Below are 70500 nucleotides of genomic sequence, written 5' to 3'. Positions count from 1 at the left end.
TGAAAATAATGATATGTGCAAAACATGCATGGTTATTCAAATCACGAGAAGCTCATTTCTTGAGGTAGAAAGAAACTCTAAATTGCTTGTACTAATACATTCTGATGTTTGTGATATGCATAGTACTCCATTTATTGGTGAAAAGAAATACTTCATAACATTTATAGATGACTTTTCTGGATATTGGTATTTTTACTTTTTGCAAAGTGCTAATGCTACCGTTTTGAGGAGACAATGCTTCATGTCCTTTGGTAAGGTCCAGCAGCACACTAGGTTTGGGAATTCTTTGCTCAATTTTTCTAAGTTTTTGTTATTTTACTTTAGAAGATTATGTTGGTAGTATAGGCCTGGTACTATTCAGGAGATTTCACAAAACAAGGACACATTCGAGTTTTATTACCCATTTTCATTTGTTGGTTCTTTTGGGTTGAAGGAAATGATGCTAAACACAGACAATTAAAGAGTGTATCCCCAACTAATAAGAGGGAGAATTATGAAGTTATTAAAGCAACTTCATGAAGGGAATCTAATGCACAAAGAACAATGGAAAGGTGATATGTAGATTGCTATGTTGTTGAATATTACCTTTTCGAATCAACCATCCATGCCACCACAAATCATTAAATGGTTGAAACCCAATCTGGACAAAATTAAACTAAAAGTGGATGGGAGCTTGAAAGAACAATTTCGGAACGCCGTGGGGGGAGGTGTGGCAAGTGACCATACAAGTATGCTAATATTTGCTTTTTTTGAAAATTTTGGACCCTATAATTTTTTGAAAGCCGAATTGCTTGCATTTTAAATAGGACTTTTACTATGCCATGACCACAATTTTTCTAAAATCTAGATTGAGATGGATGCCAAGGTGGTAGTTAATATGATATTGGAAGGGAGTACTAGATCATACGATACTAGGTATGTTTTAGCTTCCATTTGAAAATGCTTTAATTATAATTTTACTTACCGAATCACTCATATTCATTGTGAGGGCATCTTTTACTCCATTGGACTATAACATATTACATACAATAATACAAAATATTTTAGTGAAGTTAAGCTAAAAAAAATGAAAGGTTTTTAGGAAAAAATACATATTTCATAAATGCTCAAATTGAATCGACAGATTGTAAGAAAAATTAAAGTAAAAAATTATACTCTTTAGGCAATTAAGTAATGGAAAAAAAATAATTTCAAAATTTGGGTTTACTGTATAAGAAAAATGGGTTTATTTTACAAAGAAATAAAGAAAACTAATTTCAAATTTAGACAGTTAAACAATGCATCTTTTACTCTATAAGAAAATTTGAATTTACTTTATAAGGAAATTTGGGTTTACTTTATAAGGAAAATGGGTTTACTCTAAAAGGAAAAAAAATAATTTCAAATTTAGGCAGTTAAGCAATGCATCTTTTATTGCAAACAAAAAGAAGTCAAGCAAGATGAAAAAGAAAAGGATTCTAATGAAAAGAATCTTGAGACTTCGAAGGTCCATGTAATGGAATACAAACCATCAAACGAGCCGGTCTAGCACAACAAAAGAAAACATTCCATTTTAATGAATGACAAAAGTCATAAGATCAAAAGGAACAAAAAAAAGGCCATGTTTCCATTGTAACAAACTTGGACACTTCAAGGTGGAATGTAAACTTTTGAAAAATAAGACAGAAGGTGTGAACAACGACAAGTTTGTGACTACCATTTTTGAGATCAATCTTCTCCATGATGATGAAGCATGATGGATTGACACTGGTGCAACTAATCATGTATGTAAATGCAAAAGTTTCATCAAGACTTTGGAAATGATTAATGATGGAACCGTGCTACACATGGAATATTCCTCCACTAAACAAGTGAAAAGAAAAGGCTCTGTAAAACTTTTGGAAAAATACTTGTTCTAAACAATGCCTATTATGTCTCGAAAGTTAGAAAAAAAATCTTGTGTCAGGTGGTTTGTTAAATAAGCATTGCTTCAAATTAGTATATGAAGCGAATAAGTTCATCCTCACAAAAGGTAGACATTATGTGGAAAGTGGATACTTATGTGAAATATGTTCAAGCTTAATATTAATAAAATGCTACTAGTTCTACTTATATTGATGGCAAATTTAATATTCATGATAGTAAAGCAACATTGTCTAATTTATGGCATAATAGATTAGGTCATGTTCATTATACAAGAATGCATGGTATGGCTAAATTAGAGTTGATACCTAATATTGATAGAAATAATAATATGTGCAAGACATGCATGGTTATTAAAATCACAAGAAGCTCATTTCCTAAGGTAGAAAAAACTCCAAATTGCTTGTATTAATACATTCCGATGTTTGTGATATGAATAGAACTTCATCTATTGGTGGAAAGAAATACTTCGTAACATCTATAGATAACTTTTCTAGATATTGCTATGTTTACTTGTTACAAAGTGCCAATGTTGTCATTCTGAGGAGACATTACTTCATGTCCTTTGGCAAGGTCCAATAGCACACCAGGGTTGGGAATTATTTGCTCAATTTTTCCAAGTTTTTGTTAATTAGCTTCAGAATATTATGCAAGTAGTATGGGTATCATACTATTCAGGAGATTTTACAAAATAAGGACATATTTGTGTTTTATTGCCCATTTTCATTTGTTGGTTCTTTTAAGTTGAAGGTAATGACGCTAAGCATAGACAACTTGGAGTGTATCCTCAATGAATAATATGAGAATTGAGAAGTCATTAAGCCAAATTCATGAAAGGAATTTAATGCACAAAGAGTAATGGAAAGGTGATATGCAGATTACTAAGTTGTGGAATTTCACCTTGTCGAATCAACCATTCAAGCTGCCACAAATCATTAGATGGTTGAAACCCAATTTGGATGAAATTAAACTAAACATGAATGGGAGCTCGAAAGACCAATTTCAGAATGCTGTGGGGGGATGTGTGGCACATGACCATATAGGTATGCTAATCTTTGAATTTTTTTTTGAAAATTTTAGACCCTAAAATTCTTTGAAAGTTGAATTGCTTGCATTTCAATAGGACTTCTGCTATGTCGTGACCATAATATTTCTAAAATTTGGATTGAGATGGATGCAAAGGTGGTAGTTAATATGATATTGGAAGGGAGTACTAGATCATACGATATTAGGTATGTTTTCGCTTCCACTCGAAAATGGTTAAATTATTTCACTTACTGAATCACTCATATTCATTGTGAGGGTAACCAAGCTGCAGATTTCCTTTTGAACCAAGGCTATTCACATCAAGGATTTATGGTTTTCTTTAATGTTGAAGTTAGATAGAATTAATTTACCTTATGTTAAATTGAAACATATGTAAGGGAGTAATACTCCTTATTTATTTTATCTCCTGTAAGCAAGTTAGAGTATTGAGTTCATGTTTTTATAAACTTTATGCAAAGGAAGTATTACATCCCTTAGGATTTATTTATGAAATATATCATGTAATATTGGAAGTAAGGTTTATGTCCTCTAGCCTAATGTACTTTCATTCCCCATCTTAATAAAATTTTAACATGTTAATTGGCCCTAAGAGATTTTCTAACTTAAAATAAAAAAAATTGGCATGGTAATCTTGAATTGAATTTTGTACTATTATAAGAGTATAAGATAAATAGGCTTGTTGAGCTTTAGTACGGATATTTGGACTAAGATTTCTTATTATAGGAATGTCCTACCCAATTAGGAAAGTTTATAAATGAATTTAAGGCTTGGGGTCTAGTAATAATTTTCATACTGGAGAAATCTCCTAACCAAGGGCAGTTTTTCTTGATGACAAAAGGTGGCTATGGCCCCCAAATATTTTAGTTTTACTTACATGCAATTAATTTTTTTTAATTTTCTTAACTTGGTCCTCTCAAAATATTGTAACACTTATACTTACTAGTTAAACTCAACATATAAATTCTAATCCAATATGCTAAATCTATCATATTTAAAAAAATAAAAGTGAGTCCACTAACCCATATCCACTAGATCTTAATATAAATCTAAGCCTATCATTACATATTAAATCCCAACAGTCCAACCCAATAGCTTAATATGCTAACTAGCTAAGCCCACGTTTTGATACTTTGTGTTGTGGTATTTATTCTTTTAGCTTGCATAAGTCAACATACATATATTTGTAAGTGTATGCCCTAGAGCCAATCGATTGGATAAAGGATACATATAGAAAAATGTATAAAAGCTCAAAAGGTTTCACCTCATCAAGTAAGTTTTATGGATAATAAGTTATCATAAAACTAATTTGGATGAAGCTCTATGATATTTGGTGCTTCGCATAAATATTGTAAAGAGTTACAATTATGAGATTCTAATGCATCAAAGCACACATCCTAAATATTCCTATCTAATGTATTATTGAGATAGGACATCAATAATGCTTCAAGGTCTGCTCATGTTATGTTCCTTACTAAGAGTGGCAATCGATCTCATATGATTGATAGTATAGGGATACTTAGAATAACCACATGGGTGCTTGTTCAAGCAAGAACAAGTTCATTGAACTTGATCCGTCTTGAGAATTTCATTTGGTATTTCACTCAAGTGTCTATGGATTACATTCTCATGTGTTAGTTATGTAAATAATCCTTAGACTAGAGACATTATTGTTATCTTGTATGAGGAGTGTTATACTTTGATTTCGCCTTTACGAATCTTGACCAAGGATGCCCAGAAAGGATGTCGTTGGGTATAGCATGAATTATATAGAGATATATGAATTGATTATAAAGGAATCATCACCCCAAGTGAAGATTGTTAAAGAGGAAGTATCCTACATGCTGATTAAGCTTATGTGACTTGATAAAATCTTTGGCCAAAGCAGGATGAAAGAAAAAGAGTTTCCTTAAGGTATCATCCAAAGTCGACATCAAGGCTTAATAACAAATAAGGAAGGCATTAAGACTAGACACTATACCATGCTCTTTGACTATTCTGGGTTACATAATGATAGGATTTAATTACACAAGTAAGACTAGACACGAAATGTTAAGTCAAACCTTATGACTTTTCTATCATTTGGGTGGCCATGATGCTTTGCTAAAAGCCAATCTTGGTCCATAAGTATGATTGGCCAATTAGAGAATTGGTGATGAAGTCATATTTGATTTGAATCCTCTAATTCCTTGTAAGGTTTGAAATTCCAATTTCTACTTATTGCCGACATGATGAGAAGCCTAATGGATTACACATATAAGGTGATTATTAGGAATTAATTTGGGAATCAATCAAATAGGATTTGATTGATAAAGTTGAAAGACTTCATAGAGAGATAAATGAAGAGTTCAATTTACGAGTTTTTAGGTTATTGCAACTAGTTTATTGTACAACATATGGACTGATTTCTTTAAGAGATAATTAGACCTTATTTTATTTAATTTATTTAAATAATTAATGGACTAATTAGCTTCTAATGGCCCAAGAAGACTTGCAGCCCAATGCATTAGGCAAATTTTAATTTGATTAGGAGTTCATCTAAAAGTTAGATTACAAGTCTTTTATCTCTTTATTTAAACGATAATTAGCCGCTCCTTAAAAATAAGTTTTAAAGAAAAAACTTTTTGAAATCCTTAGGAAAGATTTATAGTTTCTCATGTGCTGAGATTAAGATCTTAAACACTTGGGAAAAACAAGAGAGCTCTAAGTAGAGAGTCTACTAGCATAGATTCGGTTTATCTTTCTTATCTTGGAGAAGATATTCCTAATACTTGTTGTGTGGATCACTGTTAAAGGCAAAACACTTATGTTGCTCAAGGTTTGACACAACCACTTGTTAGTGGAGCAAGAAGGATCGAAAGACAAGGAGGAGATCACTTAACAATTTCAGGTTCAGGCTTTTGAGGTAAACCATAAATTCCTTTTTACTATGTTTAGATTGTTTTCAATTAAAGAGATCTATGGTTTAGGATTCTAGATAATTTTAAATTCTGCTGCATACTCTGATAAAGTATATCGTAAAAACCCTAACAATGTTTTGTGCTACTAATTATTCATTAAAGGTATATTATCTGATATGGTGTAAGGTAATCATCTTGGAAAAGTTTTGATAATGCTTGGAAATTATGATTGCATAAGAGATTATTTGAAATCTACTTTAAATTGTTGAGGTTTGTTCTTATATATATATGAATGACACCGTCATTGTTATTAATGTGCATTTTTTTATGTCCAATGTCTTGTGAATTTTATTTAATCTATTAGATGAATGAGAATTAGATTATACATAAAGTTCTCGTTGATTGTTAAGTGTCTCTTTTTGTTTACCCTTGAAACTATTCTAGCTCCACCCTTAGTCCTAACCAATTTAATGACAGCCACTTGTGGCAGAAATGTGTATAGCCACATTGGGTGCAGCCAAATGAGAGAAAGATTTGCTTGAAACAAATACATTTTATTTGTATTTTGTGATTTTAGAGGGAAAAAATTAAAAAAAAATTCAAAAAAGCATTGATATCCAAATAGTTTGAATGTGAGATAATAATTTTTTAAAAATTTTTTATTATTTATAAACAAATAATGTTGTTATTTCTGTTTGGCATAATGTTTAAAAAAATCTTTAAATTATTTTAAAAATTGAAATAAAATTTTTTTTTATTACGTTAAATCAAATTTTTATACTTTTATTTTGGATCAAATAGACTTTCATGATTAACTGTTGACTAACAGTTATTAATCAAAATACCACTTGTCATTTTATGTTTATGTGGCATTAAAATAACACTGACATAGAAGGTGTAAAATGTCATGTAATCATGTCATGATATCATATAATCATTCACTATGATATGTTAATATATCATGTTCGCACCACGTGATATAAAATGATAAATTATATTTGACTAATGATAGTCAATTGTTAATCATAAAAGTTTATTTAGTTTAAAATAAAAGTACAAGTGTTTGATTGAATATAATAAAAGAATAAAAATTTATTTAAAATTTAAAATAATTCTTTTAGTAAATAATTTGATTAATTGAAAGAAAAGGAGGTAGAAAAAACAAAAACCAAAAAAATATAAAAAAAAAGGACCGATGAACCTTATTTTGCGTTCTCTGAGAACGAAACAATTTTTCAGGCACTACCACCCACTGAAACAAGTGCCATTTAAATACAACTTATTGAGATGAATACAACTGATTCCTTCTCACATTTTGATTTCCCATTCATGGGGAAAGATTTAAATATATCTATATATAATTACCATTAAGAAAGCACAATACATGTTAAATTGAGTCAGTAATAATATTTAACTTAAGCCAATGTATGTATGATTGGAAAATACAATAAAGTCAAAGTCTCTTTCCACTTTTGTTTTTTTTTTTTAATAATTGGGAGAGGGGGGATTCGAACCCTATTCTTTAGGCAAGAGGATTATGCACCAACTAATAAGCCAAATGCTCGGGTGCCTCTTTTCACTTTTGTTATTCACTTATTTCTTTGCTAATTTTGGTACATATTACATACTGTAATTTATTAAATTATTGAAAGAAGGACCTCAATTTCAGTCCTTCTGACATATGGAAGAGCAAGCTTTCAGGCACTACACGAACAGAAACAAATGCCATTGAGACACCTTACGTTTCTCCAACCTGGTGGACAAACCTCAACTTGGTATGGTATTCTTGAAGTGAATTTTGTACTATTTTGAGAGAATAAGATGAATAGGCTTGTTGAGTTTTAGTATGGAAATCTGGAATCAGATTTCTTATTAGAGGAATGTCCTAGCCAATTAGGAGAGTTTATAAATGAATTTTAGGCCTGGGATCTGGTAATAATTTTCACACTAGAGAAATGTCCTAGCCAATTTAATTACAGCCACCTGTGACAGAAATGTGTATAGCCACATTGGGTGTGGCCAAATGAGAGAAAGATTTGCCTGAAACAAATACATTTTATCCGTATTTGGTGGTTTTGGAGGAAATTTTTTTAAAAAATTCAAAAAAAGCATCGATATCCAAAGAGTTCGAATGTGAGATATTAAATTTTTTTTTAATTTTTCATTATTTATGAACAAATAATGTTATTACTTTTGTTTGGCATAATATTTAAAAAAATCTCTAAATTATTTTAAAATTTTAAGTAAATTCTTATTATTTCATTATGTTCAATTAAAGTCCTATACTTTTATTTTGATTTAAATAAGCCTCTATGATTAATGATTAATTAATTATCATTAGTCAAAATACTACTTATTATTTTATGTCTAAGTTGCGTTAACATGGTACTGACGTGGTTAGCATAAACTATCATATGACGATGTCATCATACCTAATCATCATGTCACATTATCATTCACTATGATATATCAATAGTCTTTTGAAAAAAAATTATAACATCTTAGTATGTCATGTTAACATCACGTGGTATAAAATGACAAGTAATATTTTAACTAACGACAATTAGCCAATTATTAGTTATAAAAGTCTATTTGATTTACAATAAAAATACAAGTGTTTGATTGAACGTACTAAAAGAATAAAATTTTTTTAAATAATTTAAAAACTTTTTAAATATTATACCTATTATTTATAAACAATAAATATCTCATTATTTCTATTTCTTCACTTTTGAATTTGAATTATTTAACATATATTCATTCATGAGATGTGTGCCAAGGGGGAAAAGAAGAAATCTCTTGCCTTGATCCGTAATCCTAGCCTAAGGATCAAATTATCTGCAATGACATAATTATAATATAATTATTTGGAATAAAGTCTATGTTACATAATGTATAAAATATCTTATTTAAATATATCTAGAATAAGTTAAAGTGTTATCTATAGGATTTATTAAGGTTAGTATTTGAAATTTTTATATTTATTTTGTACGTCCTCCGTTTTAAATAGAATGTTCACTTTTCATTTTTTTAGTAAAATTAAGTTACTTTCGATTGTAATTGTTTTTAGATATCATATGAAATAAAAATTTTAAAAAATAAAAAAATAAAAAAAATTAATTCAACTCCCCTAAATCTACAAGCAAATCTAGTTCAAACCAAGCAATAATATAATATCAAAAACTTTATTCCATTTTAGAACAATTCATGACCTCTTTTTGTTGTTTAGGCATCACAACATTTGCACTGTCCATTAACACAGCTATGGATGTTACATCTAGGATCACACTTCTTGTTACAGTCAAAGTCATTGGAACAACTTATTTTTGTTCCAAAAACTGGAACACATTGGCATTGGCCATCTTTGCACTCTAAAGTTTTGTCTATGCACCTAATTTCTTTGCAGTCATCTACAGTGGTGCATGATTGCCCTTGCACTCCCAGTACCATTGAGAATACCATTGCTGCAAATTTACAATGCATCAATAGTATTATAATTAAATTTAACATGAAAGTCAGTTAACAAATCAGATCAGTAAGAAAGGGATTGACTTACGCGATGCAAATAGCAAAAGGATGAAAATTTTCATGCGAACAAAAGCTTTTTGCATGTTGTCTTGTGCTATTTGCTAGCTGTTGCTATTCCTAATGATGTTGAGGCTTTCGAAATCACCGTCGTCAATTTATAAGATGGGATAGTTTGACCAAAATGCACCACAAGGGAAGGTGCAATCAATTTGAAATGAATCTGTAATGATATTTACTTAATAGAGCAATTATTTTCCAAATTAATAAGATATTTTACCATACATAATTTTGACCCCAGCTCCAAATTTGATAATGTGGTGTAATGACCAATGACCAATAACATGGTGAATCCAACTGAGCTGTCAAGAGTAGCTGTTTCACGTAATTGACTAGCCCATCTATTTCAGACACCAAAAATCTGAATCTATGATATTTTTTATCTTTGCCCATACAACACATACATCACAATTTATTACCTCGTCAACTGATTGGATAGAAATTTATATTGGTGCATTTCAAAATAAAAAATGTCTTTTCAAATGAAAAGTTATCTTTTTATATTGTGTCTTATGAATAAATTATTGTAATTTCAAAAGGTAATTATTGAAACATTGCTTTATTTAAAGTTTGTGTCTTACAAATGCGAAGATGTCTTTTAAACTAAGAGGTACTTTGATGAAAGTATTGTATCTTTGAGAAGAGACAATTGCAAACTTATATAAAGGACTTGTTGCCAACCATGTCAATATATCAAAACAAAAACAAACAAGAGCAAAAAAATTAAGAGCAATAAAAGTGTTATGTTCTAAAATTTACATAAACACTTAAGTTTCCATTACCTACAAAAAGTATTCAAATTTCTTATAATCTACTTGTTACAGAAAGTAAGTTTTAAGGCTGAATAACTTTGCAAACCCTCGAGTGTATCTAACAGTCTATTCTCATAAAGTGTAAGACAAAGTTCTCGTAAAGTTTATGTCTACATAATATATAAAATATCTTGTTTTCTATATGAATTATTAAGGTTAGTATTTTAAATTTTTATATTTATTTTGTATGTCCTTCATTTTAAATTGAGTGTTCACTTTTAATTTTTTTAGTAAAATTTAATTAGTTTCTACCGTAATGTTTTTTAGGTAACATATGAAATTAAAATTTTAAAAAATGAAAAGGTAGAAGAAACAGATTCAACTCCCATAAATCTGCCAGCAAAATCTGCTTCATAGTCCAAACCAAGCAATAATATAATATCAAAAACTTTATTTCATCTTAGAACAATTCATGCCCCCTTTTTCGTTGTTTAGGCATCATAACATTTGAACTGTCCATTAACACAGCTATGGATCATACATCTAGGACCACACTTCTTGTTACACTCAAAGCCATTGGAACAACTTATTTTTGTTCAAAATCAGGAACACTTTGGCAGTGGCCATTGATGCACTGCAAAGTTTTGTCTATACACTTGATTCCTTTTTGAGCAATTTTTGTATGGTGCAGCATCCATTGATCTTTTGTGAATAGCCACGAATTTCTTTTTGTGCGGTAAATCTCTTGTAATTGTACAGGTTTTCACATATCCAAGTCAAATTCAGATGCCATAAGGAGTTCCTGCTAAACAAGTTAGAGACTTCAAATGACATACTAGTAGTTGAGAATAATAAAAATCATTTTTTTAAAAAATAAAAATAGAAAAATTATCTCCAGATTATTGAGATATTTTACCATAAATAATTTTGACCCCCAAATTTTCACATGGTGAATCCGACTATGAGTTATCAAGAGCAGCTGTTCCACGTAATTGACTAGCCCATCCATTTCACACACTGAAAATTTGGAATCATTCAATTTTTTGATTTTTGCCCTTACTGCACATACACTACAATTTATTACATCATCAACCGATTCGAAATTTATTTCTCCGATCCTAGACCCAGTTCTGAGCATTAATCATCTAAACATAACAAGACAGGGCTGCTCCTGGGGTTAATCAATAGTTAGAGATTAGCAGATACATATCTGGTTCTAGTACATTGCTAAAAGCCTATCAAATACAATGAGCGGAAGCAATGGAAAGAAATCCTGTCAATTATTTTGCATTCCCAAAAACATTAGTGTATTTGAGACAAAATTTATTTCAATTAAAAATGAAGTAGTTGTTTTCACCGTGACAGTAAGAAGTGGTGATTTGTTGCCAAAATGGACATTATAGCAACCATGATGGAAATAGCAACATTGGTTTTGAAAAAAGTATTATTAAGTATATGTAAAGAGAGAAAAGATATATACTAACAAGACATAATGACCTAAATGAAAATAAGGAAAGCTGTATCACAGGAAGTCTTTGCCATATCTTCTGATGTGGAGCTTGTGTTACTGTTTGGGTTTCTTGCTGTTATGAACTTATGTGAGTTTGCCACTCTGCAAACCGGTTTTTTTTATAAGAACTGAACTTTTTTTTCTGAAAAGTTAATTTCCTTTCATCAAGACAAGGGAACCCCTGCAATTTACAAAAGAAAATCTGACTTGAGATAAAAGTCAGATCACAAAATATACTGGCTTACAAAAATAATGCCAGTTAGAACCAAGAATCTGTACAAGGCAAAATATATATATCCCCCTATACACTGCCCGTAAACTTTCGAAGGAGCCAAAAGCAATTCATCACGAGTCCATTGTCATTAAGTAGTGGAAACATCAGCATTGACCTGTTTCCATTCCTTCCTTTCCCTGTTACAAAGCAAAACATTATTCCATCCAGTTGACTTTATCACAGATGCACACAGCCAGCAACCTCGTAAAAATTCTCAAAATCAAATAAAAGAACCAGCACATAATGCTCAAGAAGAAAAACTGGAAACTCAAATAGCATCATCCGAGCAATAAGTACTGACTGGTGGAATACCATCAAATGCGATTTGGAAGGTCACCAGCTACTCACTACCAGTATTCACTAGCAATTTTTGACAATGTCTCTTTGTTTTCTGTTTCGATTTTCATTTTTTTAATTTACCCAAAAATAAAATGTTTGTGAATTTGTTTTCCTTGGTGTTCACTTGTGCAATTTACTTCTTCTTGCCAAGCAGCAACACAATGCCAAGAATCAAGCATAGTACCACTAAAGTCTGAAGGTGCAGCAAGTTGTGGACATGTTGATATTCAATACCCATTTGGAATAGAAACCGACTGTTTCCTGAATGAGTGGGTCAGAGAAACTTGCAACGTAACCGCCCATGTGCCAACGCCTTTCATAGATGTTTTGTTGCAAGTTACTCTGAACCACTCAATCAAGTAACAACCGGCTTCTATTCCAAATGGGTATTGAATATCAACAACTTGCTATGCATTCAGACTTTAGAGGTACTGCACCTGATTCTTGACTTTGTGTTGTTGCTTAGCTAAGAGAAGTAAATTGCACCAAGTGAACATTAAGAAAAACAAATTCACAAAACTTTTTTTTTTGGTAAATTAAAAAAATGAAAATCGAAACAGAAAACAAAGAGACTTTGTCAAAGAACGAATTCACCTGCACACACCTTCACTTCTGTATTGTGTTCTACAGGATCAGTGGAAGCTCATTTTGGTGGGCTGTTGGGGAAGGAGCATGTGTTTTCAAAGAATACAGGGGTGCTTCCACATTTTGGTGACACGAGGAAGGGAACTGGGTACGAGGCTGCCTGTTTGTTTTAGTGGATTAGGGCCTTTTTGATGGACGCCGGTGGGAGTTAAAGTTGGGTGTTGGGTGGTAGATCAAGGTTCTTATGGCTGAGTCAGTGAATTCATGAAGCTGGGATTAATTCCAAGAAAATATGCCAGTTTCAAGATGGGATTGACGACGCATGGCGCAGAAAGGGGGAGGTCGAGAAAGACAGGGATAGGTGGATTTGAGCGATGAAGGTGGGAATATATAGTAAAGCTAGTTTTCAAGGGATTTAGGTGAAGGTGCTAATGTAATGAGGAGAGAAAGAACAGGTTATGAAAAACTAAGGGATAATGATCAGAATTGTTTCATTAATACAAAAACAAGGTTTATATGCCTTGTCTACATAAGAGACACCTGTAAGTATGCTTAACAAGTGTAAGTGTTAGTGTACATGCAAACTAACACATCAAAGGACAGCTCAAACACTACACTAATGCTAACCATCAGTACAATGAAACAAACTGAACAAAGTAAGGAAAATGTGTTATTAAAACAGCATCCACGTGCAGCCACAATGCAAGTATTACTCCTCATCACTCCTCCATAATACTTGCAGCTTGCACATTCATTTTGCTTCTCAAGTACTCCAATCTTGGTTTTCCTAAAGCCTTAGTCATGATATCAGCTATTTGCAGTTCTAAACAGCAATACTAAACATTAATTTCACCTAACCTCTCAGCATCTCTAATGACATGAAACTTGACTTGAATATGCTTAGTCTTGCCATGAAAAACAGGGTTCTTAGTGATAGTAATAGCTGATTTGTTATCCATCAATAATGCAGTAGGAAATTTTTGAGGAAACTGCATATCAGTAAGCATTTTTCTCAACCAAATAGCTTGGTTGGAAGTTGCAGCAGCTAATATATACTCTGCTACAGCTGTAGATTGAGCAACAATAGGCTGTTTATGTGAGCTTCAGCAGAAGGCTCCATTTCCAAGAGTAAAAACATAGCCTGAAGTGCTCTTGGAATCATCTCTATTTCCTGCCCAATCACTGTCAGAGTAAGCAATAAGAAGGAAATTTGGATTTCTAGTATAACAAATTCTAAAGTCTAAAGTGCCCTTCAAATACTTCAACACACGTTTTCTAGCAGCAAAATGGAGATGTGTAGGCTCCTTCATAAACCTTGATAGCAAGCTCACAGAAAACATAATATCTGGTCTTGAAAAGCATATGAACAGGAGACTACCAATCAAGCTTTTGAATTGAGATGGATCTTTTAGCTTGCTACCATTATGCATTGAGAATTTCTCATTTACAACTAATGGTGTAGCTGCAGGTTTGCACTAGAGCATATGATACCTTCTTAGAACCTCAGTGACATATTTTTGTTGGGACGAAAATACCCCTGTGGCAGATTGTTTAATCTCTAAGCCAAGGAAGAAACTCATTAGTCCCAAGTCAGACATCTCAAATTCATTTTGCATTTGCTTCTTGAACAATTGCAAAGTAGCCTCATCTCCTCCAACAATCATTAAGTCATCCACATATAGTGAGACAATCAATGGAGATTGATTTTCACACTTCAACACATACAATGGAGCTTCATTACTGCTCTTTGTAAAACCTTTGGAGATCAAATAAGCATTAATTCTGCTATACCAGGACCGTGGGGCTTGCTTCAAACCATATAAAGCCTTATGAAGCTTGTAGACTTTGTTTGGTTCATCAGCAACTTCAAATTTCTCAGGTTGTTGGACATAAATTTCTTCTTCAAGAATTCCATTGAGGAAGGCAGATTTCACATCAAGATGATGCACATTCCATCCAAAGGCAGTTGACAAAGCTAACAATACTCGAATTGTATCAAAACCTTGCCACTAGAGCAAATGTTTCCCAATAATCAACACCAGGCTGTTAACTATATCCTTTGACCACCAATCAAGCTTTGTATCTGTTGAAAGATCCATTTAGATTCAGCTTCTTCTTGTAAATCCATTTGACTCCAATTATGTTTCTATTTGGAAGTCGATCAACTAGTGACCATGTGCCACTCTTATTGATCATATAGAGTTCTTCTTTTATGGCAGCTAACCATTCTGGTTGTTTAGCAGCATCTGCATAAGAAGTAGGTTCTTCAATTACTGCTTAGCTTCTGTGATAAACATCACTGAGTGATCGAGTACCCCTCACAGGTTCATTGTCAACATTTTGATCAACATTAGCATCAATCTCTAGAAGAGATTGTATTGAACTTGGATTTTGAGACTCTACAAGATCTGGCACATCCCAATTCCAACTTGCTACTTCATCAAAAGATAAATTTCTGCTAATAACAACTTTACCAGAATTAGGCAAGTAAGCTCTGTAAGCTTTAGATTTAGAACTATAGCCAATAAAAATGGCTTTCTGAGCTCTGTGCTGCAACTTATCCCTCATAGCTTTTAGTATATGAACATAGAAAATGCAACCAAAGACTTTTAAATGCTTTATTGGAGGTCTTTGATCAAACCAAACTTCATATGGTGATTTGCCACCTACTACTTGAGTAGGAAGTATATTATGCAAGTATATTGTAGTGTTGCAAGCTTCTGCCTAGAGTTTGGTGGGGAGATTCTTCTCAAACAACAGAGTTCTTGCCATATCAAGGATAGTCCTATTCTTCCTTTCACTGACACCATTTTGTTGAGGAGAATAAGGTGTTGAAAACTGATGACAAATACCTGCTGCTGCAAGGAAATCAGTAAATTGTTTAGAAACATATTCTCCTCCATTGTCAGTTCTTAGAGTTTTAATTTTGAAGCCAATATCCAATTTCACTAAGGCTTTAAATTTTTTGAATAACTCAAATACTTCAAACTTGGCTTTCATGAAGTATATCCAGCACCATCTAGTTTTGTCATCTATGAAAATCAAATAATATCTGTTAGCATTCAATGACTTTACTTTCATTGGTCCTGCTACATCAGAATGAATCAAATCAAGTTTGAATTTGGCTCTACTGTTGCTAGCAGATGGAAAAGGCTTTCTTGACAGCTTGCCATATTGACATGCATTGCAAACTGAACCTTGATCAGTCAACTTAGGTAAATTTCTCAATGAAACAGAAACACTGACCTGCTTGAGTCCTTTGAAGTTGAAATGTCCAAGTCATTTGTGCCACAAATTGGTCAGATTTGAATCTGAATTTCTTGCTTGCAGACATAGTTGATCAGCAGTTACAGTGAAGCACCTCTTATGCATAAGTATAGTCATCAAATAAGAACCAGAGGCATCAAATATAACACAGGCATTATCTTTGAACAGCAGGGCATAGTTGTTTTCAACTAACTGTCTAACACTTAATAAATTAAAAGTAAGTGTAGCAACTAATAGGACTTCAAAAATATACCTAGGACTTATGGAAGTATGAACTCGAATAGTACCTTTCCCAACAGTAGGAAGATAGATTCTATTTCCTATTTTGACCCTTGAATGGTAACTCTTGTCTAAGCTTATGAAAACAGCTTCAATTGGAGTGACATGATTTGAAGTCCCACTGTCCAGTAACCATTCTTGATTATCAATTTCATTTTCTGACATTTCCAAGGCCATGAACAGATTTTCTTCAGCACTAGCAGTAGCTTCAACAGTCTGAAGAACTTTATCAGAAGCAAAGGTTTTTGCATATTTTTTCTACATGCCCTATTTCATTACAAGCTTGACACTTTGCATCTGATCTGAACCAGCAATGATCTTCTGAATGGTTTCTTTTCTTGCAATAAGTACAAACTTTGAACTTACCTTTCTTGGTTGATAATTGACCTGCATGAGAAGATTTCTTCTACAACTTGTCTTTAGTCATCTTCTTACCTTGAGTCTCTGCATTAGCTTTCCCTTTGTTTGAAGCAAACAAAGCATTCTCCACATTAGCTTCTAGTCGAGATGTTCTTCTTTGCTTAGTGGCTAGAAAAGCACTGACCAACTCTGACATTGTGAGTTGTGACAAGTCTTTAACTTGCTCGATAAATGTAACTATTGCATCAAATCTGTCAGGTAAGCTGATGAAAATCTTTTGAACAAATCTGGCTTCTGGTAAATCATCTCCAAGCAGCCTCATTTGATTCATCAAATGACTGAGATGATCTATATAATCTTCTATAGTCTGTGACTCTTTCATCTTGATTAGCTCAAACTCTCTTCTAAGGTTTTGAGCTTGCATTTGCTTAGTTTTTGCTGTACCAAGATAATCTTCCTCAAGTTTGATCCATGCTTTCTTTGCTGTTTTACAACTCATGATCCTGCTAAAGATCTTCTCAGACACAGTAGCTTGAATGAAGGACAAAGCTCTGTATTACTTTGCTACTTCTTCTGAATGTTGCTTGATCTGATTTATGACTGCATTGTCTCTCAAAGCAGCAAGTTCTTCCTCAATTTCAATGGTTGTCCAGAGGTCATAACCTCTGAGAAAAGCCTCCATCTTGACAGCCCAAACTTGATAGTTTTTGCCATCAAATATAGGTGGAGATATGTGAGAAGCTGAAGTTGAAGACATGCTGAAAATGTCAAGAGATGAATCAACAAAGAAAGAAGAAGAATTCTTGATATTCGCAGGCCAACAGGATCCTAAGAAAGCTCTGATACCATGCTAATGTAATGAAGAGAGAAAGAACAGAGTATGAAAAACTAAGGGATAATGATCAGAATTGTTTCATTAATACAAAAACAAGGTTTATATGCCTTATCTACATAAAAGACACCTGTAAGTATGCTTAACAAGTGTTAGTGTTAGTGTACATGCAAACTAACACATCAAAGGACAGCTCAAACACTACATTAATGCTAACCATCAGTACAATGAAACAAACTGAACAAGTAAAGAAAATATGTTATTAAAACAGCATCCACGTGCAGCCACAATGCAAGTATTACTCCTCAACAAAGGTGAGTCAATTTTGGAGCGAATGGAGAAAAGGATAAGGACAGGCTTTTCATGTCATGGCTCTTTTTTATTCTGATCAAGTGGTAAAATCATTTTTTTTTCTGATTTGGAAGATTTATTACGAAAATGATTGGGCAGTAGATATTGGTGACAAATGGTAGCTACTCTAAGGGTTAAACTAAACACTCTTTGTTTCAAGAGATTGAATGCAGCCCAAATGTGAGACGATAGTTAGTGGATGGGCATTGTAATTTGTTAAACGAGCAGAATTGTGCCTAGTTGTTAGGCTGAAACTTTCTGTTCTGTGAATGCGTGTAGCTACTTTGCAATTATAATGGGTGCGATTCATTTAAGGTTGTGTTGTATGGGGCAGATTTAAGGGTGATTCTTACATAGGTGGCTGATTTTACCGTAAACTTTTGTCTTACTACGGAGGGTTATTATTTTAAAGGTAACCCCCTTTTTAATGAAAAGGTACAATGGCTTATAATAGGAAAAAAATAGAGCTGGAAAGCGAGCTACATTTCCAAATTTTTAATAGCGGAAAGTCTATAGTTAATTGCCCTGCTCTTTGATAAACTATTCAGCCCACCAAACTTCAATAATTGCAAGGAATGTTGCTTGCCCCTTTACAATGTGTTTAGTAAAAAAAGGAAGGAAAATGGGGGTGTAAGAGAACCCGAGGAGATAAAAGCAAATGGTAAGACACAAGGCTGAAACAGGCAAGGGTACTCTAATATTGCAATGAGTCTCACCATGACTTAAACATTTCTACAGCTAGCTTAATCAAGTTAAATTACAAAGAGACCATATTTATGAACAATTAAGAATAGAAATTATTGAGTTTTAAATCAATTAGAATTCAAAATTTTATTTGATAAAAATTTTAGTTTATGTGTAATATTAAGTACAATATTACGTAAATAGAAAAAAAAAGTAAAAAATGAAAACACATAAATAGACACATAGTCTTAGCTGGCAGGGGTAGCATTGAGTAGGGGCTTAACTAGGGTCTAGAGCTGATAGGGGGTAGCAATGAGGAATAAGGACCATAAATGGGAAAAAGGTAGTACGGTACAGAATATTATGTTTTTCTTTGAGAGAGTTTTTCTCTTGTCTATTTGCAGCATTTGGGGTATGGGCTTATCGTAGGACAACGTCCCAAAATTGTTTATGGAACCTCCTTGCCCTAGTCTGTACAACTAGTGCACTTGGCTTCCAAAATTGGTGCGGCAGGGGGTTGTGTTGTTGCAGATCAGCTTGATCCAACTCTTTTTCGACTGGCAAGCTATAGCAAACACCGATCTTGAAATTACACAGTAACCACCCTTTGGAGATGCATTTCAGTTCACAGTCAATGGTTCGAGTTGAATCTGCTTTATTTTCCAGCACTCTTTCTACTTCAAGAATGAAAACCATCTAGAAGACATGGCAATGACTTCTTTTGATTCTTCAAGTAAAAAGAGTGATGGAAAATAAAGATGATTCAACTCTTATCAATATTGCAGATAATGAGCCTCAAACAATTGTATTTATGGAGGAGTTCATGAAGGAATTTTAGGCTTGTAATTTGGTATGGTAATCTTGAATTTAATTTTGTCTTATTATGAGAGTATAAGATGAATAGGCTTGTTGAGCTTTAGTACGGAAGTCTGGAACGAGATTTCTTATTAGAGGAATGTTCTAGCCAATTAGGAGAATTTATAAATTAATTTTAGAACCGGGATTTGGTAATAATTTTCATACTAGAAAAATGCCCTATCAAATTCAATTACAGCCACCTGTGGCAATGTGAATAGCCACATTGCTTACATTGGGTACCCTTATTATTACAGCCAAATAAGAGAAAGAATTGCCTGAAACAAGAAGACAACTAAACGATGAGCAAAGAATACATTGGGTGAAATAGCAAAAATTGACATATAAGAAAGATGCTTCTCGGGTCCTGAAAGTTAAGAGATGAATTGGAACTAGGCTATTTTTGTTCGGTTTGCTAGATCTGATTTAATCTGGTTGCTTTGGGATGACTCTTGTCTGTTGATGTCTTATTGTTCTTGTTTTTTCGAGTTTGTAGGGTGATTCTAGTAGCAACCAGATTAGGTGCTTTCCTTGTTTATTTATGGAACATGTCATGACAGGGAGCTTTGAATTTTGCTGATGTTGTTCCGACTGCTACCAAGAGTGAGTAGCTTTTTGTTAAACTCTCTTTATTATTGAATCCAATTCTAATGCTTTTCAAAAAAAAAAAATGCTGGGGGTATGGGGTTTCGTGATTTGCAAATGATGAATAAAGCTTGGTTAGCAAAGCAATGTTGGAGGATGATGCTGAACCCGAATGATTATTGGGTACAACTTTTAAAAGGTATATATTTTGCAAATGATTCTGTTTTCAATACTAGAAAAGAGGCAAGGGAATCATGGGGCAGGTTATGGGGGGAATGACATTGACATATGGCGAGATAGATGGGTTCCTAACTACGACCTTATTTGCTTGGATGAGAGTGATGAGGGTAGTAGTATGCCTAAAATGGTTTCAGAATTGATAAATAAAGAACAGGGTAGCTGGCAGCTGGCTGTTATTCAAGGAAAATTGTGTCCTGAGGTGCTGGAAGCTAGTAGAAGAATGCCAATATGCTATGGCCTATGGGGAGGGATAGAGTGGTGTGGCCTTTAACGACCAATGGTAAAAACCGAAAGCTGGTTGGGTAAAAGCCAATACCGATCGGGCATACAAAAATGATTGTAAACTTGCTACTGTTGGAATTGTGATTAGAAATGAAGTAGTGGTAGGTGGAGGGAAGCTTGTACGTGCGAATTCCAGTCTGAAAACAGAAGCGATGGCTGTCAAAGAAGGAATTCAATTAGCTAGGGAGCAGAAATTTATGAACGTTGTGGTTGAAATGGATTCGGAAATTCTTTACTAGAATATTAAGGCATAAAATAAGATATTGGATTGGACGATTGTGCCTCATGTACAAGATATAACAGCGTGATTTAAGTATTTTGGAAAAACTGAGTTTAGTTGTGTAAGCAGGAAAGCCGATATGGTGGCAGACTCGGTAGCAACTCAGTTGAACAAGGGAATGTGCTCAGAAAATTGGGTTGAATTTATTCCATCCTCCTTAGTACACATTCTTAACAAGGATGGCCCTTTCATTCAGCTCCACTGTATTTTGTATGGATAGGTGCATATAGGGTTGGTTCCATATAATTGACTAGCCCATCCAATCCACAGAAAATTCATTTCACACACCAAAAATCTGAATCATTGAAGTTCTTGATCTTTGCCCTTACTTCAAATACTCTACAATTTATTGCATCATCAACCGATTGGATAGAAATTTATTTTCCCCTAGACCCAGTTGTGAGTCGTATTCATCTAAACATAACAAGACATGGCTGCTACTTGGGTTAATCAGTAGTTAAAGAGTAGCAGATGCATATCTGGTTCTAGTAAATTGCTAAAAGTCCATAAAATATAATGAGCTAAAGCAATGGAAAGAAATCCTGTCAATTTTTTTGCATTCCCAAAAACATTAGTGTATTTGAGACAAAATTTATTTAAAATTAAAATGCAAAAGTTGTTGTTTCCACTGTGACAGTAAGAGATAGAGGTTGTTGCCCAAATGGACATTAGCAACTATGATGGAGCTAGCGAGGTGAAAAATCATTGTGGATAAAAGAATGATAATTCTTGTTTACATAAAAATTGGGAAACAAATATTCTACAACCACACTAGATTTGATTTCTCTTCAAGAAGCATGAACAATTACTATCATACACTGAAAGCAAAGGAGGCACTGTCCATGGCTAACAGAAAATAAGCCCTTGAACAATTGAAAGGAAACAAAGAAACCGCCTCAAATTGCTAGGATAGGATATTGGTTTTGAAACCTGATCATTTGACAGTAAAGTGATTCTTGTTCTGCTACTCCCCCAATGAATCAGAGCCTACAGTTAGCACTTCATGGGAGATTAATGCAGGCAGTTGGCAATATCTTTGCTGTCAAATACTGAGAAAAGTCCCGTTTGCTTCTATTATTTCTTCATACCAAAACAGAGGCCTGCAAATAAGAGTCTCAAAACCTTTTGTAAGAAACAAACAATGGAGCAAATGGGTTAAAGGCAGCATTTGGGATACATGGTTTAAACATGATCTCCACTACGCACTGCCCAAATGAGTAAACCAATAGCTGAAGCCATCGAAGCTATGGAATAACATCCACAAAGCCTTGCAATTCGAGGGCTGTTGGGGGTCATCAATGCACAAAATGCACCTGAGAAAGCAAAGATGATGCATATTGTGAATGCATGAAAGGTAGCCGGATGGCCTTTAAAGACAATGATTGGTACTGGGCTTCCTTTGACATACTCGTGAGGAAGTAGAATAAGGATGGTGGCAACTGTAAAGGAGATAAACAGGATGGATTCCAAGATTGTCGTTTGAACTGCAATGCTTGACAGCATCTCACTAAAACTGACATGGTGAGGGTAAAATGTATAACCCGTTGATACCATCTGCTTTTCTATGCATATCATTGAGGGAGAACCAAAAAAATGGCAATCGAGAAAAATTAGAACACGATCACAAGGAAAGTATGCATCCGTGATGCAATTTATATCAACTTAAGCTAGAAGTTCCAAGGAAAGGAGGCTACCGGCTTCCAGGAAATTTGTCAAATTGAAAGAGAAGCAATTTTTATAAAGCTAATATTCCTTTACTTTTAAAGCAGTATTAAGAACGAAGATTGGTCTATATCTTTTAAGAACCATCCGGGAAATGAGAGCTTAATTATGGCCTGAGAAAACAAAAGTAAAATGGAAAAAAAAAAACCATAAACCAAAAGATAAAGGATAAAGAAGAGGAATTAACAGGTCTTTGAGCTTTTTGACCCACCAAAACTGTTTCCTTCTTGATAATTGAGATGACTCAAGATTAATTTGGAAAATCATGTGCCTTGCAAATTAGAAAAGAACGAGTAGAAACAAAGAGTGGTACCTGATGAGAATTATAAGTTGAAACTCCAATAAATGTAATGTGCATTAAAGCAAAAGTAAAAGAAATAAAGAAAAAGAGAAAGCAATTGGTATGTTAGCAATCTTTTGACTCAACTGTTCCTAATTGGACCATTCATCAATCAGCTAATAGTACCATATCAAAGCTATGGTTTAACTTTAACTTGACTAAAGAATCTCTCTCTCTTTTTCTTTTATTTTCTTTTCTCTCTTTTTTTTTTGGCATAATTATTCATTTTTTTCCACTGATTTTGGGAAGCAGCTTCCTCACATCTTCTAGGAAAATATCAAAAACCAGAAAACCATTCTCAAAATATTATACATGTGAAACAAAGACAAATTTTTAAAACTGCAAGAGAGCACTAAGAATTGACACTGGTGTTCTCTTTTGTTTTCCTTGTATAAGCCCAAAAAAAAAAAGTATTCTCTCCTGTTGTCATTATGCCTCCCTATTCAAACTTAAGCTCGCCAACTGGTCTACCTTTTTCCTTATTATCCACAATCAAAGAGGTATTTCATCGTGTTGTTAGAATCCTATCCCAGTTTAGGCCTTGTTCTGATGCTAATTCTCTTATTTTACCAATTACTAGATCTTCATCTCTACCAACTTCTCGTGCCATTACCAGAATGAGGTTTTACACAGCTTCTTATCAGTGGAGATCCCAAGCATTGGATTGCATACCACTTAGCATAAATTCTTTAGAAATTGAAATGCAAAGCTATCAACCGAGGCCTCCAGTAAGTCTTGGTAAGACCATTTTGAGTTTATCATTCCAGATAGTTGTTGCCTTGGCTCTGTCATCTTCTATGGGGCAAACTCATCATGTGCTCCCCATTGACATTGTCAAAATTTCTATGATCATGGCTTTTGCAGCTTCTTTCAGTGGGATCTTCCTACGCAGTTCCTACCCAAAAATGGCCAATATTATTGAGAATATAGGATCTCTTATTGCTGCAGTTGGTTTTTTCATAATGACTAGCATTTTCCTCCCTGGTAATCTGTACTGGGTTACTTGGCTAGCTTGTGCATTTTCCTTGCTAGCCTTTTTCTCATCGTTGGGTAAGTCTTAACTGATCCAATACGGTCTCTAAATACAATTCCCATCTGATATAATCCCCTAATTTATGTGATAGCCCATCTTACATCACATGTGAAAGTGATTCTTAATGCTTATGGTGAAAGTGATGTTAAATTTACGTGAAAGTGATGTTTAACAGTAAAATTATGGTGAAAGTGATGCCAAGTTTAGACATGAAAAATTGTTGGGTTAGTGGATATTACGAATTATGATTGGTGATGCCAATGACAACTCCGCCTGTGTCATATTGAGAGTCTTACTATCCTTTGTCACAGCCGGTCCCAAGCCCGGATAAAGGAGGAGGGTCATGCTTAGGTACAAAGCCTTGAGAAGAAGAATTCATCAACCAAGTAGTTGGAAGAAACCTGTTCAGTTGAAAATGGTATTTGCTGCAACATATTTAAGCATCGGTTTCTACATTGTGAAGCATCAGAAACTGACATGCATCAAACTGGAAAGTTGAGAACGTGCTGAAATTAGCAAGTAGTAATGAATTGTCCCATGATGGAGGAAAGGCCATTCAGTTTTTACTCAAAGTGTTAATCAAACGATCTGGATGTTGCCAATTGCCAGGCATTGTTTCAGTACTTGAACCAATTTGAGGACTTAATCTGGCCAAATTGGACGATGCATGGACGAGGTACTTCATCATTTATTGGTCAAAAATCGATCAGAAAATTTGTCCAAATTCAATGTAATTTATTTTGTTTTTTTTTTTATTTGACATTTCGAGTACCTTTGTAAATACACATTTGAGAAATGTAGAATGAGTCAACCAATTTGGTCCTAAACTTAGGCCAACAAGAGCCATTGTAAGTAGTCAGAGTTTCCCTAATTTACACTAAAACTTGTACAACTATAATTAACCAAAGAAGGTTGAACAATGATTTTGCTGCGTTTGAATTCTTTTCATTCCTAAAGATCTTCTCTAAATTCAGTTTTAGTTTTCAGTAGTATTCCCTTTACAACAATTCTATAATTGTATTACTTCAATTAATTCATGAATGAAAATTAAATCAATAAATTGTTGTCGCATCAAGTGAGACAAAAATATAAAAATGAAAACAAACATGTATTAACAAGTAATAAAAACTAGATTCGTAACATTTTGGGAGAGTTGAAACAGAAAATGAGATAAAAAAAATGGAGAGAGAGAATTAAGAATCGTCATCCTACTGCCATGTAAGTATGATATGTAATTCAAACCAAAATCTCTACCCAATAAATGGGCAAGGATATCAGTTCTCTGGCCAGTGAATGACTTAAATGCAATCAGGTTATACCAAAATTAGGGGGCTGCAAATTCTTGTATAAAAACCCAATACTTATGGCACACAGGGTTTATATATACCATCAGCCCATCCTCATTCTCTGGCTACTGGAATGATATCCTTTTCAATTATGTAGCAAAAAGAATCCTATCCAATTTATAAGGTAGAAATTTTGATTTAAATTGCATATCACACTTATATGGCGATAGAATAACAGCACAAGTGAGAAAGATAAGTTTTCTAATTATGCAATATATATATATATTCAAATTTACTTTCTTTATAATTTTGAAAAAATTATTTTTCCAAATTTAAATCAATAAAGATTTATAAATAAAAAGTAGAGGAAATTTTGAGATGTTCCAAAGTTAAATCTTTTTATTTTTTAGATACCTAATACTCTTGCTTTTTCTATATTATAGATTTTTTTTCATGATATTTTTATTAAGAAGTATTAAATATCTATAATTATAATAAATTTAATTTATCAAAAATTATATTTATTATTTGAATTTTATAAAAATTAAAGAAAAATAAATATTTAAAGACTTCTTGGTATATAATGTGAATGTTAGTCCATAGTCATTAATCAATTCATGAGTCAACTTCATTCTTTTCTCAATGGCATCTGGGAAAGTAAGGAAAAAAAGAGGGATATCAACGTTTCAAAGAGGAGCAGAATGGCCAAAGTATAAATGATCAATAGCATTTATTTATCTATATATTTTTTTGAGTTTTACACTCAATTTAATTAACTTGTCCTCTTTGACAATTTAAGTTAACCCTTTTTTACTAAGGTAAACAATAGTTTGACAACAGAATTACTTGATTCTCCGATCAATTGTAAAGCAAAAATTTTTCAAGAACATTAATTAATTTTATTGGATTTTAATTCTTAATAATTTAAATTATTTGAAATATCAATTTTCATTGCATCAAACTTTGTATAACTTACTACTCCAATATTAAGGTTCTTAACTTAAAATTGTGTAAAAATTAACATGAAATGTAAATGTTAAACATGCTATAACACCACAAACATGAAATCATCATACTCGGCTTAAATAATTAAACTTTTTTATGTTACAAATTTTCTTTAATTTGTGCTTGCTTAGTTTAATTAAGGTAGGAACTCTTCAAAGAAGGTGAGGAAGGATTGGTTAAAAATATAAAAAAGGTAGGTAGAGAGTGGATTGAAAAGGAAGGGAATAAAGAAGGAAAAGAAGCATACAGGACGTAAGACACGCTGTGGAGCCTACGAATGTGGACATTCACCAGGAAAAGAAGCAAAAGAATGAGAAGAAATCAAGCTATTGATATTGGACTGGCTAGCCATGATAAGGTTATAGCTTATAAATTTGCCTTTGCGGTGGAACTATAGACCAAAGTTTGGTTGGGATTTTGGAAGTGATGGATCCATTAATAAACACTTCAAACTCACTCAAAAGAGCTGGTGAGAATGATTTGTCATATCTTAACAAAAGCAATCTAAAAATTAAAGCAACCCAAAGCAGAATAAAAGAACCATTTTATTTAGATATGGAGAAATCTAATTCTACAATAGGAACTAGGGCCAATAGCAATCCAACAGTGAAAAAGAAGGACATTCCCGATTACGTCCTTAGTTTTCCCATACATCTGCGCCGAAGTGATCATTAGTTTATCAATTCGGCAGAGGCCATTGGCAACGGCGGAGTGTGACTATGACTATGACTATGAGTATCACCTTCACCGCATATGCACTTGCAATCAACGCAGCGGTTGGGAAACCCTTGGCAGACTTTGTTGCAGTCTACCATGCGCGGACAGCAAAAGGGTCCTCTTGCTTCAGCTCCAGGCAACCTCCACAATGGCGATCCTGCCAAACCAACAATCTTTTCCATATGGTGAAAAAGGAAAATAGGAAAGAAAACCAAAAGCAAAGGAAAAAGAAAGAGAGAGAGGAGAGAAATTAACCAGATGCCAAAACCAGGAGCATACAGATAACCGACTTGGTCCAATTTCCTTCCATTACAACGGCCATGGTATTTTTGCTCTTGGCACTGTTAGGGTGATGATGGGATTTCATTAGGCAATATTTATAGAGCTTGAGAGAGCTGTAAAAGTCTTTATTTCAATGTATCCACCTTATCGTCTCCGTATCTAAAGGTGAACAAAAGTCAATTAAAACTAATATATTGTAACATGTAATATATTGTTATGTACTTTATATATAGTATATTGTTATATATACTTATTAATGTACTATATAGTATACTAATTGCTCCATAACATATGTTACTTACTAATTTATTAATATAGTCAATAACATAATTTATAGTTTATTGTTATATTTACTTATTACAATACTATATATTAACAATATATTATATTAGTATAAAAGTATAATATATACATTAATAATATATAGTTAAATAGAGGAGGTAAGTATGGTTGCAAAAAGGTCAATGAAAAATCTAATTGTTTTCTTTTTTTTAAAAAAAAAAAAAGTAATTTTAATAGTTTCAGTGACTTATATGTTATTTCAAGTCTGTTGTTTATTGCAATAGACTTTTCATGACACATTGATTTAATCCAAACAATGAAAATCTATATGCTTACAAAAATAAACCGTACAAGAAATCAAGACGGTGAAGATCATGAAACCTAAACTCTTAAACCTGAAACGCAAGAAAAGCTAAATAGCTACTTGCCCCTAAGCAAAAGGATGAGCTAGCAGTGTTACAAAACAATGTCTCGAGACAAAAGTGAGGCACAGCCCAGGTACAGACCAGGCACACAAATCCTAGCGAAGAAACAATCAGAGTACAAAAAACCGAAAGCACACTACCCACAGAAATGACAAGATATTAATGAAAATTATGACAATGAAATATGAAAGAGGAATCAGTGTTCTACGTTGCATAGCTTTCGCCTTTCATATTTTCATTCAATATTTTCTTCTTGCGTGAAATTAAATATTTATTTCATTTTATTAATGCTTTTGATTTTGCATTTTGAAATTTAAATTTCTAATTGAAAATATATTAATAACCCAACTATTCAAATATGATGGTGAAAAAGCATAAAACTCAATCACATATATTAATAACCCAGCTTCCATGTACTTTGTAGGTTAATTTCATACTGAAATCTAAAAAAACAAAAAATTATTATTTAAAGAAATTAAAAGGAATTAATTTTTTTTTCCAAAATAAGGTTACATTAACCCTAAAACAAATACAATGCTAATGATTACTGCTTTTAAAGAATTGCTATAATTGGCATATGAGTGTGATATGAAATTTATATCAAAAGCTGTGCCTAATAAATTGGCTAGGATTTTTTTTGCTACATAATTGGCAAGGATATCATCCCACTATCTAGTGTATTAATTACTCAAATGCAATTTTAGAGGGCTAGAAATTCTTCTATAAAACCCCCAATTGGCACACTTTGTATATTCATCGCCTCACCCTCAGCTATAATACAACATACAGAGAATTGATTCTAATCAATCATTTGAGTCTCTCATCGGAAAAAATGAGGAAGGCTTCTCTTGGCGTAGCTTCTCTTCTTGTCATCATGACTGTAGCTTCTTGTTAGTTTAAACATATCTTTGATCTGTCTTTCATTATCTCACATCATTATATTCCAGCATTTAACAAATTGGTTGAAACGAAAAACTAATGGTGAAAAATGATTGTTTCATATGATGTGCAGGCGTATCAAACTCAGTAGCACAATCTGAGGCCGACGCGAAATGTTCCCGTGACATAGACTGTGCATTCCAATGTAAACATGGTGGCTTTTGTGACTTAAAAACTGGACGCTGCAGTTGCTTGCCGGCCGCGGCCTCCAGGAATGTCGTACCAATCGTGGATGCCAATTGCCGCCGGGACCCAGACTGCGCCAAGGTCTGTCCTCGAGGTTGCAAAATCACCAACTGTATAAATGGCACTTGTTTCTGTGAGTGTTAGTGCCTGGAAAATTGTTTCATTCTCAGAGGATAAAAAATAAGGTTCATGGATCCTTTTATATATATATTGGAAAAGAAATAAAAGTGAATAATAAAAGTATTAGAGAACTTTGAGCTCCATTCCATATCATCATTTTAAATTTTTCGATTATTCACTTACAGTTACGTAGAGCTACAGTGAGTGAAATCTATTTTTAATTATATTTTCACGTAATTATTAACAATTACATAATTCGTTCCATGATCATAAGTCAATTTTTTCATGTAATAATTAATTAGGGTAAAAATTTGAAATTTTATTTTATCATATATATATGTTATTTTTCATAAATCCCAAAACTGCTAAACAATAAAAACAATGAACAGTGCAGATCAACTTTATCTCTGAACAGTTAATCTCTAAATTTTATTTTTGAGTAAAATACACCGATATTTTTAACTTTTGATCATAATTACACACACGTTCATTAATATTCAAAATGAACAGTATGCCCCAAATGTCTACACCACTTTAATACCTAAACGTGAAATGTCTGTCTTTCATTTTTTTCCACTCTTTTTTTTTTCTCTCAAGTCGATCAACGACGCTCCCTTCCACCAGGCCAACCCATGATTGTATCTACTCATAGAATGCCAGATTTGCCAAATCTCCCCCAGGGAGGACCAGATCATGCTCCCTAGGGGAGCCGATCAGTGATCGTGCTCCTCAGAAGAGCATTAGATCGGTGCTCTCTAGGGGAGCGCTAATCACTAATCGGTGCAGGACCGGCAAGATAGCTAGAGAGATTTTTTTTTTGAATAAGAGAGAAAAAAATTAAAAATAAAAAATTATAATTTATATAGTAATAATTTTTAAAATTAATGAAAGGTAAAATTATCCTAAAAATATTACCACATTATCAAATTAACGAAAATATTAACAGTTAATTAACGACAAGATTTATATGTCTAGTGAAAAGTACTTTTTGAAACTGACTATCTATTTAATTTGAATATTAATAGACCCGCGTCTAATTATAGTAAAAAATTAAAGTATCATTCTATTTTAACCTTTACTTTTGTTAATAACTTTCATATATTTTTCTAAACTTTAACTACAAATAGGATTTCCCTTTCGGCAAGCAACGACATCCCTCACCTTTATAATTACCATTGAGATATTCCGTTCTGGTTCTGATGGCTCAAAAGAAAACTTTTCCTCTCAAAATCTCTCTCTGAGGACTTCCTCTACTTACCATTGCAGTGACCTGCAACACATTGTTTGTCAACCTCTGGTTGAACCACAACGCTTTTACCCCACTCGCCGTTCCGTCCAAATTGAATTAACCATCACCGTTCAACTCCAATTCAGGCGCCATTATTGCCTGACCAAGCAGTTCATCGATCTTGACGGCTAGGCTTCTTTATTCTCCCAAGAAACCATTGTTTTTATCTTCATGCTTTGAAAAACTATGATCGGATTTACCGAATCCTTCGTCTCATTCTTGTAAGGCTCAGAGTCAACCCCAGCGCTCCTCCGTTCCATGCGATCATTGATGAAATCATCCGATAAGGACTTAGCATCGGAACCTGGGAATCCAACAAGGGACGTAAAGTCCTGCCTTTGCATGCAGAGCAATGGAGAACGTATGTGGAACACGTAAACTAAGAAGAAGAGTACGAGGAAGATGAGGTTTCGATCGAAAGGGTTCGGGAATAATCGGCATCGGAGTTTGAAACAAGCAACTATAACATGGTTCCAACTAAGGAGTCATTAATCAAGAAGATGCTGAAGAGGGTTCGAGCCGAAGGTGGAGAGTGTGTTCAAAATGGTGGAGAACATATCAAGAGAAGGCGTGTGGAACGTGAAAATTGTGTGATATGTTCGGAGGAACTTAAGGCTGGATCAGATGCTTGACGGATGCCATGTTCTCATATTTTTCATGATGACTGCATTGAGAAGTGGTTGAAGCAGAGCCACTATTGTCCTGTCTGTCGGTTTGAGACGTCGACAGAGTGAAGAGCTTTTCCTTTTTGTTTTTCTTGCTTCTAGTCAAAGAGATAAACCTCTTCCAAGTTTGAACAACTTGTAAATTGCTTTTGAATAGATTTCTCTTTTCATTGGTTTTACTTAATTTTGTTGTTGTGTTTCAGTAATAGTTTATGGCTTAATGAACTTAAGCTGTTTGTACATGGTGGAAGTCTGCAGTACATGGAAAGAAATATATTAACTGTTCTAACTATTGTTGGTCTGTTGTTAAATATATTTCTTTTGCTTCTGTGATCCATTAATAAAATTCTGATGAACATTGTGGTCTGTTATTTCATATTAAATCAAATGGAAGACTGAATCTTATGAACAAGAAGAATCACTGCAATAAACCTATTCAATATAAATCAATTAGTAAGGGAACTCCAGGGTTCACCATGCTTGTATAATGACACATTTGAAACTTTGGGCCTTTGGTTGGAATGATATGATTGGAAGTGAGTGAGCTTCAAAACCAGTGAGTTCTCTGCTAAGAATTGAACCTGGTCAACTTTGGAGCAAAAGTGAATGATAAAATAAAAGTACAGAAGCAAGTAGTCTTGTCTAATTACAGAACTGAGAAGGCATTAATGTACAAAGCACCTTGTACACTTTTCTTTTTTGTGCTGGAAACTTACTCTGGTGGAAATTTTTACCAGTGGAAGTAAATTGTTTATCAATGTCAGGTGTTCCGTGGGCAGTCTAAGAGTGAAAACTTTTCCAAGCTAGTTTTAGATACTCTTCACCAGTATTTGATTGCAGATTTCCACCCACTGCTTTCAGTCTCCCTGTGAGTGGATGAGCTCCCTGTCCAAAAAGAGAAAAATGAAAAAGGTTTATGCTAGGCAGCATTCTCAGTTGGCCCGTAAGAGATTATCCTGAATTTGTTTAATGACTAGCTTTAGCTGCCAGTCTATCTTATTGTTAACAGAGGTTCGTATGATCATAACAGAAGTTAGCAATCATTAATACTTATCTTTCGGTTTTCCATTTAGCTTTCAACAGGTCATTCCTTGGGGTGATTTGGATTCACTAGCAATGCTACAAAGGCCATTAGATGTCGATATCCTTGTAACTGGTCGCACCTATCAGTTCAAAGCATACAAGCATGAGGGTGGTGTCGTCATAAACCCTGGCTCCCCCACTGTTGCATATAGTAGTTTCACATACGATGTAAAGCCAAGCTTTGCGTTCATGGACATCGATGGCTTGAGCATTGGGGTATATGTGTATGAACTGATTGACAAAATTGATTTTAAGAAGACAGCCACCAGTGGTTCAGCACGTAACCTATTACTTTGATAATGCTTTCGATGATGGACTATTTCATGGTACGTAATTATGAGAAGTTCATGGTATGTTTGAATAGATCACGTTTGATATCTTACAATTTAATGTGATTACGGGTAATATATTTGCAAATAATGTAATTATAAACAATGTGATTACAGGAAAGATAACATTACAATATTTAGTATATAAACAAAATAATAATTAAAATGTAAAAAAGATAATATTGCAACGTTCGATTTATAAGTACTTTATCAATTTTCAAAATTACTTCTATTTATAATAATGCAAGTTTAATATATTTGTATTTTTTTATTATTAGTTTTTATATAATATCATTTCTTAAATATATTTTTAATATCATATATTTTATTTTCATTTCTTATTATAATCTTATGTATTTCATTTTCGTTTCTTAATATAATTTTTTATATTATATATTTTATTTTAATTCTCTTTTCTTTAAAATACAATATAAATTTTATTGATAATCAACATCCATTATCCAACTAATAATAATAAAGAGATATTTCTCAAAACTTATATAAAAAAACACAAATTATAACCTTACAAAATGTTTTTAACAAAATAAGGGTTGAAGGGTAAAAATATTTTTAAAAATATTATAAAGTGTAATACAATCTGATTGTATTAGTTTTGCACTGCAATCACATTACATCTATTGGTTGTAATATCATTACTTTATAATCTTACATTGTAATAGTTTGTTATACAACAAACACCATAATATAATTTATTTAGAAACCCACTACCAAAAGCTAATCTTGATTGAGAAGCTTAATTTCTTTTAAATCTCATCAGCTAAACATTTTTAAAGAATATAATTTGAGGGGAGGTGAATAAAATATAAGCGTTAATATAATTTTCTGCTCCTATATTAACTACTCCTATTACTAATAGGATTTCACCCTTACGCAACAATCGCCATTGCCTATTAATATTAATTCGACTGAGATTTTCAGTTCCAATTGCGATTGTCTTTGAAGCCTTTTCCCCTCAAATTTTTTCTCTAATGGCTTCAGCTACTTACGACCTTGATGATCTAGATATCCTCGTTTACCAACCTCCGATTGAATCAGAACCCCATTACCCCACTCCCCGTTTCGTCCAAGTTGAAGTAACCATCATCCTTGAACTCAAACTCAAGTGCCATTATTGCTTAACCGACCAATTCATTGATCTCGACAACGCAGACTCTATAGTCTTCCAAGAAAATATTCGCTTTCATCTCCATGTTTTGAAAAACAATTTCCGGGCTTACCAGATTCTTGCTCCCATGCTAAGAAGACTCGGAGTCGACCCCAGCTCTCCTCTATTCGACACTGTCATCGAGGCAATCATCCGACATGGGCGTAGAATGGGAACCTGGGAATCCAACAAGGGACGTAAAGTCTTGCCTTTGCATGCAAAGGTATGGGGAACGTTTGTGGAACACGTAAACTACGAGGAAGAAGAGGTTTTGGTCGTAAGAGCTCTGGAAGAATCAGCATCGGAGTTGGAAACAAGCAACTACAACATGGTTCCAGCGAAGGAATCCTCGATCAAGAAGATGTTGAAGAGGTTTCGAGTCGAAGGCGGAGAGTATAATCAAAAGGGCGGAGAGAATGACATCAAGAGAAGGCGTGTGGAGGGTGAAAACTGTGTGATATGTTTGGAGGAACTGAAGGTTGGTTCATATGCTTCTCGGATGCCTTGTTCTCATGCTTTTCATGGTGACTGCATTGAGAAGTGGTTGAAGCAAAGCCACTACTGTCCTGTCTGCCGGTTTGAGATGCCAACAGAGTGAAGAGCATTTCTTTTTTTCTTTTTGCTTCTAGTCGTATAGATGAACATCTTCCAATTCTGGATAACTTTGTAAATTACTTTTGAAGAGGTTTTCCTTTTCATTAGTTTTACTTATTCTTGTTCTGATTCTGTAATAGTTTAGGGTTTAATGGTTCATGAACTTAAACTGTTAGTACATGATGGAAGTGTACAATACATTGAAAGAAATATATAATTTTTTATTGGATTCTTGTGTTTGCTTTTTGGTTATTTTAATTATTTTATTTAGTTTTGGTCTGCTTTCTTATATATTTCTTTTACGTTGAACTGTTTGTTATTTTATATTAAATAAAAAAATATTACTCAGAAAAAAAATTTTAAACACTCAAACCAATAAATGTCAAATTATTAAATTCTTACTGACATGTATGCATGGCATTAATCTTTAAGATCCAGCAGAAAAAAGAAAAAGAAATGCAGCTGAAAGCCAGTTTCCTGGCATGATGAACAAGCTTTACCAGACATTTTGAAGCAAACTTGTCACCTTCTGAAAAGTAAAAACAATGCATGTTTGTGGAGGGTCATCAATTTTAAGATTATTTTTTGGAACTTGGATCACTTTTTAGACGGGTTAGAAATTGTCTGACTAGCCGAATGATAGGGAGAGGGTTCTCCAAATGGACAGCATGGCCGCAGTTGGGAACCACAACCATCTCATGGAGCTTGCTCACATGACCAATTTCTTTCCACATTTTTTGAGCCACCCCTTTGAATTTCTCATCTTCCTCTCCAACAACGAGCACAAGAGGTGTTCTGCAATGCTTCAAGTCTTCCCATAATGACCTAAGATTAATTGGAAAAAATAGAAAGAAAAAGTTAAAAGAAATGCATTATTAAGTACTTTGAATTCACAAACATTATGTTCTCATGATATAGATAAATCAAATTGCAGTGAACGTTGTTTATTTATATGCAAGGATCACTATTTTTCATTGTCTACTTAAGGCGTAGTTAAATCAACCAGGCATGGTCTCAAAGTGTCATACAAACAGTAGACCTTTTCGCATCAAGGACAACCCATCTAATGTTACTACTAACCTATCATAAAACTATTCTCAGGGAAAGAGAGCATGAGAACAATATTTCAAGACACTATGCAATTTGAGACAAGTTCAACGACTAAACACTTAAATTGCTTTGGCGTGTTTTGTCTAGCTTGTAGCAAAAACATTGTCCTGAACATAATCATCTTGGCCTTAGAGACCGATTTTCTATGTCAGAACTCACAAGTCATGCATGACTCTTACTTTCTTTGTATCATGCTGCTTTGCTTATAACTTTAATAAAAGCTTTTTGCTTTCACAAATTAAACTTGGAGTATTAAGAAACTGAAACTCTAATTATAAGGAGTATTGACAAAAAAGAAAAAAAATAAAAGAGCTTACGGCTGTCTTCCGGCGCTTAAATCAGACAAAACTCTTGCAAGACCCTGCACATCATCATGCAGTGACCGTCTAGCAGCAATTTGATTAAAATAGGGATGGCTTCTCAAGCTGTTCAATGCATCAGTGTAGAGGTGAACAACAATACAAGCAAAGCACTTTAAATATAATTCAGGCTAGCATAATACTTAGAGTTAATTATCCAAAAAAAAAAATGGCTTAAAGTTCTACAAAAAGACAAGAAAGCACCTCTTCCACAAGCCTCCAGAATACCAGGTGTCTAAGAATAGCTGCAAACCATGTGTACCAAGAGAACAAGCTCTAGAATCATCTTTAGCCCTACAAATTTTTCTTTCAACTGCATCTTCTAATCCAGGACTTCCAGATAATATAACCGCACCTTCAATCTGAACAGGTTTTCTATCATCAACAATGCAAATATAATATATTACTTCAAAGACAAGCAACTCCATGAATGTACCTTATCACTGAATCTCAGTGCCATGTACAATGCGATCCTTGCTCCCATAGAATATCCAACAAGAGTAACTTTACCAGGAGTGATGCGTTCAATTAATTTAAATAGCAAATCTGCAACTAACTCCATCGACAATGTTGGTTGATGTGCAGCTTTGTCATCAAAGAGATTCATCTTTGTTACCCCATGGCCAGGCAGATCAACTGAAATGCATCTTGCTGATCCTGAGATGGCATGCATGATACGGTCCCAGTCTTGATTAGTTCCGAGAAAACCATGAAGAAATACAATCACGCTACCCTGCATCAACAAAGTTGTAGTGTGGTTAGCACTGCATAAGGGAGGACAAGAAATAAGGGATGCATCCGGTGAAACAACAATAGCTACAGAATGTCTCAAGCTTTCTTTCATAACTAAGACATGGGCAATTGCTACAGCATGTCTCAAACCTTCTTTCACAAGTAAAATGAAGTGCATGGGCATTTTCCAGCCAAAGTTTCCAACTAACAGAAATGCAGACCAACACACACACATGCACTGAAGTTTTATTAGCGCTAATATCTTGAGATAAAAATAACTAGTAATGAGATGAACCAGTGCGTCCTCGTTGTTGATAAGCAGACACTATTAAATTATAATTTCTTCTCAAGATGCAAGAGGGGAAAGAAAAGAAAAAGGAAAGAGAAAATTAAAGCACATAGATGTCATCAAGCTTCTCACGTCATTTCTTTGACCAATCTCTTGTACGTTGATGGAACAAGAGAAATCATTTGAATCCAGAGTAATCTGGTATCTTAGGACCTCTTCAGCAGTAAACATTCTATGAACAACATTGTTGTTCATTTGAAATTTATGCAGGAGATGGGTAGCATCAGCAACAGATGCTTCTATAAAACCAGTACATGGGTTAGGACCAATGCCAAGCAGATCAGCTGTTACATCTTCTTCCAGCCAACGGTATGTCCCAAGACCATGGGCTACGGAAGGAGCTAGTTTATTATTCATCAATTTGCATGTGTCAGCATTCTGCATCTCCACATAACAGGAAAACAGGATATATGTTGACAAAGCTAGACCGCTTTCAAATGCAGCACTAATGATGGCCATCTTTCCCCGTCTATGAGCCCATCGTGCAAACATTGCAGCCTTTTCAAATCCACCAATTACAGTTGGTTTAATGACCTGGAAGGACAAATAAAACCATGTGGATCAGGATTATACCAAAAAGGAAAAAAGTCACTTCCAGGTGAAAGAATGCTCATCTTAATGATTCTAATCATGTGATTGCATTATTCTAAATTAACATTCTTACCATTTGGCTGGGCAAATGCATAATGGTTGAGGTTTAGAAAAAGGGTGCTTCAACTAGATAAGAAATCGATACATAATTAACTGTGCCTCACCATACATGAAGTTATTTCACCAAGAGTAAATGATGCATACCCTGTTAGTTTAAAGGGATAATTTAATGTCACTCACCACAGCAACTATTCTGGGGTGACTGTACTTGACAAGCTTATTGAGAGGATTTTCTGGGCAATTATCAATAGTTTCATCCAATGCCACAGGTAAGCCACTTTCTTCACAGTACCTTATAATATCATCCTCATGTTGAACAGGCTCCTGGAATATACGAATGTTAAAAGTCACATAACATGAAACGCCAAAAATGTTATCCAAATCATTAATCCACTTGGAACTAAGAGGGAGTAAAGCAATCACATAAACTAATTTTCTACAAGTTATACCTCAATATATTGCAGGTTACAATCCTTCACCAAGCAGCCAAATTGGATAGCTTCCTCATACGTCCAGTTACGATTGGCATCCACACGAAGTTCAATATGGCAACCAACCTTCTTTCTTACCTCCTGTATAACAGCAGCATCTTCAACTGGATCTGCCCTACGTGCAACCTATCATAGCAGAATTATCCATAAGCCAATTACAGTTTAAGAAATAAAGGACCTTTATAAGAATCACTAGTCATATGCTGCAGTAGTCTTGGCAAAAAATGAAATCCAGAAAAGAAAGGAAAGAAAAAAACTAATGAATCATTTTGAGTGAAATGAAATATCGAAAGCATTATCAGTTAAGTTTGACTTACCTTTATCTTAATTGCAGTAAACCCTTCTTCAACAAGAGCATTAGCAATACAAGCAACCTCTTCCGGCGTTCCACTACTATTAATAAGACCGCATATCCGAACACTTGGCAATCTCTCAGATTTTTCTCCTTCTTTTGCCCCCTGAGGATGAAGAATATTCAATAAAGTCATACCTTGGCTTACTGCTATAGCATTGAGGATTGCCATCTCCAAACCACATCTAACACTTGGAAAGAGAGAACATGCCTGTATAACAACAATTAAAGAAGCCAAGCACTGAAGGTCAGGTTCCACTTCAAAATGTAGAAGATACATGCACTTAGTAGCAACCATTCTTCTCATTCTCTTTTCATTTTCCAGATTTTTCATCTTAGCATTCTGTTTGCTAGATACACATAATTAATAGAATGAAGACAGATGCACCTACCGGAATTCCTAAATTTTTCCATATCCAAGAAGAAAATGAACTCTTGAGCGTTGGTAGAAAATAATTAATTGTAGCTCCTTGCAGCACATGGAAAAGAAAACGAAGTTGCTCTTCTACATCCAGCAGGTTTTCATGGCAAATTTCAAGAGGTGCAACCTGTTTAAGCAAAGTAATGCAAAAATAAATAGGACCGAACAGCAGCTTACATAACAAGGGTGACAGAATATACTATGGAAACCAACTGGTCAAAAGGATAATACAATAATTATTTCAAGAAAAAGGGAAAAGAAAAACTGTGATAATAACACACGAACTTATAAACAAGCAAATAATGCATCTAATAGAAACTAACCTCTCCATACCCAATACTTCCATCTTCAAGAGTCAAAGACAAAATAAAACCTTCTCTATAAAATCTAGTGCGGTCAGAATCAGACAAACTTGAAGTAGGTGGAGCGCAAAGTGGAATTCTGTAGCCACACAAATTTGAAAGATGTAAATAACCCCCACAACTAGCAAAGTTAAGAAAGTTTCAAACTATTCTTCTTACAAAAGCATTACCTATAGAGTGAATAACTCATTGAATGGATTTTGCAGTGAAAGCACCCTTGTGACATAGATTCTGGAAGAGAAAGTTTAGAAAGGATGCTGAAAGCATGATCAGCTGCTTGGCAAGCGAATTTTCTTATATCACTGAGAATGAGAGAAAGATATATTAGCAGAATGAGCAGGTATTGACCTGTTAACTAGGAAATCATAATTACTCAAGAATCTTTAGAACCTAACTACCTGTGGAAAGTGGCATTAGCATCAATGGAACTCTCAACTTCAATGACACAATCTGTTTCTCCTTGCTGAGATGAGAATAAGGCCTCATGTAGTTCCATTTTTGTCTTTACTTCCAAATGCTTCACACTGCATATTTATCAACTATTGAGAGGTCTCCAATGTAAAACCTTCAAAAAAGTTTGCAATTTAAGGAGCTAATTTGCTACAGAGAAAGGCAAATCATAAAGAACTTAATTAATCCTCATCATATACAAAGACACACAAACAAGTGAATAGGTATGATGTACTATCTTTCAAAACACAAATCCAGAAATACCTGGATGACTTATTTACCTGAGAAATGAGTTCAAAGCTTTTTGTTGATACATTAGCATAAGACATAACCTGAACCAAGTTATGGCAATACATTCTTTTCTCACCATTAAGCTCTATTGAGGAATATATCTTCAACTGAATACATCATAATATGGTTTTTCTAGCAGCTTTAGTTTATATCCCTCTTTGACCTTGACATAGCATGATTAAGTACATACATATCACCTACTTTCAGCTTTGGCCACACCAGCAGTATGGATCAGTTTAAAATATGTTTTCCATATTTCTTATGACCAACAATAGCATTTTTAAAATGACTCCTATTATCCCCATCATAGGGCTACTTTCATTTACTTCTGTTTATTTATTGCTCTATTCTTTCTGGATTCCCACTCATTTGAACCAAATATTTACTTCTGTTGTTGAGACTTTTGATAAACCAAATTTTCTAACAAAAGGATGAATGGGTTATAACCTACAAGAAAATTTATAATTGAAGTTTGGGGTTATCAGCTTCTTCACCTTCTCAGGTCCCAACTCCAGCCTCCCCTTCCCCTCTCTCATTTTTTCAGTTTTTCTTCTATAGTTATTTAAGATAACAATTCAGTATTTAGAATTTTGACTGACGAAATAAAGTTTTTCCACATTTCACTTCTAGAATTTGGTTTTACAGCTAAGGCTTTTCAAATTACTCTTTGAAACAATTCAGCATAAACCATGAATTTAGACTTCTCATAACATGGAATAATTTGAAATTTATGGCAGCTTTAAATAGTATTTAGAAAAAAGCATCAAAAAAATCAAAGAAAAAAGATAGTTGCAGAAGAATTGCAAAAGATTTTGAACCGCAAAGGGAATGTAAAAAACTTTGAACCTAAAAAGTAACTTAAGCATATTAATTATCTAAAAGGAAGTATATTACGTCTGAAATATTATTGCCTTCAAGAAATTGTTTACACACATAAATAGGAAATTTCAGAAGAATATAAGTTAAGACATAATAGGCACTTTACATCATCAATTTGACACAAACTCAACATATTCCAACTTGGATAATTGCATTCTTTGCTTAGTAAAAAAATTACATGAAATTTTGGGATTTATTGAAATTACTAGGCAAAGCATTCATTATCACATATTCAAACATATGCTGCAATTATCATATAACCACATGTAACTGAAAAAAAAAAAAGAAATAAAACTTTAAAAGGAAGTACAGAAAATAGGTGGAATGGCATCCAATGCAAGCATGATAATCATGTGATTGCCATGAGAACTATGTCATAAATACCAACAATAAGTTGTAGGCTTTACCCATGTGCCTCACATAGCTTGTGGATTGAAATGTTATGGGAAGTGTAGAAATACTGATTCAACACTCTTGGTTCAGTTATATCTGCAATTGGGAGAAGGCTGAATATTGCACCACCACCATTATTAATCACAAGAATTGTCATCGGTTTCCGCAACATCCTTTAAACAATGAAATTGAAAGTAAAAAACTTTTCCCTGGTCCATCTTCCAGTAAATAAATCAACAAGGAAATCATTAAATGCTACATCAGAGTTGTTATAAAACTGTTTAGAGAATGGAAACCATCAAAATTTTCTCCAAGGAACCAATTACATGCATGGTACATGTGTGTACATTAAGTGATGAGAGATTATAAAGGTAAAGTAACATAATTCTGATGACATTCATGGGACTATATGTAGGTCTAGCATGTTACGCCTCAATCACGAGTGCTTTACTGCAATTGAATTGTTGAGCAAAGAAACTATTAAAGCAATTGAAAGAGAGAAGTGTACATAACAAGCCAAAGAAAAAGGGAGACCCCAAGAAATTTATTTGCTTAGCTTGCTTATAACACAAAGTTCACTTTTACCCATTATTTCTTTGAATTTCAAGATGCTTTAGATTTTAGTATTCATTTTTACCTTTCTATTTTCTTCTGGTCCTTGTATCCTTTACTTCCCATGAACCAGAGCTGCAACCCCTCCCTTTTTTAGATTTTTTTCCCTAGAGATTATTGCTTAACCACATGGAGGAAAAGGAATCTTACCTCTGTTTCAGAATTGCCAAGCCATTTGTATCATGAAGGAAAGAAATATCACCAACCACACACAGCACCTAAACATAATTTTAGGATACAAACGTAAAAATGGAAAAGTAAAATGGAATAAAAAAACAAGAAGAGAAACTGAAAATGTAATACGAAGCATATAAAAGTTAAATTAATTACAAGAATTTACAGTTTATTTCATTCTTCTGGAACTACATAGGTAAATGAAACTAGACCAGATAGAGATGTAGGCATCACAAGGCTTGAATGAGTGAGTAATGGGCATTCAAAATAAAGAAGGGTAAATAGCCTATATGCAATCAAATACATATTTCTTTCTCAAATGAGATTCTTTCACCAACCAGCATCAATGCAACTCAATTGCTAAAGGATTTCACAAACAACTCCAATAAACAATATAGAATAGTCAAAAACTGTCCAGTTCACTATTATGCATTGAATTTCCAATAAAATCACAGAGCACTATGTGGCAACAGGATCTAAGAGGATTTTATTACTTAAAAAATGAAAAAAGGAAAAAAGAACTTAAAAAAAGATTTCCCTTGTTCCCCATGAAGTTAGCTTTATCAATTATGTGCAAAAGAAAAAAAGAAAAAAGAAAACTAATGTATTTACTTAAGGAAGTTCAAAAACATTAGATTTTTCTATGTTTGCTATCTCTAGAAAAGATGTCATTCTTGCATTCCATGTAATTCATGTTATAGAATAGGAAATGTGTAAATATTCTTTTATTAATAAACGTGATTATAGGAATTAGAAATCACCATAATTATAGGGATTGGGAATTATCATAATTATAGGGATTTTATTTTCTTTATTCTTTTCCTATTTTAGAGATGTTTAGGCTGTATGTATAGATGATGTATTATAAATAAAAAATGCTCAGTTTTCTCTTCCTAAATAACATGGTATCAGAGCTGTTTTGGCAGATCTGTTTCCTTTGAAACAGAGTTCTTAGTTTCTTGTTCTATTCCCCAATCCGGCCATCTATCGGAGATTCACTCCGGTCTTCTCTTCTGGTCTTCACGCCGGAAGGTTTCAACAAGATAGTTTGGTATTCTTGTTGGGTTTTATTACTAGGTTTTCAAGATGGCAGAGTCTGTGCCAGAGAAAAAATCAATGGTAGTGGCTGATGTGATTCCTGTGATGACAAAGATCACAGAACATAAACTTAATGGTTTGAATTATTTGAATTGAAGCAAGACAGTTCAGGTCTATTTAAGAAGCATTGATAAGAATGATCATATTACTAATGATCCTCTTACTGATGACACAAGGCAAACTTGGATGAGGGAAGATGCACAGTTGTTCTTGGAAATTCGAAATTCCATTAATAGTGAGATTATTAGCCTGATTAATCATTGTGAGTTTGTTAAAGAGTTGATAGATTATTTAGATTTTTTATTTTCTGGAGAAGCGAACATCCCTCATATTTATGAGGTATGTAAAGCTTTTTATCGTGCAGAGAAACAAGATAAGTCTCTCATAGCCTATTTTACGAATTTTGAAAGAATTTATGAGGAGCTTAATGTTTTGCTGCCTTTTAGTCCTGATGTGAAGGTTCAGCAGGCTCAACAGGAGCAAATGGCGGTTATGAGTTTTCTTGTGGGTCTCCCTCCAAAGCTTGAGACTGTTAAATCTCAAATTCATTCTGGTTCCGAGATCTCTTTTCTGCATAACACCTTTATGAAAGTACTTCGTACAGAAAGCTCGAACTTTACATTGGCTCAAACTAATAACAGTGCTCTTGTAAGTCGTTAGAATAATAGAAGTGGTAACAGAGGAGGAGGAACGAGCAATCGTAACCGAGATGTTGATAGTCGTAGTCAAGAGTCGAGAGGAATTGTGTGCTATTATTGTCATGAGTCGGGCCATACAAAGCGTTTTTGTAGGAAACTCCAAAATAAGTCTCAACAAGGTCAATCAGCAAATGTTGCAACTTCTAATACTTCATCTTCTGATAAGATTATTCTAGTTTTTGCAAATGAGTTTGCTCAATTCTCTCAGTACCAGGAATCATTAAAATCCACTACTTCTCCTATCACAGCTATCGCTGAATCAAGTAACTCCACTACATGTCTTATTTCCTCATCATCCAAATGGGTCATTGATTCTGGTGCCTCAAATCATATGATAGGTAATTCAAATCTATTTTTCACTTTCCAATCACATACAACCTCCTCTAATGTTACTTTAGCCGATGGATCAACCTCTTGTGTTCTTGGTTCTGGAACTATTAATCCAACTCCATCAATTTCATTGTCCAATATCTTAAACCTACCTAAGTTTTCTTTTAATCTAATCTCTGTTAGTAAACTCACTCGTGCTTTGAATTTTTGTATCTCATTCTTTCCCGATTTGTCTATTTTAGGATCTTATGACGAAGCAGATTATTGGTAAAGGTCGTGAATCTGGAGGTCTCTACTTCATTGACACACAAGCGCCAAGATCCATTGCTTGTTCAAGTGTATTGACCCCCTTTAAGGTGCATTGTCGGTTGGGACATCCTTCTCTGTCTTCCTTAAAAAAAATTATTTCCTCAATTTCAAAATGTATCTTCGTTGGATTGTGAGTCATGTCAGTTTGCCAAACATCATCATCTCTCTTCAGTGTCTAAAGTCAATAAACGGGTTATGTCCACTTTTGAGTTAGTCCATTCTGATGTTCGGGGTCCTTGTCCTACTGTGTCTAAATCTGATATAAAATATTTTGTTACTTTTGTTGATGACTATTCTCGTGTCACTTGGCTATACTTAATGAAAAATCGTTCTGAGTTATTCTCTATTTTTTGTGCCTTTTGTGCTGAAATAAAAACACAATTTAATGTTTTTGTGCGCACATTGCGAAGTGATAATGCTAAAGAATATTTTTTTCAATAAATTTCAGTCCTATATGATTCAGAATGGCATTCTCCATCAATCTTCTTGTATTGATACACCCTCTCAAAATGGAGTTGCCGAGAGAAAAAATAGACATCTCCTTGAGGTAGCCCGAGCACTTCTTTTTTAGATGAAAATTCCTAAACAGTTTTCGACTGATGCTGTCTCCACAGCTTGTTTTCTGATTAATCGGATGCCTTCCTCTTTTCTTCATGGTGATATTCCCTATAATGTCCTCTTTCCTTCCAAGTCTTTGTTTCCTATTGAACCTAGGACATTTGGTAGTACATGTTTTGTTCGTGATGTTCGTCCCCAAGTCACCAAATTAGATCCAAAATCTCTCAAGTGTGTTTTCCTTGGGTATTCTCGTCTTCAGAAAGGTTACAGATGTTACTCTCCTACTCTTAACCAATATCTTGTCTCTGCAGATGTCACTTTCTTTGAAAATACTCCTTTTTTTTCCTCATCTTCTAGTTATGATAGTCAAGGGGAGGAAGATGATCTACTAGTTTACACTGTAACCCATTCTGTCAATACCACAGATATTCTTGCACCTGATCCTGCACCTGCTCGAATACCTATTGTCCATGTCTACTCTAGACAACCAGAGGCTCAGACCACATGTCCTTTACCAATCCTTTCACTGTCAGATCCAGTCTCCACTGATCATGATCTTAGTCTTCATCTCCCTATTGCTCTTCGCAAAGGTAAACGTCAGTGTACTTATCCTATTTCATCCTTTGTTTCTTATGATCACTTGTCTTCTTCTTCTAGTTCGTTTGTTGCATCCTTGGATTATGTTTCAATTCCTAAAATTGTTCATGAAGCCTTGTCCCATCCTAGCTGACGTGCTGCTATGGTAGAGGAGATGGTGGCTTTAGATGGTAATGGTACTTGGGATTTGGTAGATTTGCCTACTGGGAAGAAAACTATTGGGTGCAAATGAGTGTTTGCTGTAAAGTTAAATCCTGGTGGATCAGTGGCTCGACTTAAAGCCCATCTTGTTGCTAAAGGGTATGCCCAGACTTATGGTGTTGATTATTCTGATACTTTCTCTCCAGTAGCTAAACTTACCTCTATTCGTTTATTCATCTCTATGGCGGCTACCTATGATTGGCCTTTACATCAATTAGATATCAAGAATGCTTTTTTACATGGTGACCTCCAGGGGGAAGTGTATATGGAGCAACCACCTGGGTTTGTTGCTCAGGGGGAGTATGAGAAGGTCTGTCATCTTCGAAAATCCTTGTATGGCCTAAAACAAAGCCCTCGTGTTTGGTTTGGCAAATTTAGTGAGGCAGTTCAGGAGTTTGGGATGAAGAAGAGTAAGTGTGATCACTCAGTGTTTTATAAACAGTACAAGGCAGGCATAATCTTACTAGTAGCGTATGTTGATATTGTCAGTACTGGGAGTGACACTGCAGGTATTTCATCTCTCAAATCCTTCATACCCAGTTTCAGACAAAAGATTTACGGTTGTTGAAGTATTTTTTGGATGTTGAGGTGTCAAGGAGTAAGAAAGGTATATTCTTGTCTCAAAGAAAATATGTTCTTAACTTGTTGACTGAGACAAGAAAATTAGGTGCTAAACCGTATAATGCACCAATGACTCCTAATTTGCAACTTACAAAAGAAGATGATGAATTGTTTGAAGATCTTGAAAAGTATAGAAGGCTGGTTGGAAAATTGAATTATCTTACAGTGACTCGTCCTGATATTGCACACTCTGTTAGTGTTGTCAATCAGTTTATGTTTGCTCCAACAATTAACCATTGGGCAGCTTTAGAACAAATCCTATGTTATTTGAAGGGGGTGCCAGGATGTGGTCTATTTTATGGAAATCATGGGCACACTAATATTGAATGTTTTTCAGATGCAGATTGGGCAGGTTTCAAGAGTGATAAGTGATCCACTACAAGATATTGTGTTTTTATTGGAGGAAATCTGATTTCATGAAAAAGTAAGAAGCAGAATGTAGTATCTCAGTCTAGTGCAAAATCAGAATACAGAGCTATGGCACAAACTGTGTGTGAGGTAGTATGGATGTATCAACTATTAAGTGAAGTTGGTCTTAAGTCTTCTTTGCCGGCAAAGCTATGGTGTGATAATCAAGCTGCTCTCCATATTGCCTCCAATTCTGTGTTTCATGAACGAACTAAGCATATTGAAATTGATTGTCATTTTGTTCGTGAAAAGATTCAGCAGAAGTTCATCTCTACAGGATATGTTAAAACTGAAGACCAACTAGGAGATATCTTCACAAAAGCGTTGAATGGACCTCAAGTTGATTATATTCGTAGCAAGCTGGGCATGATTAACATCTATGCTCCAGCTTGAGGGGGAGTGTTATAGAATAGAAAATGTGTAAATATTATTTTATTAATAAACGTGATTATAGGAATTAAAAATCACCATAATTATAGGGATTGGGAATTATCATAATTATAGGGATTTATTTTCTTTATTCTTTTCCTATTTTAGAGATGTTTAGGCTGTATATATAGATGACGTATTATGAATAAAAAATGCTCAGTTTTCTCTTCCTAAATAACAAAACAGGAAAGGAGTAAAAAGGAATAGCCCCTAAAACAATGAACAAGAATTATGAAAAGTAACGTGTATAACTGTTTCAGAAATGCCAAAAGGAATAAAATGAATACATACTCTCTTATTGCATCCAACAGCAAAACCAATAGCTGTGCTGAGCAAACCGTCAATTCCACTAGCACCCCTATTTCCAGCAACTGATACCCACTTACACGGTAATTCTGTCTTTAACATCATATCTGCAATACTGTGATTATCACTTTTCCAGTTACATCCATACATATCTGCATCACGTATTACCATGCTGTTCCCAATAAAAAGAGCACTCTCAGATGAAAGTGCCTCTGAAATTACATGTGCAATATGAGGTTCCGACAAGGAGTGTTCAGCAGAAACTTGAAATAATATCTCTTGTCCAACCTACAATAAATGGCAACAGAACTTTACAGGTAGAACAAAGGAGGATGCAAGGACAATAGACCACAATATCACCAATTTACACAGAAACAAACTATCAGTAAAGAAAATCTATATCTCACTATACAAGCTCATTTATCCCACCATCAGATGCAAGTCAAATAAGATCCATGCAAGACTCTCTGCATCATCTACTTTCGAGAGAAAACAGAAAAAATGCAAAAAAAACAAGATACTGTAGAGCTTCCCTTTTAGACAAAATAAACAAATTAAAGCCTAGAAGCAAGATGAAATCAGTCCAAATTCCCTAAATACAGAGAAATATTGATTAACTCATGCTGATGGTAACAAGCAACTATGATAATACAAAAACAAGGTATTCGAGGACTATTCTAGTTACACTTTCTAATTTCATTTGGTCCTCAATTGTTGCCACTGCCAGCTAGACCAACCAAACACAAGGTGCAACCATATTTAACCTATTGAGCCATATATCCTAGTAAACATGAAACTCATGAAAGCAAGGACCATGGAGGAAGCAATAAAATACTCAACAAACAGCTAAATGAAACATGGAGAGAATCACAATTTAGATCAATACCATCATGTTCAATGCTTGTAGATAACCACACCATTTGCTGCTTCTATGTGGAATTCGGGCTTTAAGTAAAATATTAGCAAATTCAATGGCAGAGCTTTGGATTCTGTGCGTTACAAAATGTGAAGGATCATGACGGCATGGGTGATTGTCAACCAAGATATATGAGCATGGGAAACATTTCTCTAGCATCTGAGAAATACGCTTGCTTGTTATACGACTCCCAATCTGTTCATCATTAAGAATCAGAAGAAATCAAAAAGAAGAAAAGCATGTGATTATGAATAACTTGGTATCAACAACATGATCCAGATGAAAATCCCACTTGATACCAGTTAGTAACATTTACATTTATTTCAGACTTTAATAACATTTTTCATTCCAAGATGCTTAGGGGAAAAAACAATAACATCCATTGACATACAACAGGGTGGTAAACCCTGTAAAAGAGGAAAGAAGTAGAGCTATACCTGAACAATTACATCAAACTGGACCCAATCCCTAACTGAATCTGAGAGCAATGCATGGTCAAGATAATCAACAAAAAAGATATTCTCTTCAACTTCAAGAAAGGAAGACAAGAGCCTTCTCAACCTTAAGCCAGACAAGATGTCAACCACAACAGGCCACTGAAGGTTTTTAGCCAAGAGAAGAACTGCCCACATCTCATCTTCGGTACAAATGGCACCAATGAGTAGGAGCCCTTTGTTAACCCCTTGAATTTTTTCTAGAACTTCCTCCATTTGGCCATGAGTGTTATTATTACATAAATAAGAATGTTGCACTAGAATATACTTAGTAAATGGTTCAGCATTAGACATCCAAGTATCTAATCCTTCCAAACAGCTTGACTTCCAAATTTTTGGACTATCATCCAATGGCTCCCTAAAAGGACAGTTAATATGAACAGGTCCAATTGGTGAAGATGTTGCCCGGTGTACAGCAGAGTCAAGTGTGGTAAGTACCATCCGTGCAGGGATTTCATCGGTGGGGGGAGGAAGACTGAAGAAGAACCTTACAAAAGAACCAAAGTGATTTACCTAGCATCCAAATTAACAGAAAGATGTTATTCACAAATAAGAAAATGGATATATATGTATAATGTAAGATATCAAGAGTATAATCAGTTGCGAAGCAAGCAAAAAACAAAATAAATTCTAATAAATAAGAAAATGGATGTATATATATAAATGTAAGATATGAACAGTATAAATAGTTACAGTACAAGAAAATACAAATAAATTTTAAAAGATGATTTCAGTTTTATTTTTACCTGATTGATTGATTGGTTTGCTCCACAATCCTGAAGCTCTGGAGGACGATCTGCTGAGAGTACTAGAAGTGGTACAAAGTCCTGACTGGCTTCGACAACCTGTATATTATCCATAATTATAACTTTTTAATTAGGTGGCATGCATTATAAGATAAGCATGCAAAATATTTGCATACAATGGACAAGGTAGAATGAAACAACCATCATAAATGAACATGCAACTAATTCGAGTGAGTAACCGAGAAAATAGAGGGTGCATATAAAGATTTTTCATTACCACAATTATGATTATGCAGGATAGAATGTTGTAAAAAGATAAGTAGTGAAGGCCCTATAGGCATATTGATTAACTAAAAGAATGGAAAATTATTGACCATATGATGTTCCTTGACTGGGAATAAAATAAAATCTGAACTTTTCATAGATGTCTATTGAAACTCACAGCTGGAAGAAGGTTCGAAACTGCAGTGCCTGACGTAGTTATGATGACTGCTGCTTTCTGAGATCCTCTTGCATACCCAATAGCATGAAATGCCAGTGATCTCTCATCAAAGCATGAAATACAGGTTACTAAGGGATGAGCAGAAGCAGCAAGAGCAAGGGGAGATGACCTGGATCCTGGAGCTACACAAAAATACTGCAATGAAGAGTTATTAGGCAAATGCAGAAGAGTAGAGACTTATTAGACTATGGACTAAACCTCACCGTCAAACCAAGGCGAGAACATTCTTCAACTATAAGTAATGCCCAAACAGCATTAATATTTGCACGATCTGGAACGGAATAGGTCATTTCACTGGCATTATCCAACTGATAATCAAAAAGAGACATACAACTTCAACATCCATCATCCAGTTTGTTTATTGCAACATTTCAAAAAGGTCCTAATACCAGCATCATTTGCTGCATCCACTTGGCAAAACAGGCATATTAGGGTTATTATCTTTGATACATGGTAATATGAGAGCATGATACCTTTATTTGTGTTGACCAATCTTAAAAAATCAGGCCTTCAAGTTCTTTTGCACGTATCTAGAAAGCACATAATTGCATGTATCTTAATTTTTACTTCCTTCTTCTTTGGATAAACCAAAATTTACTTATCCAAAAAATTAATTGGTCATGTTTTCCATTCTATCTACAAAGAATACAGCATTAGCTAGAAAAGTCATCACTCCTTTACTTAAATGAAGCAATTCGTAACCTTGCAGTTATATTTAACAAAATATTTTTATGTAACTATGCATTCGGGCAAAAAAGCAATTGACACTGCCACAAATTGCCTTTCCTTCTTCTCACTCTTAGTATGTAGAATATTAGAACACTGTTTTTCTTTCAACTATTTGCAGATGGTGCCCAAACAAAATATTTAAAAGCATGCTTTGCAAGTAGCCAGCACAAAGCATCATACCATGTTGCAGGCAACACCAATAGTTGGTGTAAACTTGAAACAGAACTGATTGAAAGAAGCTGCCCCTCTCTGCAAGTAAATATCAATACATTAAGACTATTCAAATAACAATTAAGTGTAATTAAGGGCCATAAATATTAGTTGGACCTTAAAGGTGGTGTATACAAATATGACAAATAAAGCCACATCCAAAGCAAACTGAAATATAAAAAATTAAGAATGAATGATTACCAGGAAAAAGGAGATACCAGTTCCATGGGGTAAGCTCCAAAATCCCTTCCACCCATCGAAAGAGCATTCATGTATACCTATCAAAACATTTTTGATCAATAATAACACCTAACAACATTGACATAACTCTCAATTTTGCCCCTTCTTAGAGACACAGTCAAAAATGCATACAAAAAGTTTTGCTTGAAGGCAAAAATCACAATTATTTGACTTTAGTAATCAACATGACGACCAGAAAAGTGGGTAAGCATGAAGACAAAACAATTAGAATATATTAAAAAAGGTTATACAGCATCTCAGTCCACTTCAAGAAACAAAGAGACAGGCTGACAACAGATCAACACAGAAAAGAACTAGGCTGAGTGCAGAAAATTCTTAACAATAAGGCATTTGATTTCTCAATTCCCCCACCAAAGAAGAGAGAGAAGAAAAATGTTTGGAGCACAGACTTAACACTTACACATTACCATATCAAAGTCTACTTTGCAAGAACTGAAATTCGTCAGCATCCTCAAAGAAGCAAAGATCAAAAGTTCAGGTAGCAGAAAATCAAGGTCATTGAATCCAAACAAGAACCTATAAACAAGACAGAACTTGGGGAAATAGAAAGGGAAAGCACAGTGCGGAATGCATACCATTTGCACAGCTCCGTCCTCAACCACATTAAGTTTTCTAATGGCAGATCTTATGCATTTGAAGTGGCATCTCTCTGTAGTGGGCGAAAAGTGAGAACTTACCTGAACAAATATAACAACATTAAAAATAGGACTGAGAGAAAAAAACAGAACTTCAGGAAATATATTCCAACCAGATGAAGAGAAATTAAATCAATGTCTGAACAAAACAAAAAAACTTGGGAAATAGTACATTTTGCAACTTTAAAATCAAGAAAACATTTTTATATGAAAAAGCAAATACTCACACATGCCTACACAGCTTCAGTTTTACCTTAAAATTGTTAATGTATTCATTTTAGTCAAATTTTACAACGTAAAGTAGAACGAAGGATAATTGTATGCAATTTATAAATATTGTTAATTCTGAAATCCTATGAAAAAGATTGTATAATTTCCTACCGAAAATACTAGAGATGTTTCATGTAACAGAAAAGTATGTGGAACATCATGCAAGTATCATGTCATGAAAATTAACAGTCAATATAGAGGTGTAGGCTTCTTGGTTTAACTTAAGTCTTATGAACTTGGTATCAAAATATTATATTAATTGGAATTCAGAAACTGTCATCCTAACATAATATACCAATATTATGCAAACCAAAAGTAAGACATCTACATAATGAGTGGGAATCTACGAGCACCTGGTCAAGGGCTGATTCATAAGAATGAATTGCCTGCTCAAATGTACACAAGCAAGAATCACTCCATGCCAATGTGGCTGCTAAAATAGAGATATCCTCATGCTCATCTAACTCGATCTGATGAAACAATCCAAAATCATATATGCATGCATTGCTTTCAGCAGGAGGTTGAAAGTAAACACATAATATTCAAACTTAGTTATTAATTAGGAAAAAGAGAAGGTATGGGGTGCATAAAAGATGTGCAAAATGCAAACAAGCGTACCAGAGGAATGAATAGATAAAAAGAACCAGCTTCAAGCTTCACAGAAGACAATTCTGTGTTGAAATTAATATCCAGAAAACCATAAGTTGACATAGGGATTGAGTCATTTGAGAGACATCTGCAGACAAGCTATAGTATACTCTTTAGCTATGAGAATAAGTTCAAAAACCATGTTGAAGTAAATAACAAAGTCCTTCAAAAATCAAACACAAGTGGCTTTCCAAAGAAATAACAAATAAAAAAAACATAATTGAAAAAAAAAAAGAAGCTTCAAAATTCAATTTATTGAAAAACCATAATTCAAGAACATTAAACTTCAGGGTCCAATTTCCTCTGTTTAGTGCTTATTTTCCAAGAAGGTCCTTCAGTAGTTGCACCATCTGAGTTGGTGCAATTGAATTGCATTCAAACCAAAAAGCAATGTGGGGTGGAACCAAACACAAATTAGCCAAGTCAAAGACACCAACTTCCTAGAGGAGTCAATAATATCCGAGTTTTCGCTGGTACAGAACTATCCCACCAATGCAGAAATTTCACTAAAATCTCGAATAAATCTTAGTATTGCAGTACACAAGTCAATTGTTCCTAAGAATAGCTACAGTTGTACCAAAAAAACATATAACAACAGCTAAGGTGATCAAGTAATTATTAACAAATGCATAGAGGGCCACAATATGCTCCATTACTGTAAGAACTGAGTGACTGAAAAACTGTTGAACCAAAAATTTTAAATTTCAAGATGTCTTGAAAGTTGCAAGTGAAAGCTGTTTGCAGTTATGAAGCTCATGAACCAATGGAAAGAATATAACAATTAACATAGAGTAAGTAGATTAAAGCATGGTTATTGCTGGATACTTCATCACACAACAATTATCCTTTTATCAATTTTTCAACATATATCAAATGTATGAATATAATGTTCGTTCTATCTTTGTCATAAAACAAGAAGCTAACACTAGGAACAATTTGAATTAATACCAAAACTAGCACACAATCGAAAGACACACTGAAAAATCATTTGAACCACATTGATATCAAGAACATTACCTCAAAGCTTTTATGACAGCATGTTTACTACCAAAAAATATTAAAAAAGAAAAAAAGAAGAAACACAAGTCAAAAAAGCATAGCATTAACCTCTTGATCGAACTAAGCTCTCCTGGGACAGAAGAAGAGTTTGTAAAGGAAACAGCAGCTCCAATTCCAAAAACTCCACGAGCTGTGTTCAAGTATAGAGATTTACATGTTGACCTGTTCAGCTCCTTAGAAAGAAAAAACAAAGGAAAAACAGCCGAAGACTCTGGTTGAGAACAAAACCAATTTAATGCTTTTGCACTGGGGGGCACAGCAATCTGCAAATACAAGAGTTGCATTGCATTGATTCTAAGAATTGAAGCAAAAATATTAATGATACATTTATTAAAGTCTTGCTTCTTGATAACCTGACTAATAAACCACTTCAATCATGTAAGTATTAATTCACGTACATATATATTCGTATTAATGTTACAAATTTACATACCCTAAATATATCTAGAAGATATTGCAGAAATGGAAATTTCTCTCTCATTGGAAAACCATCTTGAGATGCAAATTTGATTTTAAAAAATGGAGTTTAAATGAACAGGATCCCATACATTCATGCACCCTCAATGTCAGTACAATTCTTGTGTGTATTTATACCTGAAATCTCAAAACCCCACTAGAAGAGCAAGGAGGATTGAGCTTCAACGCATCCACAGCCTCTTTAATACTCTGGAGACCATGCTCAAGTGTCAAAGCTGGAGGCAAAGTGTGGGTAATGCAGGTCTCCACCACCAAATCACCATCTTCCAATTCATTAGCATCGATTATGGGACCATCAAACCTCACCCCATTAACCAACTAATAAAATCCCAACAACAAGAAACGATCACAAACCAGTTTCAAACGACCTATAAATGAAAAGAATATAAAAAAAAAGGGATGTAAATGAAGCACCTTGAGATTGCAGGAAAGGAAATCTTTTTTGCAGAAAAGCGGGAGTCTTGGATATGGGGTTGGGTTTTTGGTGTGAAAAAGATGGTTCTTGAGGTGGGGTTTTGGCGTTAATGCTAAAAATGGTATGGAAAGAGTGTCTCTTAGTGATAACATTAGAGATTTTTTGAGCTTTTTTCTGAAATCCTGAGACGAAAGAAAGGCTTCAGAGCAAAGAGTCAAACTTCGAAGAAGAAATGAAATGGATAGATGAGAGAAGCTGTTGGTTGCTTTGGCGCTTCTTATTCCTATAATTGTAAATTAAAAATTTGGGCCTTCACCTACCAAATCACAAGAGCTCTACTAATAAATAAACTAATTTTAATTTTAATTTTAAGTTTAAGGTTTAAGTTTTAAACAAATATTAAAAATCAAGTTTAGATATTTGATATTGATTTTTAATCGAGGGTAAAGTATGAAGAGTTAAATTTTAATCGAATTCATATTCAAATTTCTCCAAATTAATAAGTAGAAATTTAGATTTTTATGCTTTTCCTAGAGTTAGATCAACTTACTTGCCCAATTTTTTTTTAATAAAGAGTGTAGAGAGAATAATATCTTAGGTAAAATTTTCTAGGACAAAATCCATATAAATTATTATTGCATGAAATTAAAAATTTCCACCTCAGCAAAAGCCTGATGTCTGACGTGTGCGCGCTCTAATGATATTAGAAAAGTCTAAAGTCTGGAAAGTCTGAGGTTGGGTCACACAGGACACACGCCCTGCACAAGTTTTCTATATTCCACTCTAAGCTATCAAACTACCCCAACCTTCTCACTAAATTTACCACACAATCAACAATTTCCAACCTAAATTTTGCAAGACAAGGGGGGACATTTTAGACATTTAACATATAATATAACTAAATTAGAAAGTGTCAAAGGAGGCAAAATCTTAAACATGAGTAATCATAGGCAAAACAAAATATTTCATTTCCTCGAACCCCTCATTATTACCAACATAATATAAAATCCTAAGGAGCCAAACTAAAGAGTTACTGCAAAAATCTTGGCAGGCATGGCCTCAGTTCCAAACTTCCATGCACTCCCCATGTTTCTTGTTGTTACCATGATCTTGTTATCGACTACTCCACTTGCTTCGGGGCAATGTGAAGCAGAATCCAAAAATGCATGCCAAGACAAGGCAGAATCCATGAAGCTGAAAATCATTGCCATTGTTGCAATCTTATTATCTAGTATGATTGGTGTGTGCTCACCATTGTTTTCTCGTCTATTGCCATCGCTTAGACCCGAAAGGGACTTATTCATTGTGGTCAAGGCGTTTGCTTCTGGTGTTATTCTAGCAACCGGGTACATGCACGTGTTACCGGATGCTTTTGACGACTTGATGTCCAAGTGTTTGCCTGAGAATCCGTGGAGGAAGTTCCCTTTCACAACTTTCGCGGCAATGCTGGCTGCGCTGGTGACCCTCATGGTGGATTCGTTTGCCATGAGTACATACAAGAAACGTTGTGCTAAAGCTTCAGTGGCTGATGCTGGCAATGGTGCGGGACTGGAAAATGGGAATGTACAAATAGAGATTTTTGGACAAGGACAGGGCCATGCAGTTGAGAAGAATGATAAAGCATCACAGTTGTTAAGGTGTCGAGTTATTGCTCAGGTATGTATGAAACTTTGAATCCTAAAATGTTGTAGTAATGCAGAATCTTCTTGTTTTTGACAATCATCACAACAAACTAGATTAACTTGACTCAATTTTCGTTGCCCCTGTAACAGTTTTAATGAGAATATAAATTCACCAAATTTTCTTTGTTTTCTGAAGTGAACTTGTTGTAGATGACCATTTACCTCTTTGGACAGTTTCTGGTTGAATGTGTGTGTCTTTAGGCTTCTAAGTGTTCATTAGAAGCAAACCAAAATGCTTTTTCATTGATTAATCAATCCATATATATAATTTATGTCACAGAATTTGGTCCACGAAGGTGTCGTTATCTGGTTTTCCAGCATTGTGCATATAATCACATAGATTTGCTAAATGCAGGTATTAGAGTTGGGAATTATAGTTCATTCGGTGGTAATTGGTCTTGCAATGGGAGCCTCTGAGAATCATTGCACGATAAGATCACTCATCGCTGCTCTTTGCTTCCATCAAATGTTCGAGGGAATGGGACTAGGTGGATGCATACTACAGGTGATCCAACTCTCCAGTCTCTCACAAACACCATTTTTTCATTCAATTACAGATTGTTCTAGTCCATGCAGCTTTGGTTTTTTCCTCTTATCAATAAACATTGTGTCTTCAGGCTGAATATGAGCTCAAAATGAAAGCAACCATGGCATTCTTCTTCTCGGCCACAACTCCTTTCGGAATTGTTCTAGGAATTGGTTTGTCAAGTGTTTACAGTGAGACCAGCCCAACTGAACTCATTGTTGTAGGGCTGCTAAACGCTAGCTCAGCAGGGTTGCTGAATTATATGGCTTTGGTGGATCTCCTGGCAGCGGATTTTATGGGGCCTAGGCTTCAAACAAATATGAAGCTCCAGGTTTGGTCTTATATGGCAGTGTTGCTTGGTGCTGGGTTCATGTCATTGATGGCAAAATGGGCTTAGCCAGTTCCTCGTGTGCTCAACATACCATGTCTTTAATTTGCTACTGGGTAATTCATCTTTCAGAATTCAGAAAATAGAAAATAGAAAATATATTAGTGTAATTTGCTTTGTTGACCAAGAACAAGAAAAAAACCAAGTCAAGAAAGATTTAATATGTAGTAGGAGTACGTGAAAAACAAAGTAGAACAAGAAAAGGAGAATTTGCCTGCCTAACAGTCATCACAAACAACTTTGAGCCTGGTTTATTGCAGAAGAGAGAAGAAAATACTTCCAACTTTTGGGCATCTAAAATTTCTCAGAAATAATATATAATACTAATAAACATGGTTTTATTTCTGATCGAGTAAATTTGGTTACATCACAATTAATCAATCACCAAATCCTTAAACCATAAACCCCTTGATCAACCAGGAATTTGGTCTTGACTGGGATCAATGATAATAACATTTGCCTGGATCCAGAGAATTTTGGATGGTGTAGGTTCCCAACCCACTTGTGGCCCAAGAAAGCAATTTTGGCGTATTTGATTTGAACCCTGTAGCTCCACAGTAAAGTTTTCAAGAAAGTGGAATAGATTTGAGGCTCTATAGGCTTTGTTTCAGAGGCCACATGCCTGCAACCAAGACATGATAAAAGCGTGGAGGTGAGTGTTGAAAAGTTCCTAGATTAAGACAGTGAGCATGAGAAACTATTGGAAAAGTGCATGCCTACACGCTCCTGATTACACTGAGCTCAGCTGCAGATATTAACAGCAAAAGAAACCCAAAAAGATTTTGTTTAGGGTCAGCTCCTCTTGATGCTACCAGTGGAATTGGCAACATGCTTGAAAATGGATGTCTAGGTTCGTTTTCTCAATTTGTAACCAAACCATTACCCTTCCTATTATAATGATGACAAATTTCACGGCTCATTCCAGGTCCATAACTAAAATCAAAACAGTTTGCAAACTTCAATTTGTCAATATCGCTATAATTAAAATTGTTTAAACGTTACATCAGATGTAGATGTCTTTAAACCAAAGCTTGCAGCCAGAAAATTTCTTTGGTGCGAGGATGGGCAACCTGGCAATCTATCAGGGCAGAATTCTGCTATAAATAAATAGAAAATGCTTAAAAAACACCTCCACAGAACGATGATATAGACAGGGTGCTTTCGCCATATGGGAATTTTTTTCTTCCATTTCCACCATTTACAATCTTTGGTCACTGATCTGCCTTGCTGTCCTATGTTTGTTGGTTATAACTCACCTTTCGCTTGGCCAAATACATGGCTTGAAACCTTTAAGTAGCCCCTTTTCCCCCCTCGAGTTATATCACAAGTTGCTAACTTACCCAACATCAATTGACAGGTACCTAACAGGTGAATTATAATTGCATACAAACCTACTAGAATCATCCATTAGACTTTGCAGGGATCGATCAGGGTCAAAAGTTAGTCTTATATATCAACAATGCTTCTGTTTCTGTGTGTATCCATAAGTTCAGATGGATCAATAGTTAAAGCTGTTTAGAGCAATTGCTAGTTTGTAAAGATGAAGATGGACCAAGTAACTAACATTAATAGTGACCACATATCAAAAGAAGTATAAAGACAAAGAAGACAATAGCAGAATTATGGACAAAGTTGATATTATATGATTATACCATTATGCTTCAATGTGTGAGAAAGGAAATAATACAAGGCAACCAATTTTGTCCCATTCGAAAATGGGGAGGCCAATAGGCCTAAAGTGTCCCCTCGTGCAATCAAAAATGCACTCATTGCCTTTCAAGACCTTTCGCATATGGCTTTTGGCTCTTTGTGAGTGGCTTTTGTATACCCTGTGAATGAGCCATTCTTGCTCCTAGATGACTTTTCCATAGGAGTAAGAGGGTGAGGAATTAGCTATAATGCAGGAGCCTGTTTCCTGGATCTTTCTCGAGCGTATAGTCAACCGCAAGTATACCTGCCGTAAATTCTAAAAATCTCCAAGCACTTAAAATACAGTACAGAAGAAAACTAATTGGCAGATAAAATGTATCAGATGCCAGTACAAAGTACAAGATGCACTAAAATGAGGTCAGCAACTCAGTTGCGGTAAAGCAGCCATGCTGCTCTTTGACACATTTATGTTTTGTATTGCTTGGACAGTGAGATTGAATACAATGAAATTTAAGCTATTTTCTAGTAGTATTATTTTTCATTTCTTATTCTGTGAATAAGGTACAGTCTGCTAGCTATATATATGTTAATTCTGTACATAAGCATTGGAGGACAAGTAAATTGACTGGCAGACATAATATCTAAAACAATCTTGGACTGTAATAGATCATGAAGCAAGATCATAAATGGGAAACCATAGTTGGATATAACATGGTCTACTTTTCACATATAGACAACCATATATGGGTTAGTTAACCCTACATCGGTTCGCAGTCTGAAAACTGTTGTGAAACTTGAGCTAGCTAGTCGTCCCATGATGCAATATACTTGGTAATGGAGACACCAAAGTTTTGAAGTTGATGCTTACGCAACTTTTTTGGTTAGGTTTCAAAAGTGATGATCATGATGATAAGTAAAGCATCACACATCTCCACAAAGCCGGTATGAGCATATTGCTTAAATGCATATGTCATTAGTGACTTGGCTGGTTAATGCGTGGGGCTAATGAGGCTTGTGGCTCAGGGTACTTGGAGAATCCCCTTAATCATTCTCATAGAAATTCAAATAATATACTAAGATGGTTCATCGATCGCGCATATCAACCTCTTGATGCTGATTCGTTTTCGGGAATATGGCATGAGATCACTAAGCAAGCGACCAATGAGTTACCAGTAAGAGCTTAGGTCTTCCCATTGGATTAACTTTCAAGACAAATTCACAAGGCGTGTGGACCTTCATCATTGATGAATATTCTGATAGATAGAGATTGATCACTGTGGCACGTCTTCTGGTTGCAAGTTTGGCAACACTGTGACTTTAGGATTGTACTAGGAAGAATATGATGGGGACACCAATCCTTTCATGAACAAAATATCCAATGATTGATGAATGGCTCCTGTAGGAACTCTTGGCAATGTCAAAGCTCAAGGAATAGCACTGTTAAACCAGAGCCAGAGGGATAATGAACAAGTACTGATCCATTTATATATTATATGGAGATCACTAGTTAAACTAAAACATTTCTTTAAAGCACCTAAACAACTTTAGTATCCACATTGTTAGTGGATTAAGACCTTAACAAAGTTACGTCAGCTCTAGAAAACAAGCGTGCAAGTCAGAATATTCTAAATGCACCATCCACCATTATTATTATAACAACAAACAAACTATGTGTCAATGACAAGAAGGCAAATGTGAAGATTTTGAAAAACATCAGTAAAGAAAAACTGATGGAAATTGCAACTTGTCTTTTAATAAGATGTGGGGAATGAGGATCATGAAATTTAGCAGAAGAGGAAAGATGATGATGAGCTTATCCTATTTGAACCAATTACAGCAAAATGTGATGACCTCAGGAAAGAATTGGAAAGGGAAGAAAGGAAAAAAAAAAAAGAAGAGTTGTTTAAGTGGGGTGAAAGTGGAGACAGTGCACATTTGGTACAGGTGATAGTACCAAAATTTTTGCAATTCCATGATGGAGAAGCCTAAAAAGATTTGAAAGCAGATGCTGATATGGTAGCCTGTGTGGTCACAGAATTTTCAAGAGACTTCTGCCATTACTGAAGTAGCCAATAGTTTAAGACAATAAAATTGTCAGAGGCAGTAGGAAAAGTAATGCACCCTATATTGCATAACCAATATGCATGATGAATGACTGTTTGCCAATATGCAAGTATAAAGCAGACACTCCTGTTACAATCGCCATGGCTTCATTCACCTTTTGATAAAGGCTTTTTCATTTAGATATTACATAAAACCACCTTACAGTGAAATATAGTAGTTTAACTTCAATGTCCATGGGATCATTGAGTGTGGGAGGCCTAATTGCTTCCAGAATTAGAAACAAATTTTGAACTATGGACATACTTATTTAACGCTTTGACAACAACAATTTACTAGGAGAACTGAATGTTCTTCTTAACATGTAACAAACTAAGCTTTATTAGTTTCATTATGAATTTGGATCCAAACATGTTAAAATATGTGGTCATGTGCACATCCACGCACATTGGCACAAGTGTGGGAGGGAGAGAGAGAGAGTTCATGTTGGGTTGAGTTGACGGGCTGTGCAATTGGGTGCAGGAATGGTGCACCAGACACACAAGGTCACTAGTAAAAGGACCCACTTGGCACAATTATGTGTTTATGTTGCCCTCTCAGATGATGTTTGGCACCAAAAGGATTAGGCGTTAAATCCAGTCCCCCTCCGTACCTAGCACTTCTTTCACATTTGTGGTGCCCCTCCTCCTCTGTCTGCATACTAGCTATAGCAACAACTTAGGCCAGGCACGTATGAGGATAAAGAAAGCAATAAGCCATTCATGATCCCTTTTAATTCTTCTTTTACTTTTCAAACTTTTTTGTTGTTTTCTTTAATTGGTAGGACCCCAGAAACTTAGCTCATCTCGAAATTTTCCAATGATTAATCAAATCAAGGCATTTTCATGTATTGAAGAAAGATGTCCAATTTTTGGCAGTGCAGAGGATTAATTCGGTATGGTGTATGCTTGAATGCATGTTGTGATTCTAAAGGTGTTTGCATATTCATGATTTGGCTTTTGTAGCGACCTAGTCCTTCTCTTGACCCATCTCATTTCCTAAAATCTAAACATATTTGACATCATAGTTGCCACAGCTTTCTGGCATTACTGCTAATTGGTATAGACGGCATGACAGGTCAGTGCTGTGAAGGATTAAATTCTGCTAATTGCAGAAAGAATGTGAGTGATACCACCAAAATTGATGAACAGGGCAAAATTCAACTTACATCACACAGATTAGTCAAATTACTAGTGATATATGTCAGTTGCTCATATTCTGCACCTGAAATCATGGATGAACAGCCAATTTGCCATTCACCTTCCACAAATAGCATATTCTATGGTACCCACACGCTATCAAGTTGTAGGAGTGACATATCCCAGCTTTGTGTATTTTTCTCCCCACAAAACTTACTATCAGTCAATCATGTGTGGTCCAACTCCTTTTGGCAGCTTTAGATTTTCAGGTGTTGCTCAAAAAGTTTAGCTTTGATTCTTCTTTTTCGTATGTGTGGAGCATAAAAATAATTATCTGCATGAAGGGTTTTAACAATGCTTCCAAATTTCCCATTCATGAGAGATCACAAATCTCTGCATTCCCTTAGTCCTATCAGATAATGGAATAAGGCAAACCTCTCTAAGTTGGTTCTTCATCTACTCTACATAATAGGTGTATGATCCATGCGAATGATAATTTTCAAAGACAATGACCATAATTTTCACAGTTGAGCACACATTGGCACTCTGACTAAACCTCCCAAAGGAGAGCAGAATTCTTCAAAACCCTGAGAAATTTTATGTTAATTGGAGTACTTGATGAGTAACTGAAGGAAACAAATCCTTTTCCTAAAGTTGGAACATTTTTTATACAATCCCTTCCCTGTCTATCTTCTACAACATCTTAGTCAAACAACACTGAGATAAATATTACCCCTCTGAAGGGCAGTTCTGTAGTTTGACCCCATATTTTAATAGTGCAAAATGAGGGAAAAGAAGGACAATGGAAGCTGCTTTTGCAATGACAAGTTCATAACAGGTGGGGCATAACTTTGCTGCATTTGACGTCGGCGCAGGCTAGCTAGGAAGGGAATAAGGCATCAAGAAAGCTGTTAGGACTAGGACAGTAGGAATATTAAGGCTTGATTCTGTAAATCGAGTATAATCTTTTGTCATCATTTCTATCTATGACAGCAGTTCTCCCTTTGCATTCATGCACTGATTAACGTTATATATAGAAGTAGTGCAGAATTTCAAAACATTATTTTACCTAACCTTCTTCGGATGTTTTGCAGTGAAACATATTCTCCAGTTGCTCCCCAATTCCTATCTAGTCTTTTTCTTTAAGAATTTAGCAGCCTAGAGCGGTTCCTTTTAGTGGGGAATCACCTAAAATAAGCTTTGTAGTGTTATTAAACACGGAAACGAATTAGATGTGGATAGAATATTGGTAATCTATTAACAAATAGCTGAGAAAACATGCGTTTGCAAGTTGCTGCCTCTGAGATATGCCAAGACTTTTTTTATCTGATCTTTCTTTTATTAATCTTTCCCTTATCATGTTTGCAAGTGGGCCTCAAGGGATATAGATTACCAGCAATATTGTATAATTAATCATCAACAAACAAACTGATTATTCTGACAAAGATACTGCCATTTTCTTAGTTTCAGGTTATAAATAGTACTACTTTAGAAAGGTGCTTTGGGTACTTGAGATGGTAAACGTGCCAATCGATGATACGTCATGAAAGAATAACAAAATTGATAACCTGTTAAGAGGCACTGAACTATTCCCACACGTAGATTGCAAGATAACTCTTCTATAGTGTTCTTCAGTCAATGTCGTGGGATAATTTTTGATCCACAACATATCAGATAAAAAGCAACTCAAGGCACGTATTAAACTATTAGGATGGAAGGTAACTTTTCCTAACAAAAGCTTCATGTACTGATCAGGACTATTGCTTTAAACCAGTGGCTTTGGTGGATTAAAGTTTGCCTCAAGGGATCCATATATGCAAATGAATGATCTCCAAGAAGAGGAAAAGCTGGAAAGATGAAGAAGTCAAGCATAAGTATCAGGAGAGAAACAAGAATCATAGTTAAAATTGCCCAGTTTCAGTTCAAATGAAAGACAATGAGATTGCAGGGATTTTTTTTTTTTTTTTGCTCACTGAGATTGCTGGGATTTAGGTACCTGATGTTAAACTATATCTAGATAATTGCACTCTTATGGGACCGTCCAATCTTAAATTTGAAGTGCCTAGTGAGTCATCTGATTATAATAAAATTAGTCATAGAAACTATGTTTAATTTAATGGTTTACTTTTAAACTGGACTTCATTGCGTCATCAGGCACAAGGCCTTATTCCCTGCTGGAATTTTGAAGTATGAAAACATGTCCTGAGATTGACTTCGACACCATTTCTCAATTGCCTTTTCTTCTTTCTTTAAAACATTCCTCGCTCAAATTATTACTCCCATATCAGCAAGTTTTCTCTCTTCTAAGCATCATATCAGATGCCAGATGATTAGCCAAATCTAAAATTCTATGGCGTGCTCACACACCTGATCTCATGCATGCATATATACATCAATGCATACATACAGACATACGCGTCACTATCCCACGACTGCAACACCTGTAGCAGTATTGTTGCCTTTTTAGAAATAATGGATGGGATGTAAAGCGAGTTGTGCGTCTGCTACCACAGCATTCATAAATAAGATAAATTAACCCGTCAGTTCACATTCACATATTTATGATAAATGTTTCAATTCTGCTCTTGTAAGCCCTGATACTGTTACACTTGTTGCTGAAACTGGCCCACCTCGGAAGCCCTTTTCCTCCTATAAAAGCTCTCCATTCATTCCGTCCTCCCCTACCTTCAAAGGCTAAACAATCACTGCAACACATTACAACCCTTCAGTTTCAGGCGTCGACTTCACAACTTAAACCATGATTCCTGGTGAGCTCACAGGACTCCGCTACCTAGCACCAGAAAACCCAATCCTGATTCCAGCCAACCTTGGCATGATGCAAAATACTATACCAGATTTTAATTTCAATAGATTCTTGAGCAACCTACCCATTTCCCACATCCCACTGCCTGCTCATGAATTCACTGCACAGTCTTCAAGTATCAGCAATCATTCAACTTCAGACGAGGCTGAGGAGCACCAGCTCAGCATCATCGATGAGAGGAAACAACGAAGAATGATATCTAATAGAGAATCTGCTCGTAGGTCAAGGATGCGGAAACAGAAGCACCTGGATGAACTTTGGTCACAGGTGATTAGGCTTCGCAACGAGAACCACAGTCTCATGGACAAGTTGAATCATGTATCAGAGTGCCATGACCTAGTTCTTCAAGAAAATGCAAGGCTCAAGGAAGAAGCCTCCGATCTTCGCCAAATGCTGACTGACCTAAAAATTGGTAGTCCTTATTCTCTTGCTTTGAGAGAGCTGGAAGACATTCCCTGCAACACTGCTCACCTGAGAGCCGAGTCAACAAACCAATCAATTGCTAACTCTGTAGACTTGCTTCATTGAGATGAGAGCTATCTTGCCATATATAACTATTCTGTGTTCCTCAGTTTGCTACGGTTATTAATCAAGCTTTTGGCTTAGTTTGAGCTGTATGAGATTAGAATTAAACCATGCAATAACATCTTTTGATCATTTCATCCTAACTCAGCTTACTGGTTTACATACGTCACCTACACAATCCATAGTCTGAAGCAACTGTTTGCAGCTCTTATCGCCGCATAACATTCCAGAGCATAATATGTGAAAATGATACCTGCAATGGTCCATCAGAAACAAATCAAACACTCAATCATGACCTTTATCTATTAATCATTTTACGAACCCCACCAAACTCTGTTTATAGAATTTCACCTGAGATATGGATTAAAGAAAGAACAGTAAATAGCACTGAGAGACTAACAGTAAATAGCACTGAGAGACTAAAGAAAGAAATCCTGACGCCTAATATGAATTATATTTCAACAATTTTACTGCCATAAGGGGAAGTAACATTTTTCTTTTCTTTTTCCATGTGCCCTGTACAATGGTTAAGAAACAAGTTGCTTTTAGAGTGGTGGCCCTTATGTGAACAGGATCCAGTCATGCCACAAGGAGGCCCCATAGCCAGTAAAATCTCCAGTGTTGCTCACAATAACAGGGGCAAGAGGACAAATGGTGGTGGAAGTGCTGCTAGTAGTGGCTCATCATTCAAATAACTACTATACCAAGCAAAACATTTGAAAAGGCTATCCACTAACATACCCAAAAGTACTATTTTCAGCTTTCTGTGAGGGCACCGATTTGCCTGCCTAGCTTAGGTTCAACCCAGCTTACATTGTTTTCACCAAAATGAAGGCGACATCAACCGCAGCCTACGGTTCAGGTGCTGCTTGAACAGTTCCCTTTTACAGAATGCCAGAACCAACTGCACTAGTAAGTCCTATCCATATCTCTGTTGCTTTCTCGTTGCTACGTGGATGATCGTGAAATTCGTGCTTGCACCTATGTTATGGATAATCTTCCAAGACATGGCGTCAGTTTCTGCATAAATGGAAACAACCAGGCTTTGTTTGTTCTTTACACATAAAAAGGTAATGCAGGCTACAGTTAGACCGTTTCTTATTTACGCATCTCTTAATCTTTATGGATGATTGTTTTATTGGTACTTATAGTTCCTTTCTTTACCTGTCTGTTGGCTGAAAACTCTACAGCAGTGAACAAATCTGCTGCTTAGTGCGATACTGTTTACCTGACCAAAAATAAGTTCTTAAGTTTCATTGATTCTCACAACAATATGTCCATGAAATCATAAGCCATCCTGTATGTTGAGATTGTGAATTTGCATGATTCTTGTATAATCTTCAACTGCTTTGCTTTTATGATATTCTAAAGTTAATAGTATTTCAGAAAGTATCAGACCATAGTTCCAGAAAAATTCAAAGAATGCATCTTTGGGGCTCAAGAATCAGAATATCTTTTTTAAGGGATCAATGGGCCATCCAGATTAAGCAGCATATCAAGTGTACAGTACAATATTCAAGCTAGTCTTTTCAGAATAAGGAATCCAAACAATAATAATGAACAGCATGTGGTGATTGGTGGGATCAAATAGTAATGACAGTGATCATTAATAAAATTAAATCAATACTTTAGTCACCTACTTATAATCTTGCTGAAGAGGCTTAAGTTGAAACTCAATTTACTCACCGCAAAAATGCTGTTCTTTTTTCCCCATAACGGACAAGAACAGACACACCCACATGCATGTATATCTTAATGGAAAATTTTCTCAATTGTAGAATGCAGAGTCAGTTCCCCCCAAATTCAATGACCCCATGTCAGCCTTTTTTCTTTTTCTCTTTTTGGTTTCTCATCTTGATGGTTCTTGGTTACCATTTACAGAGAGACACATCAATATGAAAAGAAAGAATGCTAAAGGCACTTCTTAAATGCATGAACTTAAATGATTGATTCTAGTTCCTAGGCAATCAAATGTGCTTATCCTTACCATAATGATCCAAGAGAACTATTGCTAGGTCAACATAAATCTATATAATCTAGTTGAAAATTGTATTAAATCATCCTGAACAATCAGTGGTGGTGATGATAGCAGGTAAACCCATAGTTCAGTTCTAGAGACGACACTTGGCAATAAGGACAGCATCAAGGATCACTGTAACCTAACTAAAAAAATTTACTCTTATGACCTAGAAGGCAAGAAATCATGAACTCCTCTCACCTCACAATGTGAACAAGGGATGCAATTAGAATATGGTAATGCTATTTTACTATGAAATAAACAATCTAATCTACACTAATAAGTCCTTAAAAAAGTCTGGAACTGAAAAAAATGACAGTGAAAAAACGGAAACAGGCACGCCTTGAAATCCTTTACAAGTAGTGCTGGGTTCCAGCCCAATTTCAGTTTTCAGTTATCTAGTGATTTCGGCGCCAAGGAAAGGGAATCTAGCAAAGCATTGGACTTGTCCTAGGATCTCAGAAGTAAGGACTTTATTCAAATAAAAACAGACAAATCCATTCAGTCTTGATTAATGCATGCAAGAGTTCTGTTAGCTTCAGGATCTCAGCTCTCGGAAAATCTGAAGCCCAATAAACTTCAGGGCTAAGTGCCCAATTGACCCAAGGAAGAAACTAGGTTCAATTCTCAGAGCACGTCTTCCCACTAAAGGTTGGAGCCTTGGACCATGACTTCCTAGCATGTCCAATTTAAGATATTGGTTGGGTTTTGACTGTTAGAACAGCAACTTGAAAAGAGTTTGAGTAAAATACTCTAATTTCATAAAATTTTAATCGTAGTTTTATGTGAATCTATTAATATTTAAAATAAATAATTCATCATTTGTTAACATGTAAATATGAAATGTGTAAAATATATTTTTTTTATTTATTTTTTTTTTTTCTCTCAAGTCGACTGATAATGCTTTATTACATCGATCAATCACCCTATAACAAGATCTAATCGGATCTCCCTAGAGAAGCATGATTTGGTCGAGCTCTTTTAGCCACACATCCCAAGGGAGCACTAGATCAATGTTTCCCTTGGGAGCAAAATTTAGTCGAATCTGATGCTCCTCAACCAGATCTAATCTCGAGGTGACCATCGACAAAAGGTAAGTTAGAGAATTTTTTTTTGAATAAGAAAAAAAATTTAAAAATTAAAAATTATAATTTATATAATTTGATAATTTTTAAAATTAATAAAAAATAAAATTATCTAAAAAGATATTACCACATTATCAAACTAACAAAAAAATATTAACAATTAACTAACAATTAAATTTATGTGTTCAACGAAATATATTTTTGTAAAAAAAATAATTCATTTCGAATATTTAATGGAGCCGTGTACAATTACAACTAGAAAATCATGATATTTTACCAAAGATTTTCCTAATGATAGAAATTTGACAGATCATCCCACTATCTCAAGGATAATCCACCGTCAACCCACATGCTCTTGCTATTTACTTATGGTACAACACCTGACCTGATCAAGAGCCAATTACAAAATTAACGCCTACATGAGAATTAAAGATTGAATTCTCTGTTCTTGTGTTCAAATATTTAGTCCTATCATATAACACAGGCTCATTACAATTTACAGGGCCATAGCTTGAATAGAGTACATAAGAGTTTAAGTGAATGGTAAAATCAACATCAAAAAGTAAGCAGTTCAAAAAATGAGTTTGATTACTTTCCATTGGTAAAACATTACAAGAGTAAAGAAGCAAACAAGAGGATCATGGCTCATCTTTTTCTTGGGTGTAAATATAATCCGTATGAGCAGCCAAGGACCTCCTAATCAGACATTCTTCACCATCCAAACCTTTGCACTCATCATCACTGTAACTTGATTCCTGTAAATCGTCAACATACAAAACCCCTGTCAAAATATGCCCACCAAAACCAACAACAACATCATTTCCCAGGAAACAATACTTACTGGTAAAGAAAATGGCATCTGAGGTTCATCACTTTGTTGCAGAATACTGGTTGACAGAAGCCTGCTCTGTGCTGTAGATAGCACAAGCAAAGCCAACATCAAGAACGCGAAGGTCTTACTCTTTGCCATGCTTTTTCCTTTTTTTTTTCCTTTTTCAGTTTAAAGAGAGCTCGGAGGAATGGGTTGAGCTATGTCTAAATAGGGGGTAATGGTATAGCTAGACCAGGGCTGCAGCCATCATTTATATTAGTAGCACTATGTACGACTGTTGGTGAGGGCAATTCACCTTAGGTTCCATGAATGAAGCATTGAAATCATAAAAGCAAAAAGTCAAAAGATTGGCAATACCCAGTTGTGGGGGAAGTCATGGGTGACTTTTTCCTAGGAAACATCGCCATTGATCGACATCATTGAGAACCGTATCAAAATATTTTTTTTTTTTTCTTTGGATGATGATGCAGAATTGCAGAGCAGTGTGCGATGGCAAGCTAGCTGAACATGCAGGTGTAAAATAGATACCAAGCTCTCCCGCATGTGGTACACAACTGTCAAATCATTAGGGTACTCGGGTAAATTTTTAGGATATCAAAATAAATATTATAATAATAATAATACATCAGCAGTAATTTTTTTTAACTTTATAAGTAAATTTTATAATTAAATTTCAGGTCTATATTTTATTTATCAAAATCATAAAAACGAGGTAGTACTCACCGACAAGCTATAAAAAGATTAAAACAATTTATTAAACATGTCGAGAACAATGCGATGATATTTATGAATTGACTAAGCAATTTAGCATTTCAAGGTATT

General features: G+C 34.8%; 9 protein-coding genes and 1 long non-coding RNA gene across 14 annotated transcripts; 6 read left to right on the top strand and 4 right to left on the bottom strand.

Moving 5' to 3' along the window:
• Positions 11828 to 12904, bottom strand: LOC108660598. Of its 2 annotated transcripts, none has more exons than XR_001926390.1 (2): positions 12269 to 12904; positions 11828 to 12104 (listed from the first exon to the last, which is right to left on the bottom strand). It is a non-coding gene; the product is annotated as an uncharacterized LOC108660598 (long non-coding RNA). The 2 variants fall into 2 exon arrangements; XR_001926391.1 differs by having other exon boundaries at positions 12280 to 12904.
• On the top strand, positions 23382 to 24249 carry LOC18610144. The gene is made up of 2 exons (XM_018115202.1): positions 23382 to 23706; positions 23833 to 24249. Exons 1-2 carry the CDS (start codon positions 23400 to 23402, stop codon positions 24027 to 24029), a joined length of 504 nt encoding a protein of 167 aa, XP_017970691.1. The 5' UTR covers positions 23382 to 23399; the 3' UTR covers positions 24030 to 24249.
• LOC18610143 lies at positions 26714 to 27454 on the bottom strand. Its single transcript, XM_007045639.2, has 2 exons — positions 27265 to 27454; positions 26714 to 27166 (listed from the first exon to the last, which is right to left on the bottom strand). Exons 1-2 carry the CDS (start codon positions 27374 to 27376, stop codon positions 26964 to 26966), a joined length of 315 nt encoding a protein of 104 aa, XP_007045701.1. The 5' UTR covers positions 27377 to 27454; the 3' UTR covers positions 26714 to 26963.
• Positions 28784 to 29294, top strand: LOC18610142 (putative defensin-like protein 263). Its single transcript, XM_007045638.2, has 2 exons — positions 28784 to 28888; positions 29011 to 29294. The coding sequence occupies exons 1-2, from the start codon at positions 28831 to 28833 to the stop codon at positions 29265 to 29267; spliced, it is 315 nt and encodes a 104-aa protein (XP_007045700.1). The 5' UTR covers positions 28784 to 28830; the 3' UTR covers positions 29268 to 29294.
• On the top strand, positions 30999 to 32576 carry LOC18610141 (vacuolar protein sorting-associated protein 29). Its single transcript, XM_018115014.1, has 3 exons — positions 30999 to 31121; positions 31961 to 32064; positions 32270 to 32576. Exons 1-3 carry the CDS (start codon positions 30999 to 31001, stop codon positions 32574 to 32576), a joined length of 534 nt encoding a protein of 177 aa, XP_017970503.1.
• LOC18610140 (RING finger protein 165) lies at positions 33598 to 34371 on the top strand. The gene has a single exon (XM_007045636.2). It carries the CDS (start codon positions 33598 to 33600, stop codon positions 34369 to 34371), a length of 774 nt encoding a protein of 257 aa, XP_007045698.2.
• LOC18610138 (protein PHYLLO, chloroplastic) lies at positions 34744 to 55169 on the bottom strand. 4 transcript variants are annotated; one of them, XM_007045634.2, is made up of 28 exons: positions 54910 to 55167; positions 54613 to 54813; positions 54067 to 54281; positions 52930 to 53047; positions 52665 to 52781; positions 51982 to 52083; positions 51364 to 51423; positions 51116 to 51184; positions 50410 to 50514; positions 50147 to 50341; positions 49705 to 49803; positions 48902 to 49471; positions 48435 to 48659; positions 47534 to 47836; positions 41970 to 42037; positions 41222 to 41380; positions 39593 to 39718; positions 39365 to 39496; positions 39156 to 39273; positions 38804 to 38959; positions 38377 to 38622; positions 38018 to 38185; positions 37749 to 37892; positions 36990 to 37451; positions 36273 to 36569; positions 36041 to 36198; positions 35795 to 35902; positions 34744 to 35192 (listed from the first exon to the last, which is right to left on the bottom strand). In XM_007045634.2, exons 1-28 carry the CDS (start codon positions 55060 to 55062, stop codon positions 34946 to 34948), a joined length of 5121 nt encoding a protein of 1706 aa, XP_007045696.2. In that variant the 5' UTR covers positions 55063 to 55167; the 3' UTR covers positions 34744 to 34945. The 4 variants fall into 4 exon arrangements, with proteins under 4 accessions (XP_007045696.2, XP_017971653.1, XP_017971654.1 ...); XM_018116164.1 differs by lacking the exon at positions 52665 to 52781 and having other exon boundaries at positions 54910 to 55166; XM_018116165.1 differs by lacking the exons at positions 54613 to 54813; positions 54910 to 55167 and having other exon boundaries at positions 52930 to 53058; positions 54067 to 54105.
• Positions 55964 to 57515, top strand: LOC18610137 (zinc transporter 7). Its single transcript, XM_018115178.1, has 3 exons — positions 55964 to 56566; positions 56948 to 57097; positions 57210 to 57515. Exons 1-3 carry the CDS (start codon positions 55964 to 55966, stop codon positions 57513 to 57515), a joined length of 1059 nt encoding a protein of 352 aa, XP_017970667.1.
• LOC18610136 (basic leucine zipper 43) lies at positions 65007 to 65887 on the top strand. The gene has a single exon (XM_007045631.2). It carries the CDS (start codon positions 65154 to 65156, stop codon positions 65745 to 65747), a length of 594 nt encoding a protein of 197 aa, XP_007045693.1. The 5' UTR covers positions 65007 to 65153; the 3' UTR covers positions 65748 to 65887.
• LOC18610134 (phytosulfokines) lies at positions 69267 to 70073 on the bottom strand. Its single transcript, XM_007045629.2, has 2 exons — positions 69688 to 70073; positions 69267 to 69601 (listed from the first exon to the last, which is right to left on the bottom strand). The coding sequence occupies exons 1-2, from the start codon at positions 69814 to 69816 to the stop codon at positions 69485 to 69487; spliced, it is 246 nt and encodes an 81-aa protein (XP_007045691.1). The 5' UTR covers positions 69817 to 70073; the 3' UTR covers positions 69267 to 69484.

This window comes from Theobroma cacao, chromosome 2 (assembly GCF_000208745.1).
Source record: "Theobroma cacao cultivar B97-61/B2 chromosome 2, Criollo_cocoa_genome_V2, whole genome shotgun sequence".
NCBI lineage: Eukaryota > Viridiplantae > Streptophyta > Magnoliopsida > Malvales > Malvaceae > Theobroma > Theobroma cacao.
This window is presented reverse-complemented; position numbering and strand designations above follow the sequence as displayed.

What these genes read in the sequence shown, in the direction of transcription:
- LOC18610144 (XM_018115202.1), top strand. Translation starts at nt 23,400, where the DNA reads ATGCCTCCCTATTCAAACTTAAGCTCGCCAACTGGTCTACCTTTTTCC. An exon ending in GAGGCCTCCAGTAAGTCTTG is followed by an intron (nt 23,707 to 23,832) that starts GTAAGACCATTT and finishes TGGCTTTTGCAG; the next exon opens with CTTCTTTCAGTGGGATCTTC.
- LOC18610143 (XM_007045639.2), bottom strand. Translation starts at nt 27,376, where the DNA reads ATGAAATCCCATCATCACCCTAACAGTGCCAAGAGCAAAAATACCATG. An exon ending in GCTCCTGGTTTTGGCATCTG is followed by an intron (nt 27,167 to 27,264) that starts GTTAATTTCTCT and finishes TTGGTTTGGCAG; the next exon opens with GATCGCCATTGTGGAGGTTG.
- LOC18610142 (XM_007045638.2), top strand. Translation starts at nt 28,831, where the DNA reads ATGAGGAAGGCTTCTCTTGGCGTAGCTTCTCTTCTTGTCATCATGACT. An exon ending in CATCATGACTGTAGCTTCTT is followed by an intron (nt 28,889 to 29,010) that starts GTTAGTTTAAAC and finishes TATGATGTGCAG; the next exon opens with GCGTATCAAACTCAGTAGCA.
- LOC18610141 (XM_018115014.1), top strand. Translation starts at nt 30,999, where the DNA reads ATGGTTCCAACTAAGGAGTCATTAATCAAGAAGATGCTGAAGAGGGTT. An exon ending in GTGTGGAACGTGAAAATTGT is followed by an intron (nt 31,122 to 31,960) that starts GTGATATGTTCG and finishes TATCAATGTCAG; the next exon opens with GTGTTCCGTGGGCAGTCTAA. An exon ending in CCACTGCTTTCAGTCTCCCT is followed by an intron (nt 32,065 to 32,269) that starts GTGAGTGGATGA and finishes TTTTCCATTTAG; the next exon opens with CTTTCAACAGGTCATTCCTT.
- LOC18610140 (XM_007045636.2), top strand. Translation starts at nt 33,598, where the DNA reads ATGGCTTCAGCTACTTACGACCTTGATGATCTAGATATCCTCGTTTAC.
- LOC18610138 (XM_007045634.2), bottom strand. Translation starts at nt 55,062, where the DNA reads ATGTTATCACTAAGAGACACTCTTTCCATACCATTTTTAGCATTAACG. An exon ending in GCTAATGCCACTTTCCACAG is followed by an intron (nt 39,497 to 39,592) that starts GTAGTTAGGTTC and finishes TCTCATTCTCAG; the next exon opens with TGATATAAGAAAATTCGCTT. An exon ending in TCTGGAGGCTTGTGGAAGAG is followed by an intron (nt 35,903 to 36,040) that starts GTGCTTTCTTGT and finishes TGCATTGAACAG; the next exon opens with CTTGAGAAGCCATCCCTATT.
- LOC18610137 (XM_018115178.1), top strand. Translation starts at nt 55,964, where the DNA reads ATGGCCTCAGTTCCAAACTTCCATGCACTCCCCATGTTTCTTGTTGTT. An exon ending in GGTGTCGAGTTATTGCTCAG is followed by an intron (nt 56,567 to 56,947) that starts GTATGTATGAAA and finishes TGCTAAATGCAG; the next exon opens with GTATTAGAGTTGGGAATTAT. An exon ending in TAGGTGGATGCATACTACAG is followed by an intron (nt 57,098 to 57,209) that starts GTGATCCAACTC and finishes TTGTGTCTTCAG; the next exon opens with GCTGAATATGAGCTCAAAAT.
- LOC18610136 (XM_007045631.2), top strand. Translation starts at nt 65,154, where the DNA reads ATGATTCCTGGTGAGCTCACAGGACTCCGCTACCTAGCACCAGAAAAC.
- LOC18610134 (XM_007045629.2), bottom strand. Translation starts at nt 69,816, where the DNA reads ATGGCAAAGAGTAAGACCTTCGCGTTCTTGATGTTGGCTTTGCTTGTG. An exon ending in AGATGCCATTTTCTTTACCA is followed by an intron (nt 69,602 to 69,687) that starts GTAAGTATTGTT and finishes GACGATTTACAG; the next exon opens with GAATCAAGTTACAGTGATGA.